General features: G+C 37.0%; 1 pseudogene; it reads left to right on the plus strand.

Moving 5' to 3' along the window:
• The first annotated feature begins 8,975 nt into the window (after positions 1-8,975).
• On the plus strand, positions 8,976-10,132 carry LOC122113300 (annotated as a pseudogene).
• The last annotated feature ends 61,957 nt before the right edge of the window (positions 10,133-72,089 follow it).

The following is a 72,089-nucleotide window of genomic DNA, read 5'->3' on the forward strand; positions in this document are numbered from 1 at the left end:
TGTACATTTGGAGACTGAGGTGAAAATTTTGTATTAAATTATTTAAAATGAGTGAAAAAGATACCATTTTCAAGTTAATGGATTTGAGGAACCTGTGATTTTCCATGTACATGTGTGTATTGACTGATTATAAGTAGACTGTCTTTCAACATCCAAGTTCATATATTTAGGTTGGCAAAAAATCCTTTATTTTTCTTTCCTTTGGAGGCTTCCTCTGTCCTTGTATAATATAATATTTACTTTGCGCTTTTTCTGTTTCTTTTTTTTTTTTAAACCATTCCTGGGACTTGAACTCTGGACATTGTCACTGAGCTTTTGTGTTCAAGGCTGGCACTCTACAACTTGAGCCACAACTCCACTTCTAGCTTTTGGTGGTTTACTGGAGATAAGAGTCTCATAGGAAGGGGAAACAAAGGAGGAGGCTACAATGCTTGATAAGAAATGTACTCATTATCTTGCCCATGTAATTGTAACCCCTCTGTACAGTATTTTCACAATTAAAAAAAAAAGATATATGAATCACCACTTGGAAAAAAAATAAGAGTCTCATGGACTTACCTACCATGGCTGGCTTCATACTGTGATCCTCAGGTCTTAGCCTCCTGAGTAGCTAGGATTACAAGTATGAGCCATTGCTACCCGACTTGTTTTATTTTTAATCTCTCTTTTTCTCTTTCTCCCTTTCCTTCCCTTTCCCTTTCCTTTCCTTCCCTTCTCTTGCGTTCTCTTCCTTTCTTCCATACTGGTACTGTGGCTTGCACTCTTGCTTGGCTTTTTCTTCAAGGTTGGCACTCTGCTCCCCTTCTGGCTTTTTGCTGATTAATTGAAGATAAGAGGCTCACCAACTTTTCAGTTACTCAGTCTCCTGATTAATTATGATTCCAGGTGTGAGCCACCATCGCTCAGCTAATAGTTTTCATACTGGTTAATTATATACAAGGAGAAAGAATTCTCCTAGTTTTTGATTTTCCTTAGTTTTAGTTACAGAGCAAGGACTCTCTGTCCAAGGCACAGAGAAGCCAGTAGTATGGCATTAGTGTTTTGCAAAAAGAAAAGGCTTTACTATAGCAGGTCAGGAGCTATTAGTTCAGGCTTATTTATGGATCAGTGGTGGCAGGGGAGTTTGGAGAACAGGAGAAGGGAAAACTTTACTGTTGGCACACCTCTTCAAGAATACTTGTTTCTTTTTGTAGAAAGGCAGTTAAGTTCTCCCAAGGGGTATTGAGAGTTTATAGTATAGTTGGCTAGATGGAGGTGGCTTGTTCAATGCATGTCCATTTTTGAAAAAGCTGATTCCAAACTGTAAAAATAATTAGTAGTAGGCTTGGAGGCTTTTGTTGAAAGACAACTTAAAACCTTTATTATTGAAGGGAGTTACGCTCAGGTGTACTTAGGCTTTAGCTGTTTTCATTAAGTTTCCATCATGCATTTTAGGATTTTGGACTGAAATTCTTCTTTTGTGTAAATACTGCATTCACTGTTACCTAATAATGGTTTTATTTTCTTTAACTGGTCTTCTACATTTCAGAAGCAAGCCAGAAACAGGGCCTTGTGGTGGTTGTGCACTAGTTCAGTAAATACCCAGGGAGTGCCACATACATATTCCCAGTGCAGGGAGCCAAGACCAAAAATACTGGGAGGAGGCAGGACTGCAATTTCTGTCTGGCAAAGCTTTATAAAGCTACTTTGTAGACGGGAAATCACATGTAGCTTGGCATGGCTTGGGGAATTCAGCTTATGTCATGTGGTTTTTCTTTACCCTATCTCCAACACAAGTAGGAGACATAACTCTCTTAACTCAATATTTTTTCAACATTGTTTCACATTTTATTTCTAGTTTCATAGTTACTATCTCATTGTCTCTTTGTTTTGTTTTTGATTTTAGTTTTTATTTTTATTTATTTTCCGTGTTTGTACAGGGGTTTTAGAACAAAATTTTTGTCTCTTTGCAATTTGGTTGCACTTTTGGCTAAGAAGATATTAATCTCATTTTTATTGCCCTATTTCATTTAATGAAAAAAAATTCTGGTTATTTTTACTATGTGTTTGGAGCGCAATGAAAGAGTATAAGAAGGAATTTATTCTTTTAACCTGCTGATTTTTTTCCTTTAGTAGAAAGAGGAATTCTATTATACTTCAGTTAATTCCTTTGTAATCATTTGCATACCACCCAATGTGTTTTCTAATAGATATCTATCTACCACAAATGAGGGAAACCATGCAACTTTTGTTTCTCTGAGTCTGGCTTACTTCACTTAATTTTTCCAAGTCTTTCCATTTCTGAATGTTACAATATTATTTTTTTTAATGGATGAGTAAAATTATATTGTGTATGTCTACCACATTTTCTTGACCCATTCTTCCAGTGATGGGCATCTAGGCTGGTCCATAAGCTGGTCCATAGACTCTATGGAGAGATCAAATACCATGTTTTTAAAGAAAGACTAGGTCAAACCTCAACAAAATAAGCACTAAGAAAGGAGTACATGCAAGAAGAGAATGGAAGTCAAGGGGCGAGGGGTAGAGAAATGAAAGTGAGAAGAGAGGGAGATTGTAGTAAAAAATTCATTATATATACCACAAAATTAAGATAGGAAATGGAAGAGTAGGTTGAAAAAGGGTGAGGCTATTGCAAGGGTGACAACAGATCAGGATGCAATGTATTCATAAACTGCTCCTTGGAACTTCCTTTGTGCAACTACTTAAAGGAAATAAAAAATACAAGGAAGAAGAATTTAAAAATATATCATTGTAACTACTTGACACATCATGTCTTATTTAACTAAAGCTTTTCATCTTTATTTCTCACTCTGTTTATGACATTTGGTAATGGCAAAGTAAGTTTCTCCTTCATACATGTTAAAGCATACTTATCATCTATAAGTGAGTTTTATATTTTTTGGCTTATCCTATGCAGAAGGGAGAAAAAATACTTATGGTAGGAATATTTATTACAGACAAACAACTCTTCAGAAATGTAGTGAAAATGTCTCATTCACAAGTCAGGACACAAATAAGAGAACAAAAAAGGTTTCTAGGAGAAGAGACATGTTACTAATGCCCACTTTGAAAGTAGTGACCTAAGGCTCTCTCAGACAAAATCTTAAGAGAAAATAATTCATGTAACACATATCATTGACGTAAAGAGGAGCCAGCTAGGCTTTGGTGTCAGGTAAGATATTTTATTTTATTTTATTTATTTATTTTTTATTGTGAACATACCGTACAGAGGGGTTACAATTACATGGGTAGATATTTTATTCTAATTATATAATACTTTAAAAAAAGTTATATAAATCTAACCTTAAGGAAATGTTGAAATTTGTTCCAATGAATTGCTGTTATAAGTGATAAAAATGTGTTTTCATAGCCAGTGCTTTAAGATAGCATATGTGCAATATAATTCAAGCCAACTTAACTCACTGATTCTGAATAATTATTCTTTAGAATGACCCAGGTGTGGTGTTTTTCTTACTCATTGATTAGATCTTAGCATTCCAATGCTCAATTCAAATTCTTAATGGTTTCCCACTGTTTTTCAGGTGTTGCTACAGTCTTTCCTATTCTCATTTGTTATATACCTGTTACATGGTGCCTGTCAGCCTACCTTGGTGTCTACCAATCCTTCCACACTGGATCTATAAAAGGCAAAATTAGTCATCCTTCCTAATTTGTACTTACTTTTCTCCTTAACTAATGTGTACTTATCCTTCAACATAGTAATTGTAACTGTAGATTTTTTTTTTTGTTTTAGTTAAATGCTTTCTGTCTAGAATAGACTGGCTTCAAACTTATGATACTCTTTTCTTAGCATTCTGATGTCTGGGATTACAGGTATATATACATGACTGGCTAGATACTGATTTTATTTTTTGCATTTCTATCCATCAAAGATTTTCTGTGTATCTTAGGATCCAACAAATACTAGTGATTGGATAAAGTTAACATTTGCTTAATTAAATTTAGTATAATTGACAAAACTAGAAAGGGGTATATATAAGGGATTATATATTGTTTCTACAAATGTGTACATTATGTAAAGTTTATATCAGGTTAATATATTGAAGCCACACTTAAACCATTATACTTCAAATCTCACCATCTCAAATAATTAAAAAAGGTCAGCTTTCAGAAGGGCTTAGGTAACTCTTCCCATAGCTGGAAGAATACTTCTACAGAGCTACTAACATATCACATCTATATAAAGTCAATATCACTCAAAACTGCCTCTGCTCTGACTCAGTATATCTTTGAAATTTCTCTTTAAATTTATAAAAGGTATCTGATTCTGAATTTCTTTTTTTAATATATTGATAAACATGCAGCAATACATTTTATGCGGTAAGTAAACAAAATATTTGTTAAGAGAAAACACGATGGCCAAGAGGAAAATGGATCTTTACAACAGTTATGATTGGTAGCTAGAAATAAAATCCATGTACTTAAGATCTGGTTAGTAGCTTGGTATACAGGAATAATTTTAAGCTTAAGTGCCCAATTCTATGAGTCTTTGTATGATATTAAAATCTACATGTAAAAAAAAAAATAAAATCTACATGTAGAATATGTAAATAATCTTATTTTCAGAATGCTTTTAGTAGCTGTCTTTTAGCTCAATGTGACTTATCGAAGGATTAGCTTTCTAAACTCAACTAAGCATATATGTAATAAAACATGTGAAGAACTCTATTACAGTATTATGCACATTATCTGGTAAGTTACATGAAATATTTGATGAATTGAACAAAAAGTGAGATTTTTCTCTAATGTTAAATGAATATAATTCACTTACATAACCATCCTACCGGGTTATTTGAGTTGTCAGAGTTTGTAAAGAAAAGTGAATATTTGCTTAGCATTCTCAAGCAAGAGTATTGCTGGAAACAAATGAAATCATGTTATTATTATTTTTTCCTGTGTACATTTTTGTGTGTATTTAAATAGTTCTTTATTAGCTTTAGTATACTGCAAATCAAAAGTAAAGAAAAGAAATTCACTATTTTCTTTCTCCATTTCATGCTATCTAACAGGGGAGAGATGTTAGCAACCCAATTAGAAAGTCATTGTGTGCTAGTAATAAACTAATTTTAAACCTATACTTCATCATGGCCATAAATTGTGTTTTTTTTTTTTAAATTAAGTTTTATATTGTGAAAATACTGTACAGAGGGGTTACAGTTACAGGAGCAAGGTAATGAGTACATTTCTTATCCAGCATTGTTGCCTCCTCCTTTGTTTTTCCCCTACTATCCCTTCCCTCCCACCTCCACAACCACACTCCCCCGCTAAATTGTAGAGTTCGTTTTTCAACTGTCTTCTACATCTCATTGTTGTAATGCATCAACCTGTATCCTTATTTAAATATTTTGTTTTTTTCTTTCCCCTCCCCAAATTATACCAACATCAACTACAGTGAAAATAGGGGTTATACTGTGGGGGAGGGACATACAAAGCAACAAAAAAATTACATTGTACCTTATAAATATGTTAGAAACTATAGCAAGAAAGAAAAAAACACTTGTGTCCCTGTGTTGGGGTTTACTTCACTTAACTTCATCTTATATGCTTTTTTTTTTTTTTAAAATAGAACCTGCACATAGAAAATGTTCTAGAGAAAGGCATTTTTCAAATTATTCTTTTCTGTTTCGTTTGGACTTGAGGCTTAACAGTGATGGTTCACTTGCATCTTAAGTCTAAAATCCATGCTGCCAATTGCAAATTAGATATCAAATAGTCGAATGGCAAAGACTATGTTCAATATTTGAGTACACCATGAAGATAATTCTTTGTGAAGACTGAATTCTATTTACTTGTGTATTTATTCTTTTATACCACAAATACATTCACCTTTTTGTCTGTGCCATGCTGTTTGTTGGGTGCTAAGTATTAGAAGATGGACTAAATTCTACACTTTCCTCAGTATCATATATTCCAGCTCCACTCACTCATCATTCAAAGTTCTGTGCTAAATGCTGAATAATAAAGTTACCACAATCCTAATTATCCATACAGAACAATCTATTGTTATCCCCCCAGTAGATACAGCTTAATCAACACTCAAGTCTTAAATCTGTCAGGAAAAATTAATTTCAGTGACATGTAAAAGGCCCAAACCCTGCTTGAATATAAAGAGCCTGTGTGTTTTTCTACTCTGTTATTAGGCAATCCTTTGTTATTGTTGGGAAATACGTTAATCTCTTAAAAACAAAAACCTACATCCCTCATGAAGCTGTACAAGACTTTCCATTAGCCTGACTTGGGCTAGAAATAAAATTAGGGCAACAAAGACAGAAGTTAGTGAATGAGGATGGACTTTTGTTTTCTGGTCAACAGAGAACATATGAAAAATAAGTATTTTATTAAAAATGGCTTTATAAATTATGTAAGTATCTTAAAATTATAATGTCACAGCCATGACCAAGGCCCAGGATTTATGTTGGGCATAAAATGGATGATGACTTTGGCAATACTATACATCTTAATTTCTTCACTACAATGCATAACTTTTGGTCATTTAATGGAATTTACTTTGAAGTATTTGATACCCATTAAGAGTGTTATCTCAATTACAAAGGATAATGTACCTACTTGCTTGCCTTTTGTTGTTTTTGAAATGCTTTTAATTGGATTAAAATGAATAAAAGGCCTATTTAATTATAAGCCTATTCCAAAACTATATTATTCTTTTTTATATTTTTATATTGTATATGTTTTATATTATTTATTTGCATGTATTTTTTCTTATGGGAATGGTATGAAGTCTTAATTATAACCTTCAACTAACCTGATGCTTCTAGAATGGCAAACAATTTAGTCCAAAATTATGTCTAACTTTTAAACAAGTTCAAGTGAAAGAAAAAAAATTGTATCAATATTGGGGCTTGAACTAATGGTCTAGGTACTATCCCTTAGCTTTTTGGACCAAAGCTGGGACTTTAGCACTTGACCCATAGCTTCACTTCTGATTTTTTGATAGTTAATTGGAGATAAGTGTCTCATTAACATTTTGCTGGACTGGCTTCCGGCCATTAAGTGGAGGTGTGGCTCAAGTGGTAGAGCACCTGACTTGTGTGAAAAAGCTAAAGAGGTAGAGCTTCCTGGCTCTGAGTTCAAACCACAGTACCCAATATAAAAGAGAAAGAGACAGCTAGACAGAAAGAAACAAGAGACAGAGACATAGAGAGAGACAGTCACTGTGTGTGTGTGTGTATGTGAGAGAGAGAGAGAGAGAGAAAGACAGACAGACAGACAGAATCAGGAAGATAGAGAAAGAAAGAGTTGTTCAGCAGTTTCAATCTTAGTGAATGCTTCTAATTAAATTATATACTTCAGGTCATCAGAGATTATTTAACCTTAAAGTCTTTTCAATTTTTATTCTTTAAAAATATAATAGGGCACCCTGTAAAGATGAGAAATAATAGGCCATAAAACTGAAAGTAAATATTCCCAGATAGTAATTTGCTAGTGGCTACAGGCAATGCCAGTCTTCTAATGCACATTCTTTTTTTTTTATTTCTTTTTCATAACCATCTAATGGCAAAAAACAAATAAATAGGAAATGAATTCATTGCAAAGTCCTCTCGAGAATTCTGTATCTCTGGCAATTATTTCCACTCACTACTACCACAGCAGGTTAGGCTCCTCCATTAGACAACAAGATTTTTCTCATTTTTCAAATGTCTCTTAAATTCATATAAATTTATTTACAATTTTGTATGAAAAGTGTAATCTATAAATATTTCAGTATTTTAAATAGATAACACTTCATTGTATGATTTCTAGTTGGGTTCTGGATAGTAAATGAGCTCTGGGTTAATCTCGGCCTAAATTCCAAGTTGGCTACACTATCAGTTTACTCGTAATTTAGTCAAGTAGTAAGCTGCCAAAAATATGACTTACTTCAAAAAAGAAAGAAAGAATGAAAAAAAGAAAGAAAGGAGAAAGAAAAAGAGAGACAGAGAAAGAGGAACAGAGAGGAGAAAGAAAGAGAAAAGAAAGAAAGAAAGGAAGAAAGGAAGAAAGGGAGGGAAGGAGGGAGGTAAGAAGGAAGGAAGGAAGAAGAAAGAAAAAAAGAAAGAGAAAGAAAAACAAAGATTAAGATTTTTGCTTGTCTTCTAATGGTTATCCAGCAAGCATCAGGTTCATGAAGGGCAGAATATATATCTGCCTGTAAAAACAAGCCCTATTTCACTTAGCAGGAAGAAAAGTGAACATGAAAAGCATCCTTGACTTTCCCAGGCTGTGAAAAAGGCAGAAGGAAGGAAAGGAAACAGTTTAACCATCTATGTAAATTGAGCGTCTTTTTCTGTCTTAAGGGATATGTGTCATTGTGTTTAAAGAACATTCAAAAAATGAACTGATTTGGGTTGGGAAGGTGGCTCAGTGGTAGAGTGCTTACCTTGCATGCATGGAGCCCTGGGTTCGATTCCTCAGTACCACATAAGCAGAAATAGCCAGATGTGGCTCTGTGTCTCAAGTGGTAGAGCGCTAGCCTTGAGCTGAAAAGCTGAGGGGCAGCACCCAGGCCCAAAGTTAGGCCCTGAGGCCAGAAACAAACAAACAAACAAAAAACTGATTTAAAACAAACTCCCTTATTTGTAATAACTAGAATATGTCTGTGATATTAACAGGGGATCTCAATAACCCAAATCACCAAGTGCATAGAACCAGGTATAATGAAGTGTATCAACACAAACTCCAAGCCTTGGAAACAAGAGGTTTTTATGTCTTGAATGCAATTATTGTTCTTCTGTTCTGTAATACCCTTTGTCTTGTATATAAGTTTATTGGGTCTGCGGAAGGGAAAGGGAATCACAGAAACAGTGGGACAAGGGATGAACTAATGTAACAATGGTACTTGACGCTGTGCTGGAAATGAACTGTACGACTTGAGGGGAGGGGAGCTGGGTAAGAGAAGAAAACGCGGGAGAAGATAACACTTCAAAAATAAATGCTCCACGCTGCGCCTCGGAGGGATGGCGCTGGAGGCCGGCAATAAAGACGGCCAGCTCTCTGGGACCCGGGCTCTGACATGATGGGGACCCTGACGACTGACCGCTGCAGAAAGCGCTGGAAGGACCTCCCAGAGCACCGCTCCAGCATGGATGCCTACATCACATTATCGGACTGTTAAAGCTGTGGATTCAAGTGAAGAGCGTTTTTCTGATTCCGATGAAGAGGGCTCTCTTGGACATGCAAGCAACAGAGATGTCTGAACCTGCCACCGAAACCAGAGCCTTGTCAGTTTGACCAGAGCAGTCAGAAAGCCAGCTGTTGCTGGAGGAAAGAAGACAAACAGCCTATGGGAAGCTGTTCTTCAGGAACAGACTCAAGATGCAGTGGCCAGTGAACTTGGTGTCTTGGAGATGGAAGGCAGTATTGACAGGAGCAGGCAATCGGAGACCTACAATGATTTGCTTGCTAAGAAACTTAGGAGAGAATCTCAGGAGTGTACAAAAGCTTTAGACAAAGGGCTAGATGAGTATATGGATAGTGGTAAAAAACCCGAGTTGAGGGAAGAAGAAAATGGGCAGAGTCATCTCAAACAGAAGCCACCTGCCAGAGACAGACTGGGTTCCAGACTGGAAATGGACTACAAAGGCCGATCTGAGATCTCAGAAGACGCTAGTCAAGAGAAAGTGGCTGATGAAATTGCCTTCAGGTGACAGAAGGCAAAGAAGGATCTGACAGCCTGAGTAGTGAGGATAATTGGGAACAGAAAGGCAATTGAGCTTCTGATGGAAACTCCTCAAGCGGAACAGAATGGGGGTGTTCTCATAATGAATGGTAGTAGAAGAACACCAGGCAGAGTTTTTTTCTAAATCTCTCAAAAAACACTCCTCGTATCAGTGAAGAAAAATTAAGGACATTTTCTACATTGAAAATCAAAAGGAATATGAAAATAAAAAAGCTGCTAGGAAGAGGAGGACACAACTATTGGGGAAGAAAATGACACAGGCAATTAAAAGTCTGAATTTTCCATAGGAGGATGACACATCCCGGGAAACCTCTGCCAGCAACAAACCAGGCCCTGGCTTCTCTAGGTGAGCCACCTGAGGGCCGTGGGGATGCCAGGCTGGGCACAGACAAGGCCTTCCATGTGGACCACTTGCCTGACTTGGACATATATTAAAAGTGCATCGTGGACAGTTTCTACATGTAGAGTGTAGCAAATGTTTCTGCTGTCTGATTTACTTTGTACTGACAGACTTGAGAATCTGGAGGAGAGAGCTGTTTCTTGCTGTTAGTAAGTGGGCAAAGGAATGTAACAAAGTGAAGCATTCGAGATGCTCGTGTGTGACACAGCACCGGAAAGTGTGCAGCACAGTGTTTAACCTCTCAGGCAGCTGCATGTGCTGATGTGAATTATGATGATTACCAGCTGATATTTTGTTTTGACCAGGTCATGATAACATGCTATTCAAAACTTCTATTAGGTTCTAGTTCTGATTTGTCTTTGTGCTGAATTATGCTGTGGTTTCGAAACATTCCATTAGAGCCTGAGGGAACACTAAATTGCTACAAATACATTCATGCTCATGTTAGTATTTTTCTGTGTTACTAAGAACTTGGTCCTTTGGAGTTTCGTTGGTTGGTTTGTTCAGAGATAGGATTTATTGTATATTTCAGGCTGGCATGATGAATCCTCAGCCTCCTGGTGTTTTGAGTCCTCAGCCTCCTGAGTGTTGGGATTATAGGTGGATAAGTCCCCTGGCCCCCTGTTTTTAGGCAATTCTAAGGACAAGGACTTAAAACAAGCTTCTATTGTTGGTCCTTTCCATTTGTTTGTTTGCAGAGAAACAAATGTCAGAAGCTTTCCAAAGAAATACGGTTCTTTTTGAGTTGTACTTAAAACTCTGTGATCCACATCTGTGTTATTATCATGGACATTTCAAATTCCCAGTGATGGTTTGCCTAAGATTTGTTTTACCTTATGTTAAAGAAGCTAGGTATTTATGTCACATCTGCATGGTTTCAAATTGCTCATTTTTGTTAAAGAAAAAAAAACAGTAAATATGTTTCTAGCATTAACTAGTTTACAGAATAAATTCAACAGAAATGCGCTCGTGAAACAAAAATTTGTATATTAAGAAAAAATATGATTCACCAATTATAAATGGTCTTTACAATGTATTTGAAGTCTTTTAGTAGTTCCTAAAAATGTATTATTGGAACTTGGATTTCAGAGGGAAGTGGCTATTAGTTGCTTTTTATTTATAAATTGTGCAAAAATAAATTTGTTTTTTTTTTGGCAGTCCTTAAAATAAATAAATAAATGCACTCATTACCTTCCTTATGAAACTGTAACCCCCTGTTCATCACCATTACAATAAAGGTATTTTAAAACATAAAAACATTAACAGGGTGGAGAGGAAAGCATTCCTGTAACCTGTGTCTGTTTGGAAGTTCTGTTATATCAGAGCTGGCAATGGGTATGCAGTCAGGCTCCACAGAGAGACTCAAGCCTAAAGTAATAGGATGGAGGGCAGTTTCTGAGTAGTGCACTGTTCCAAGATTAATCTAGCAGGGTTGATGTACTTAAGGAAAAGAAGCATTTTCTGCTGATGATTTGCTGGTAAATGACAGGCTTAAATGCAGATAATGTGACTTGTCTCTACTTCCCACACCCTCCAACATGTACATAGAAATAGTTAAGACATCGTAGTGGCCAATCCTGCTGTGGTAGCAGTGGGTGAAAATGGTAGCCAGAGATACAGCATTCTTGAGAGGACTTTGCAACAAATTCACTTCCTTTTTTTTTTTTTTTTTGCCAAATGACTTAGCCTTTCAAGCTTTCATTTCCTCATTATAGCATTACAAATCTTTATATTGTAGGAACATTTGGAAGGCATAGGAAGCTAGATCAAGTAAAGCATATTAGAAGTGGGCAATAAGATACCTAATACACATACGATATTACTATGAGTATGTGGGTGGACTAGCGATGAAATCAAATCATTTGAAAAGTTACCTTACCACTCGTTTCCAGAACTATTGTCAAGGAAGAGAACAAAGAAACCAAAGCCAAGAGAGCTGTAAGTGACCTCAGTGTATAAGACATTTAGCTATCTTTTGGCCATATGTGATCTGAGTCTCTTAGCAATTAGCACAATGGAATCACATTTATTTAAGTAACTTTATAGTCATTGCTTATATGCTGAGCAGGGCTGATTCATTTCACACATCATTTACAGCTTGTTATAGAGTTCCTTCAAAACTAATACCCAAACATGTTGGATAAAGGAAAGAAGACAGACAATTTTGTTTGGTTGTTTTGTTCCTTCCCTCCCCCCACTGATTTTTTAATACTGCATTCTAAAGTTCTTATAATATTGGCTATATTAAAAGTCCTGTGCTTTATACCCTGTTGTGAATGCAAACTTCCTAACAGTCGCTATTGCAGTGGGAGAATTTTTTTTTTTTTTTGTGGTTCACTTCACTTATCATCTTTTTTTTTTTTTTTTTTTTTTTTTTAAAATTTTGCAGTGGGAGAATTTTTATTTGCACTTAAAGTAGTCTGATTGTCCTTTTAATCTAAAATTGTACTGAGAGAAGATTTAAAAGCAGCATAATTCATTTAAAGAGATTAAATAGAAAAATAAAGTGCTAATTGAGCTTAAGTTAGAAGTAAGCTCTCGAACACAATTTATTGTTGTTTTGTTATTGTCCCCAACAGTAAAAATGTATCTTGTTTATTAGAGAGTTTAATTGTTAAAAATTTCTTTTGTCTCCTATTTCTTTATTTGTCAAAATACCTTTTTCTTCTCCACACTCGTAAACCAAACTTTGGTGATCAAAATCAAAATACAGACAATTAGAAAATTAATTTGTCATATCCCACTCTAAGATGCAAGGAAGATATTTTTCACTTATGTCTATCCAAGCAAATCTGATCAATAAAACACAAGAAGAGGTATGTGCTATGGAAAGAGGTAGGATACATTCTCATGTAAATCTCATGTTCAAAATTTATTTGCTTATTTTTTCTCAAATCATTTGAATCACCAAAAATGCACTTCTTGTTTCATACCTGAAAAGAAATATGTCAGATATAAAATAAATCAAATTCTCTACCTTTTGAGAGAGGAAAAAGGGAAATCATAATGTATAATATTGTATTGCAATATAACCCAGTAGAAAACATGTACTACAATGGCAATCTTATGCAACATTTGTTACTAAAAGGCTGTGGGAGAACAGAGGAAAGTGATAGCATCATTGGTTTCTGAAGAACAGAAGAAGCAAAGGAGGTGCCAGCTATTGACTGGTCTTATGGAGTGTGAAGGATGTGGTATTTAGAAAGTAGGTGGTGCTCCATTTAGAGTGTATCCAAAGGAAGAAGGAGAACTGAATTCTAGGAGATGAACAGAATCTGAGTTGAAAGGAACACTGTTTAATAGGGATTAAGGAGATAAGTGTAAATATTGAGGACACATTGTGGAAAAAATATATCACAAAGGAATGATGACTTTGTAGAATTCTGAAGGAGCCATTGGATAAGGTCAAAGAGCTGTGATGATAACATTTTTCATTTTTTTTTTAAGAAAAGGAAATACCCAAAGTGAAGACATTTGGGAGGCTGTAGGAGAGACAGAAAGTAGACAAAAGATGAAAAATCATGATTAAGTTAAACAGAGAATTGAAGAGTCTATGTATTTTTCAAGAAAAACTGAAGTGCATTTTAGCTAGAATTAGTACAGTTCCCACATACAAGTAAATTAAAATTTAAAACAGAGACACTGAACGTTTAGGACATTGAATATGTAGATTTGTCTACCCTTCAACCGGATCAAACCGGTTAGGACCGGATCAAGCCGGCTCAAACCAGTTCAAACAGCTCAGAACCGGACCAAACTGGTCCAAACCGGTTAGAACCGGATCAAACTGGTCAGAACCGGCTGAAACCGGCTCAAACCGGTTAGAACTGGATCGAACCAGCTCAAACCGGCTCTAACCGGTTAGAACCGGATGAAACCGGCCAGAACCGGATCAAACCGGCTCAAACCGGTCAGAACCGGCTCAAACCGGTTAGAACCGGATCAAACCGGCTAAAAAGGACAGAAACCGGATCAAACCGGTTAGAGCCGGATCGAAGCGGTTAGAACCGGATCAAACCAGACAAACCGGTTAGAAACGGCTAAAACCGGTTAGAACCAGATCAAACCGGTCAGAACCGGCTCAAACCGGTTAGAACAGGATCAAACCGTTCAGAACCGGATCAAACCGGCTCAAACAGGTTAGAACCTGATCAAACTGGTCAGAACCGCATCAAACCAGTCAGGACCGGATCAAACTGGCTAAAACCGGCTCAAACCAGATAAAACCGCCCCAAACCGGATCAAACCGGCCAGAACCGGATGAAACCGGCTCAAACCGGTTAGGAACGGATCAAGCCCGCTCAAACCGCTCAGAACCGGATCAAACTGTTCAGAACCGGTTTAAACCGGTTCAAATCGGATCAAACCGGTCAGAACCGGATCTGACCGGCTAGAACCGGAACAAACCGGTTAGAACCAGATCAGGCCGGTTAGACCGGGCTCAAACCGGTTCGAACCAGATCAAACCGGATCAAACCAGTTCAGACCGGTCAGAACCGGATCAAACCGGTTAGAACTGGATGAAACCGGCTCAAACTGGTTCAAATCACTTAGAACCGGATCAGACCGGCTTGAGCCGGTTAGAACCAGACCAAACCGGTTAGAGGTTTGATCCGGTTCTAACCGGAACCAGTTCAAACCGGTTAGAACTGGATCAAACCGGTCAGAGCCGTTTCGAACCGGATAAAACCGGTTTGAACCGGATCGAACCGCTTCAAAGTGGTTAGAGCCGGCTCAAACCGCATCAAACAGGTTAGAACTGGAACAAACTGGTTCGAACCGGTTCAAACCGGCCAGCTGGATCGAACCGGATCCAGCTGGTTTGAGCCGGATCCAGCCACATGGAACAGGATCGAACCGGATCAAGCCGGATTGAGATGGATCCAGCCGGATCGAACTAGATCCAGCTTTGAAGATAAAGATAAATTATCAGGGGTATAAGAAAGTCAGATAGAGGCTGGTGATTTCTGCCTATAATTCTAATCAGGAGGCTGAGCTCTGTAGACCAATATTCAAGGCCAGCTCAGGTGGGAAACAAATCTCCAATTAATCACCAACAAGAAGCCAGAAATGGAGCTGTGACAGAGTGCCAGTCTTGATCTACAGACAACAAGTGACAGGATATTCATACTCAAAGTGGCTAATATAGGAAATGACCTCACATTTGGTAATTAAACCTTGTCTGTCTTCTCAGCCTATTGAGGAAAAGATGGAGACACAAACAAATTGTTAAGTTCTGTTTGTGAGAGAGATGGAGGCAAACTACAAGGCTTACCACTTCCCATTTGTCTCAGTTGTGCTGAATTTCAGCTGACTCAAACTGAGTCTGAACACACTGACCTGGATTCTCCCCAGTGAACACACTGACCTGGATTCTCCCCAGATCCCACTGGAAGGGTCTGCGCCATTTTCCACTCTATCATTGGCCTCTGCTCATGTCCCCTATCTAGGGGAAAATTCCTTAGGTTAATTTGAGAGAAATTAATATTACTGTTCCTTGAAACTTCAAGTTCATTTTAGTTTCTACTGTAGCACAGAGGAAAAACAGTCTTCAGCATCATAAGATCCCCAAGGTCCCAAGGTGATTCTTTCCTAGGGATCAATCCAGTGCATCTAATAATAATATACCCAGAGGGTTGCTTTTAACTCAACCTTCCCAGAGTGAAAGTTCTCCACTTAGGAAACAGGCAGTTTTTATCTTCGTGCTCTTGTTCCTGAAGTATGTGTGGGAAAGTAGAACGTTGAGCTTTTCCACTTCCTAGCATTGTTTAGATGCCAAGCCTTCCTTCTGTATCTCACCTGTTAGGTTTCAATTTTGGAGTGATATCAACGGACACAAACCCCTGACTTGAGGGTGATCACTAGCCAGGATAAAATCCCATGTAGTGAAAACACTTTAGGCCTGAGCTATCTGGATGGTCAAGGGTAGGATTCTGTGCCAATCCGCAAATGGTCCTGCACATTCAGGGCCAGGTGCAAAGCTGGTGAGTTTTTACATTTTTATTATAAAATTGTCATCATTTATTCTTCTGCTTCACCATGGACATGGGAGGAACCTATTTGCTAAAGTTTGGATCTTGAATGTACTTGCTCTAAATGTTTGCTTGCTAGGCTGGATCACTATTTTGTGATGGTAAGGTCTTTAAATGTGAACATATACAGGGTCATATGCACAAATAGATAAACATATTAACTAAAGCATGGTATATTCATGAAGTATTCCACTGATGGAACTCAGTATAACAAAATGAATGCCAGGAAGCTGGAACTTGAGATGTCAGTGGAGAGAGCAAGGTTAAGGGGAGAGGGTTAGATGAATATAGAGACGAAGGTTGGGAGAAAGATGGAAAAGTGTGTAGATGAAGGATAGAAATATAACAGAATTCTGTAAATGGAAATAATAGGTGATTAATGAGCCAATTAGAGCTCATATTATGCCACCCCATCCCACACATGATGGACATAAAGTCACAGAGTTTAGTGTTTGCTCTTCTGGGTTTAGGTCTGGATTTAGGTCTTCTTTTGGTCTGCTTCTTCCTTGATCTGTCTGACTATCTGTTTGTCTGTCTGTCTGTCTGTCATCTATGCTTATATTGGGGCTTGGACCTTAAGCTTGTGCTCTTGTTCTGCTTTTCTGCTCACAGTTGATGCTCAACCACTGAGTCATACCTCCACTTGCAGCTTTTGCTGGTTAATTGGTGATAAGAGTGTCACAGCTTTGTTTTCCCAGGCTGGCTTTGGACCTATATTTTCAGATCTCAGCTTCCTGAGTAACTAGGATTGGAGGCATGAGCCACTCATGCAGAGTTTACCTTTCCTTTTTAGATTTGGAATGCTTACTTTGTGACATTGTATGTTGCAAGTATGTAATTTTCTTTTTGATTTCACATGCCATAAGTGTCATGGGAGACTTTGAATTTGGGCTGTTGGATATCGTTGGGACTGGTAAGACTCTGGAAACTCTAAAGTGTTACTTAGTTATTACATTTATCATATTGATAGTATATAATATATAACATATTTGCATTATACTATATATTAATATATATTAGGTCATTATCATATGCTATATATAATATTTACACATATAATACTTAAATAACATAAGTATATAATTCATGTAGTGAATTATACTTTATATATTATATGTTAATATATGTTTTATATATGCTATATACTATAGAATATATTCACATATATGCATATATTGACTTAAATTTATATAAATTTCAAGCAAAAGCTACTTATATTTGATTTATTTACAATTAAGCTATAAACTGTATTTTTTAGGAAATTGACAAATGCTCAGAAATATTTCTCAATTTTCCTCTAGTTATATTTTAATATCAAGAAAAATTTTCAAAGAGAAAATGAAGCAAAGCTTGCTATGGAAAGATTTAATCCAACTCTTAAATTCATGAAATTTAAGTGATATCAAACTTGGCAGTAAATGTCTTTGACTTTTTACTTACTTGCTGACCCTTTACTTAGTGGAAAATTGCTTAAACTACACTAAAATAAGAAAAGGTTTGGAATTAATTATTTTTCTTGTAGAGTATTAAAATGATAATTTTGTTTTTGTTCTTTTTTTCTAAATGCATTTGACTTTTATTGTAAAGTTGTTGTACTGTTATATAAGTCAGATAAAGAATACATTTCTTTCTGAACAATGTCATCCCTTTCCTCACTTTTTCCTAGTTTTGCCTTCCTGTCCCCAACCACAAATTTTATAGTTCATCTTTAACAGTGTCTAGTGAGTATTCCTGCTGAAATTGTTCATCCTTTTTTTTCTACCATTTCTGTACCCCACCTTACCTTCCCAAAGAGAAGTAAGTGAAAAAAAAGACAAAAGATTTCCTATTTCTAGTAACTAGAATGGATTTATACATTTACAATTTAATACACTGGATGGTTAAAAATATATACTAATACATGATAATTATACATGTCTAGGCAGTCACACACTGTGAACCAAAGAAGGAAATTCTTAGGTGAGGAACACAAGGCACAATACCTATGTACACCTGATCATATAAAATATTATTTATCAAAATGAACTCCAGGAAATGGAAAATTATAATTTCTAAAATACCAGGGGCTTCAAATGTTCTAATTATTTTCCCAATCTTACCATTAAAATTAAAGAAAAGTTTAATGTAATGGCATTAGCAGAAAAATAGGTGACAATATTATAGGTATGGTGGAAATAATAAAATATTCCTTTTTAAATAATTTTTTTTATTGAGATTAAGTAATTACACAAAAAAGTCTTCGTTCAAAGACTCATTTCATTGCTTTGGGTAAGCAAAAACAAAAAATCAGAAATTGTCACAAAACTTCTATAAAACTGTATGACCAAATACTTCACATTAGCTTTTTCACTGAGTTATTTAGCAAGTCCATTTGTTTTTCCAAATAGGCATGAGTTTTTATTTTCAATTCTAATTATAACACATCACACATACCATTCATTTATTAAGCAAACTGGCTTAATTCAAACAAAAGTCTGATTTGAAAATCACCAGTTGTATAAATGTAATGTCAATTAAATAATTCTGACTTCTATTTTTTTTTGTCAGTCATGGGGCTTGAACTCTGGGCCTGGGCACTGTCCCTCAGCTCTTCAGCTCAAGGCTAGCACTCTACTACTTGAGCCACAGCTCCACTTCTGGTTTTCTGAGTGGTTTATTGGAGATAAGAGTCTCATGGACTTTTCCTGCCCAGACTGGCTTTGAACTGTGATATTCAGATCTCAGCCTCCTGAGTAGCTAGGATTACAGACATGAGCCACCAGTACTTGGCTAATAATTCTGACTTCTAAAATAGAAAATATGCAATCCCAATACATACATCTTTATTCAACCACTGCTCAAAGGCTATGTGTGAAGCGTTTATTTATTTTTTCTAATAACTTTATTTTTTGTAATAACAGATATATGGCTTGCAAAGCAGCTCAGCCATGTCCTCAAATATTTTAGCTAAATAAGAAGGGGAACTTCTCTTTTAAAACAAGCTTAGAGAAGGACATCAGTGAATCACAATCGTATTCCTAACTATTCAGGAGGTTGAGATCTGAAGATTGAGGAATGAAGTCAGTCCAAGCAGGAAAGTCAAATGCCAGAAGTAGAGCTGTAGCTTAATTAGTAGAATGGTAGCCTTGAGTAAAAGAAGCTCAGGGACAGCACCTGGACCCTGAGTTTAAGATCCAAGACCAGCGCACGCGCGCACGCGCGCGCGCGCGCGCGCGCGCGCGCGCGCACACACACACACACACACACACACACACACATTCAAAACTGGAGCATGGCTCAGTGGTAGAGGCCTGCCTAGCATTTGTAAGGCCCTGTGTTTGATCCTCCACGAGGAACAGAATACAATAAAACTAGAGAAAACTGCAGGATTGAATACATTATAATACAAATATTTACAAAAGAGAGAGAAGTGTATGTGATTGTTACAGCCTATGAAAGAGAATAATAGAATATAAACTTGAAAGCTGAAATTGAAAAAAATAGGCAGTTGGGAAATTCTGGAGGAAGATGGCAGAGGAGAAACTGGGGGCTAAACAAGCTCTCTCGCAGAAACCAGTTTTAGTGTTCCAGTGAAAATATAAGGCTAGAGAGTCAGCAAGTGTGCTATCATAGTACAGAGTCTGGCCGAAGAGGAAAAATTCAGGCAACTTGGTAAAGGAGACAGATTTGAGCACTCAACGGTGTTTGGGATGGTGGTGACAGCGGCAGCAGCTGCTACTGCAGCGACCATATCAACACCAGAGAGAGCCTGGGAAAAGGCACCAGAGGCAGTATGCAAGCACATTCTACCCACTGCCAGCAAGAACTTATAAGAAGCAGAAATCTTCATCTTGCTGACAACAGAGAGTAACAGATGGACTGTAGACAGCCTGGAAACCAAGGGAAAGGTATGAGTACCCCACAGACATCCTCACTCTTTCTCATCAAGTGGCGGTGGGAAGGTAGCCCCTCTACCACCACGGGAGAAGAACTTGATCTTTGATACTGACAAAGACGGGGTCAGAGCAGCTAACGCATAACTCAGGCCTTGGAAGAAGACAATAGGAGCTATTCATCAGGTCAAAGGAACCTGACCTGCAAGGCTCAGATCCACACCTGCAGAGGTAGCTCCACAAGGGTGGGGCAACTATCTTCAGTGGGTAAACAGAGCCAGAGGATGCCCTGATGCAAAACTTTGGCAAAGTAGCAGAATATAAAATTAACCCTCAAAAATCAATGGTTTTTCTGTATGCCAATAAAAAGAAGAGCGCAGTTGAAATCAGGAAAGCAACTTATTTTGTAACAGCCCCACAAAAAATAAATAAAATATCTAGGAGTTAACTGAAGAAGTGAAGGACCTCTAAGGTGAAAACTTTAAAAATCTGGGGGAGTTCCGGGAAGATGGTGGAGGAGAAGCTGGAATCTGAACAAGCTCTCGCATAGAAAGCAGTTTTAGAGTTCCAGTGAACAGTCCTAAGCCAGAGAATCACACCAAGTGTGCCATTACAGGACAGAGAGTTAGACAAGAGAGGGAAAGCCAAGGCAAGGAGACACATCTGAGCGCTTGCCAGCAGCTGCCGCAGCGGCGGCAGGGTCGCGGAGGAGAACGCAACCGGGGCCATACCTGAGCGCTCACACAGAGTCCGGGACGAAGGAGCCAGACGCAGCGGGCGAGCGGATTCTACTCAACACCAGCAAGAACCGACAAGGAGCGGACATCTTCATCCTGCAGTTTGCAGACCAGAGACGACCCAGGATCCAAGACTCGGCTTGAGTAGAAGCCCGACGTCCTCACTCCTTCTCAAGGAGCAGAGGAGGGAAGGCCACCCCTCCCCCCCCAGCACCGGTGATCTCCATCTTGGATACCGACAAAGCTCGGAGGAGCGGCTAGCTCCAGCTCAGGCCTTGGAATAAAACGAGTCATTTAGCAGGTCACAAGAACTTAACGGCGAAGTGACCTGCCAGACTCAGCTCCATCCAGGGAAAAGTCACCCAGCTCAGGCGCCAGCCATTGGAGTGGCTCTCCTCACTGGGTAACCAGAGCCAGAGGCTGACCCTCCCTCTAGCAGCCTCAGCAATCAATTGAAAAACAGAAACCCTGAGAATGGCTCCAGGCTGGGCTCTGTGAGTTTTTTTCACAAAATAGCCCCAGGGAAAAGCTACTGATTGTTGAAAGGCCTCAACTCTACCCAGAACCTAGCCTCACCACTGCATCCCCCTCTTTTGTGATTCTCAAAGCAGATCACCCTCCCATTAAACTAATCTGGGAGGGGGATCTCAAAATCTTGGGTAAAGCAGAGCATTTTTCTGCCTGTTTGAACAAACTGACTTAAGAAACCAATTAAGCCACAGGACCTCAAGCTGACCAGAGACTCCAACAAGAGGCTGGTTACAGACAAAAGGGAGATACAGGATTCTTCCCACCCCTCCCCCCCAAAAAAAAAAAAATCAAAGAACATTTTTTTTTTTGGTACCATATATATAAAAGTTTTTTTTCCTTTTCTAAAAATTTTATTAATCCTTAATTTTTGCCTTTTTTGAAAAAATAATTGTTTTCCAGTAAATTTTTTTTCCTCTTATAATTTTTATTTTAGGATTACGTGAATGTGCATTTTCCTTTCTTTTCTTGTCTTCTTTCTCTTTTTCTTTCTTTCTTAACTATCTTTTTGTTTTTTGTCTAGCTCTACTGAACTTCTGATCTTTTTTTCTCCCTTTCTTCTCCTTTTCACCTTTTCCTCTCTTTTGATCTTCTTTATGTGACTTAACTCTTGTCCTGTACATCCTCAGATAAATCCGTAGTTAACTAGTAGACCCTATCCCCCATTGTGTACACACTTAATCCACAAACTTATTACTCAATTCAAAACCTCTGAGACTTAAATTCCTTAATAGCAGTACTACCTCTTTATACCTATATAATATTTTAAGCATTTTTTTAAGTTTTTCACTTCTCCTCTATGTCCCTTCCCTTCTCTTAATATACTCACATTCCTCTCTAAATAGATGGTCTTTTAATCTCCATAATAATATTAATTTTTACGTTTCTATTTTTTTCTGGTCTCTTTTCAATTCCCTTTCCCTTTCTTCTTTTTCTCTCTCTCACTACTTGCATCCTACCCAACCTATTTCCTGCATTGGGATTAGGACATAGTTAACTCTCCCTGTGCCTCCCCACACCAATCTATTCCTATTTTTTTTTCTGTCTTTTTTTCGGTCATGGGGCTAGATCTATTCCTATTTTTTACCCACATCTCTCCCTAACCCTAATAATTTCTGGTTTTTCAAATTCTTCTCTGCAGTTCGAAGCCCATTAACATATAGTTGTTTGATGTTGAATAGATGTATCTGTTGAACTAGATTGTATCTGTAGACTATTGACTGTACAAATGCAAACTTTGATTGATGGTTGCCTTAAGATAGTGTTCTAGCACAAAACTGGTGCTATTTTCATCTCAAATGGGCAGAGTAAGCCAGAAAAACACAAGAAAAATGGCAAATCCGGATATCTCAATTCCCAATCTTGATAATCAGTGGTCAGAACAGATAATGAATAATCCAGAGGAGAGTTCCCAAATAGCTCTACAAACACTGCTGGCAAACATGATAAATGAGAAGTTTGACAACTTACAAAGGATTCTGTATGAGCGTGAAAGGGAGAGAGAGGAGGCATCCCAAAAGCTTATACAGGAATATCATAAGCGTGAGGAAGCTACTCAAAAACTGATACAGGATTTGCATGAACAACTTGAGAATACTCAAAGAGAAAGGGAGGAATGGCGTGAGCAGGCTGAGAACACTCAAAGAGAACTGCAGGAATCCCACGAACGGGAGGAAAGAGAACTACAGGAATCCCACGAACGGGAGGAAGCTAATCAAAGAGTAATACAGGAATTGAGAGACCAGGTAGAGAATACACAAAGATCACTAAAGGCATTCATGGAATCCATTAACAAAGAGCTGAAGGAAGTCAGGGAGACCACAAAGGGAATGCTGAATAGAACCCAACAGAAGGAATGGGAGTCCAAAGAAACCATAACCAATCAACTAAGTGATTTGAGAACAAACACTGAACACCAAATTAAGGAAGTAAAGAAATTCATACAAGACCTAAAACAGAGCTTCAACAAAGAACTTGAAGCCATCAAAGCTGACCAATTAGAAGGAAAAGAGATAAAAAACAAAGTAGAGAGTCTTGACAGCAGGTTAGACCATGCAGAAGATCGAATCTCAGGGATTGAAGACAGCCTAGATATTATAGAGAAAGAACACACAACCATCCAAGACAAGTCCAAGAAATATGATAGATCTATCCAACACCTGGAAGACACCATCGGAAGGCCTAATCTAAGGATAATGGGTGTAGAGGAACACCTAGAAACAGAAGTTAATGGTCTAGGAAATTTGTTTAAGAGGATCCTAGCAGAGAACTTCCCAAACATACAAAAAGATAGGCCTATTCAGATACAAGAAGCTTTTAGAACCCCAAATAGACCAGACCAGAATAGCACATCCCACCGTCACATTATAATCCACACAGGATCAACTCAGACCAAGGAAAAGGTCCTTAAAGCTGTCAAGGAGAAAAGGCTAATCACCTATAAAGGGAAACCAATTAGAATCACCTCAGATTTCTCAGCTGAGACAATCAAAGCAAGAAGAGCCTGAAATGATGTATGCCATGCCCTAAAAACAAACAACTATCAACCAAGAATACTGTACCCAGCTAAACTCTCCTTCATAACTGAAGGCCAAATAAAAACCTTCCATAGCAAAGAAAAATTGAAACAATACATCTCAACCAAACTAGCCCTACAAAAGATTCTTAAAGACGTCCTACACATAGAAAACCAATAAGACCGCAATAAAGGCCAAGAAACTGCACCCAAACTGAGAATCCAAGAACCATAGGAAGAACCCAGTTTTCGCAGCCCCCAAGAAGGTGGATAACATGGCAGGAACTCCCAAATACCTCTCAGTCCTATCTCTTAATGTTAACGGACTGAACTCTCCAATTAAGTGACATAGACTGTCTAGTTGAATTAAAAAACAAGACCCTTCTATCTGCTGCCTGCAGGAGTCACATCTTGCCCGTAAAAACAAACACATTTTCAATGTTAAAGGCTGGAACAAAATCTACCAAGCAAACGGCCCCCATAAACAGGCGGGAGTTGCAATCCTAATATCAGATAAAATTGACTTCAAATTAAAATTCGTGAGAAGAGATAAAGAAGGTTGCTACATACTAATTAAAGGATCTCTCCTTCAGGAGGATATTACAATTCTAAATATCTACTCGCCAAACAATGGAGCACCCAAATTTATCAAAGAAACACTACTTTCCCTCAAATCCCATATAGATCCAAAGACATTAATTGTTGGGGATTTTAACACACCACTCTCCCCACTAGATAGATCAACTTGGCAAAAACTCAACAGAGAAACCGCAGATCTAAACAGCTGCTTAGATCAACTAGACTTAACAGACATCTACCGAACATTTCACCCAGCAGCATCAGAATACACGTTTTTCTCAGCAGCACATGGAACGTTTTCTAAAATAGACCACATTTTAGGCCACAAAACAAACTTGTCTAAATTCAGAAACATTGAAGTTATACTTTGCATTCTCTCAGACCACAAGGGAATAAAATTAGAATTCAACACCAAAAGCCACCAAAGAAAGTCCGGCATCACATGGAGGCTGAACAACACACTGCTGAATCATGAGTGGGTCATGGAAGAGATTAGAAAGGAAATTAAAATGTTCATGCTATTCAACGAAAATGAACACACAAATTACCAGCTCCTCTGGGACACAGCAAAGGCAGTACTCAGAGGCAAGTTTATAGCTCTGAGTTCCTACATCAACAAATTGGAGAGATCTGAAACTAGCAATTTAATGACACATCTAAACCTCCTTGAAAAAGAGCAGCAAGATAAACCCCAATCCAGTAGACAGAAAGAAATAATCAAAATTAAATCAGAATTAAATGAATTAGAATCCAAAAAAACTATAGAAAGAATCAACAAAACAAAGAGTTGGTTCTTCGAAAAAATTAACAAAATTGACAGACCCTTAGCAAATCTTATCAGAAAAAGAAGAGAACACACCCAAATTAATAAACTCAGAGATGAGAATGGAAACATCACCACGGAAACAACCAAGATTCAGAACATTATAAGAGAATACTTCTCAAAACTTTATGCTAGTAAGTTTGAGAACTTGACAGAAATGGACCTCTTCCTAGCAAATATTGACATGCCAAAACTAAACCAAGATGAGTTAAACTATCTTAACAGGCCCATATCAAGCACTGAAATAGAAACAGCAATAAGAGACCTCCCAGTTAAGAAAAGTCCAGGACCAGATGGTTTTACAGTGGAATTTTACAAGGCCTTCAAAGCAGAGCTCACACCAATACTCCTCTAACTCTTCAATGAAATTGAAAGAGAAAGTTCACTACCGAACACATTCTATGAAGCCATCATAACCCTCATCCCAAAACCAGGCAGGGACTCATCAAAGAAAGAGAACTATAGACCCATTTCTTTGATGAATATTGATGCAAAACTTCTCAACAAAGTTTTGGCCAATCGACTTCAACAATTCATCCAAAAAATCATACACCACAATGAAACAGGATTCATTTTAGGGATGCAAAGCTGGTTCAATATACGCAAATCAATTAATATTATTCATCACATCAACAGGAGCAAGAATAAGAACCACATGGTTATCTCAATAGATGCAGAAAAAGCATTCGACAAGATCCAACACCCCTTCATGATGAAGGTTTTGGAAAAATTAGGAATCCATGGAACATTCCTCAATACAATAAAGGCTGTATATGACAAACCTACAGCCAGCATTATACTCAATGGTGAAAAACTAAAGCCATTTTCCCTTAACTCAGGAACAAGACAAGGATGCCCACTCTCTCCACTTCTCTTCAATCTGGTATTAGAATGCCTAGCTACAGCAATAAGACAAGATGCAGACATAAAGGGGATCCAAATAGGGAAAGAAGAAATAAAACTCTCCCTCTTTGCAGATGACATGATCTTGTATTTAAAGAATCCCATAGACTCCACTCCCAAATTACTCAAGCTGATTCAAAACTTTGGCAAAGTAGCAGGTTATAAAATTAACCCCCCAAAATCAATGGCTTTTCTGTATGCCAACAATGAGAAAAGTGTGGCTGAAATTAGGAAAGCAACTCCATTTGTAATAGCCCCACAAAAAATAAAATACCTAGAAATTAACTTAACTAAAGAAGTGAAGGACCTCTATGATGAAAACTTTAAAATCTTGAAAAAGGAAATCAACACAGAACTACAAAAATGGCAAAGCCTCCCATGCTCCTGGATTGGAAAGATTAACATCGTAAAAATGGCAATACTTCCCAAGGCTATCTACAAATTCAACGCGATACCTATCAAAATTCCAACCTCATTCTTCAAGGAAATAGAAGAAGCAATCCAAAAATTCATATAGAACAATAAAAGACCCTGAATAGCAAAAACGCTCCTCAACGGAAAGAACACTGCTGGAGGAATATCAATACCAAATTTCAAACTCTACTATAAAGCCATAGTAATCAAAACAGCTTGGTATTGGCATAAGAACAGACCTCAGGACCAATGGAATAGAATTGAAAACCCAGAAATGAACCTACAGACCTATAGCCATCTAATCTTTGATAAGGGAGCTAAAACAATAGAATGGAAGAAAGACAGCCTCTTCAGTAAATGGTGCTGGCAAAATTGGTTAACTACTTGTCGAAAGCTAAAGCTAGATCCTTATATATCACCCTGCACCAGAATCAACTCCAAATGGATCAAAGACCTTGAAGTCAAAGCAGACACTCTGAAAACATTACAGGGTGGAATAGGAGAAACCCTAATTCTCCTTGGCTCAGGCCGAAATTTTTTGAATAGAGACCGGGAAACACAACAAATCAAAGAAAGGTTGGACAAATGGGTTTGCATAAAGTTGCAGAGCTTCTGCAGGGCAAATGACATAGCTAGCAAGATCAATAGAAAGCCCACGGATTGGGAGAAGATCTTTACTAGCCATACAACGGACAAGGGTCTCATATCTAAAATATACTTGGAACTCAAAAAATTAAACCCCCCAACAACAAATCCTCAAAGAAACAACTCCCCAATAAATAAGTGGGCGAAAGACTTAAAGAGAAACTTCTCTGAAGAAGAAAGAAGGATGGCCAATATACACATGAAGAAATGTTCAACATCCCTAGCCATAAAAGAAATGCAAATCAAAACAACATTGAGATATCACCTCACCCCAGTTAGAACGGCAAAAATCAAGAACTCTAACAACAACAGATGCTGGAGGGGATGTGGACAGAAAGGAACCTTACTTCATTGTTGGTGGGAATGTAAACTTGTTCAACCACTTTGGAAAGCAGTATGGAGGTTCCTCAAAAGACTTCACATAGAGCTCCCCTATGACCCAGCAGTCCCACTTTTGGGCATTTACCCAAATGTTTACAAACAAGACCACACTAAAGCTACCAGCACAACAATGTTTATTGCAGCATTATTTACCATAGCTAAGATATGGAACCAACCTAGATGCCCCTCAGTAGATGAATGGATCAAGAAAATGTGGTATATATTCACAATGGAATTCTATGCCTCCATCATAAAGAATGACATTGCCCCATTTGTTAGGAAATGGAAAAACTTGGAAAAAATTCTATTAAGTGAAGTAAGCCAGGCCCAAAGAAACATAGGTCCCATAGGTTTCCCTTATTTGCAATATCTAGTATATGTATGAGTCAAGCGGAAAAGGTCAGATAATGTGATGTCAGGAAAACGAACCCTTAGATATGTATTTTAATGTTATTTTCTTTCATGCATGTGTTTCTAACGCATTTATAAGATTATCTCTTTGTTGCTTTGTATGTCCCTCCCCCACAGTATAACCCCTGCTTTCACTATATTTGATGTCAGTATAACTTGTGGAGGAGATGGGGAAAAACCAGTTGTTCAAGGGTACAGGTGGACCGGTTGCAACAATGAGAAGTACAAGTTGTCATGTCCAAAACGAGCTTTACAACGTCCGTGCTGGGGGGGGCGGGGTAGGGGGGGAAGGAGAAGGATTGGGATTGGGGGGGAGGGGGGAGGCTGGGAAGGGATGTGAAGGGTAAACCAAAGGAGGATGCTGCAATGCTTGGTAAGAAATGTATGCATTATCCTGCCCATGTAATTGTAACCCCTCTGTACAGTATGTTCACAAATAAAATAAAATTAAATTAAAAAAAAACTTTACAAACCTGAAAAATGAAATTAAATCAGAACTAAGGAAGTGGAAAAACCTCCCATGTTCCTGGATTGGGAGGATTAACATCATGAAAATGGCAATAATACCAAAGGCTATCTACAAATTCGAAGCAATATTAATCAATATCCCCTCATTCTTCAATGAAATAGAAGAAGCAACCCCAAAATTTATATGGAACAATAAAAGATTCCGAATAACAAAAACAATCCTTAGCAGAAAGAACAGTGCTGGAATAATTTACCATAGCTAAGATATGGAAGCAACCCAGATGCCCCTCAGTAGATGAATGGATCAAGAAAATGTGGTATGTATTTATATATATACATATATACACACAATGAAATTCTATGCCTCCATCAGAAATAATGACATCACCCCATTTGTTAGGAAATGGAAAGACTTGGAAAAAATTATATTACGTGAAGTAAGCCAGGCCCAAAGAAACGTAGGTCCCATGGTTTCCCTTATTTCCAATAACTTGTATATATCTGAGACAAGCAGAAAAGGTCAAAAGCTATGTACACATGACCATATAAGATGATGCTAAGCAAAAGAACCCCAAGTTAGGGACACAACTGGTTTGTTTCTTTCTTGCTATTGTTTTTAATGTACTTATAATGTACTATGTGATTTTTTTTTTGTTTCTTTGCTATGATCCTTCCCCACGGTATAACCCCTGTTTTCACTCTATTTGATTTCGATGCCCTGAATCTTGTATATACACTTTTCTAATTTGGGGAGGGGAAGGGAAAAAACAAAATGCTTAAATAGGGATACAGATTGACCCATTGTAACAATGAAATGTAGAAGACACTATGTTGAAAACGATCTGTACAAGTTCAGCGAGGGAGGGCGGGCAAAGGAGGAGGCAACAATGCTTGATAGGAAATGTACTCATTTCCTTACTTATGTAAGTGTAACCCTTTGTACAGTATTTTTACAATAAAAACATATTAAAAAAAGAACTGAAGATCCAGAAATGAACCCACAGATCATCGATAAGGGAGCTAAAAATATAGAATGGAAGAAAGATAGCTTCTTCAGTAAATGGTGCTGGAGAAATTGGTTAAACATCTGTAGAAAACTAAAGCTATATCCTTATATATCACTGTGCACCAGAATCAACTCCAAATGAATCAAAGACCTCAAAGTCAAGGCAGACACCCTGAAAACATTATCAGAAGGACTAGGAAAAACTCTAGGGCTCCTTGGCACAGACTGACGTTTTCTTAGTAAAGACCCAGAAACAAAGAAAGGATGGACAAATGGGCTTGCATGAAACTGCAGAGCTTTGGCATGGTAAAGGACAAAGCTAGCAAGATCAATAGAAAGCCCACAAATTGGGAAAAGATCTTCACTAGCCATGCAATGGACAAGGGCATCATATATAAAATATACTTCGAGCTCAAAAAATTAAATCCCCTAACAACAAATCCTCGAAGAAACAACTTCCCCATCAACAAGTGGGCTAAAGACTTAGAGATACTTCTTTGAAGAGGAAGTAAGACTAGCCAATAGACACATGAAGAAATGCGCAACTTTTCTAGCCATAAAAGAAATGCAAATGAAAACAACATTGAGATTCCACCTCACCCCAGTTAGAATGGCTATAATCAAGACATCTCATAACAACAGATGCTGGAGGGGATGTGGCCAAAAGTGAGCCCTACTGCATTGTTGGGGGTAGTGTAAATTTATTCAGCCACTTTGGAAAGTAGTATGGAGGCTCCCCAAAAGACTCCACATTGAGCTCCCCTTTGACCCAGCAATCCCACTTTTGAGCATTTACCTATATGATCACAAAGCCATTCTAAAGCTACTAGCAAAAGTATGTTTATCATAGCATTATTCACCATAGCTAAGATATGGAAGCAACCCAGATGCCCCTCAGTAGATAAATGGATCAACAAAATGTGACAAAATAGAATTCTGTGCTTCCTTCAGAAAGAATGACACCTCCCCATTTGTTAGGAAATGGAAAGATTTGGAGAAAATTATACTTAGTGAAGTAAGCCAGGCCCAAAGAAACATAGGTCCCATGGTTTTGCTTATCTGCAATAACTAGTATATATCTAGGTCAAGTAGAAAAGCTCGAAAGCTATGTACATATGACCATATAAGATGATGCTAAGCGAAATGAACCCTAAGACAGGGACACAAGAGGCTTTATCTTTCTTGCTATCGTTTTTAATGTACGTAAAATGTGCTATGTGATTTTTTTTGTTTCTTTTGTATGTTCTTCCCTCATGGTATAACCACTGTTTTCACTGTATTCTATTCTGGTGCCCTGCATCTTGTATATACATTTTTCTTATTTGGGGAGGGGAAGGGAAATAACAACAACAATAAAAGCTGAAATAAGGATACAGGTTGACCCATTGTAACAATGAGATGTACAAGATACTATGTTGAAGACCAACTTTACAACTTAGTGGGGTGAGGGAGGAGTTGGGGAGGTGGGAAGGGAAGGAATGGTAGGGGAAAAACAAAGGAGGGGGTAACAATGCTTGATAGGAAATGGACTCACTAACTTACTCATGTAACTGTGACCCCTCTATACAATATCTTTACCATAAAAATATATTTTAAAGAGAAAACTAATTAGTTGGTAATAAAGTCTCAGCACTGTGCTCAGTTTATATTGTAGAACAAATTATGTTACTGGTTCTTGAGTGATTTCATAGGATCTTGGGCTAGGATGGTAGTCGTGGATAGAAGTGTAAAATTATAAGAGCCAGGACACTTCTTGAGCACAGTCTAGGTCCAGAAGTAGTCTTAGATTTCAACTCAGTTTTATGCATGCATGCGAACAGAAGTAGCACCACAAATATTTGAATCTATAATGAAAGTATATATGTTGTGTCTTAAAATGTAGTCTACTAATTGCATTCAGACTTTCTCAAGTTTTACTTTATGGCATTAATTTTCACTGAAATTAAAAAGTGATGCCCTTGCACGAAGCCCGCTAACACAACCAACAGCCATGTCAGCCCCTGCCAGTTGTCCTGCTCACTTGTGTCTCCAGTGATGGCCAATCCACCTGCTAATCTACGCCCTGATATACATCTGTTGAAGTGTGGCAAGGTCCACTTTGGTTAATGATTGCCGTTCTGAAACTGTTACCATTCTAGATGTTCTTTAAAAACTTATTCTTGGGCTGAAGTTCAGCTTCCTGACTCTGTGTTTTCAGTAAGGCTTATTTCCTGACTCCTGGGATGGAAAAAAAAAAACAAAAAACATTTCCCGTTGACTCCATGTGAATCTTCTTTTCATTTTCTTTTTCTGATGGACCAGAGAATTTCCAGAGAAATTTCTCATTTGACAGAAAGGATGTTGCTTTTGACCTGTAGATAAATGAAGACGAAAGTATTGTAGCATGATGAATGAAAAAAGTAAAAATTTAGAAATCATCATCAGGACTTTATAGAAGCCTGGCTGGGAAGTGTAAATGGAGTGGAGAAACTAGGGCAGTTTGTGCAGAGCCTTATTTGTTTAGCGGGGGAAGTTAGATTTGGTTCTATCAGCACTTGGAGCTGACAAATTAGCAGTGCTGTTTTAGACTTGTTTTTATGTTGTTTAGTTGATTTGGCTGTAGTGTGAAGTGGTGAAGAGGATCACTCATATTTGGGGTATGCGTGGTAATAGGAGAGCTGTTTAGACGTCTGTTGTTCTAATCCAGGTTAAGAGATGACCATAATTAAGTATCATTTAACCAAGATAACATGAAAGAATTTGAAAAGTATGACTCTCTTTCTTTTATACTACATATATTAAGATTGTCTTCTTTCTTCACTTGCATTTAATATAATTCTTTTTAAAAAAAAATCCAGGAAATTCTCTAGAGTATGTCATTCACTTTCTCTAAGATCTTCTATAATGAAGTGTAATGTTTTCAATAAAATAGTGCAGCAATTTTAAAAGGACTATGTGAAATTAAAAAAAAAACTAAACGTTAAAACTTGAGAGATAAAAACTACAGTTCATGATCTTTTCTGGACTTAGTTTATTTTCTATTCATGTCATTTACTGAAGAAACAAAATTAGGATACTCACATTTCAGTCTACTCAAAATTAATCTCATCTAACTTATGAATTAGGACCCTAAGACCCCTTTTCTTAATGAACATGGAAAGGAGATGAGCCTCCTACAATGTCCTAGGTATTACTCATTAGTAAAGAAGCCAGGTAGCAGTGGTTCCAGTGTATAATCCTAGCTACCCTTTTTTTCTTGAAATATTTAGTCAGATATTATCTGGATTAATATTTTAGCCTAACTTTTTGGATGTTTATTTTTCTTAGTTTCCATTTCAATTTTTTCCCAGTGTTCTGGTTTTAAAGAAATTTAATCAATTCTATTTTTTAAAGTTTCTAATGCCCTTTTAATTATAATTTCTTCCTTTTAAAATTATTATTCACTTCTTCCTATACATTATATTTACTGGAATTACTTTTTTTCTTTCTTTTTTTCCTCTTTGTCAATCGTGGGGCTTGCACGCTGTCCCTCAGCTCTTCAGCTCAAGGCAAGTGCTCTACCTCTTGAGCCACAGCACCACTTCTGGTTTTCTGAGTGGTTTATTGGAGATAAGAGTCTCATGGACTTTCCTGCCCAGGCTGGCTTTGAGCCTATCCTCAGACCTCAGCATCCTGAGTAGTTAGGATTAAAGGCATGAACCACCGGCACCCTGCTTATTTACTGGAATTTCTGAAACAAAGTAGAGGTGGGCTTTCTGTAACAGATTTTATTTCCTTGAACATCTGCTTCATTTGAGGTCACTTTTTATCTAGGTATTAACTTTCATGCTTGAGGTTTTCTTTAAATAGCTAGTATCTTCTGTTCATAATTTGTAGCTTATGTTGAGAGATTAAGATGGATTGATGGCACCCTTGGACATGGGCAAGAAACGAGCAAGCAAGGAGCTGGCCTTTAGCCTAGAGGTCTTCAGGTGTTCTAAACTCTCTAGTGTTTCACTCTGGGATTACAACATTCATCCTAGTTGTCCTTGTTTTCCCAATTTGGGTATGAAAACTTTAATATTTAAATATTCTACAGTTTTTTACGAAGAGCTTCTCTCCCAATGTTGCCTGGGTGTGAGCTGCTGGTCTGTACAAGAGATTGGAATTAGTATGCTATAGTCTGGGTTTTCCCTATGATTTCGTCTGTATTTGAGGCAATCAAATTTACTATTCAGCTTGTTTTTATGCCTTCCCTCTACTGTTCTTTCATGTCTTATTGAACCAGTAGCTGGTCTGTTTCATTTCACCCTCTTTATTGAAGATTTTGTATCATCTTTCTGGTCTGACCACTCTTTTGTCTGCTTTCCACTAGGCACACAGGCTACGTCTTTTTTGTTCTTTTTGTTATGATGGATGTATAAGTCTTAATTCATTGGTGTCCTTTTAGTAGTGTGTCAAAAGAGGTAAAATTGTAAGAGATGTTAAATCAGATACTTTAGTGTAAGGACTTACTCTATCCATTGCTTATTGGGATACTGGGTCTATGCATAGTTTTAATCTTACAACTTCTTGTGCTTCTGATTATACTGATATATTCATCTCAACACAAATGCAATATGCTCTTGACTAATTCTATTAATTTAACAACCTTGTACATTCTTGTTTTTGTATTTATCCTGCTTTACCTTTGGCTTTGATTTGCAGAACACTGGAGCAGAAGGAAGAACATACCCAAGGAGGATAAATGTAAGAGGAAATCCCCTTGGTTAATTCCTATGAGAATAATCTAGCTCTGCAGTGATTGGAGCTGCTGGAGTCCCCAGCTACAAGGCCCTTCACTGTGAAATCCATCCTGGAGGCACCAATAGATATGCCCAGAGGCTATAGTCTGGAATTGGAGTTCCATTTGCTCTTGGCATCTGGCTTGACAGCAGAGGAGACACAATCAGTGGTGTTCTAACTGCATTCACACAAGCCTCCCTTAGTGGCTGTCAGTCCTGGAAGACATAACACCCTTTCCAACTGGCCCTTATCCTATTTTAATCATCTCCTCCAGAAGAAGATGAGGGAGGTTTGATGGAAAGAGTATTAGATTGCCTTCTTTTCCCTGGTTGATTCTTAAAGTAGCATATGTTCCATACATTTATTACAGTAGTAAATAGGTAAACAACAGTATACACAGCCCCCTACCTTCACCTCTTCCCCCACCTCAGCCTTTTTTTGTCAAAGGAGAGTTGTATGGGACTGGATGGAGGCCCAGAAATCTGGAAAGTGTAATATGTTGAATCCCCACAGAGGAGCACTTGGCTGCCAGCAGCTCTGGCTCAGTGTTTCCACACACCATCAATCTGATGCCTGGCACTCACCACTCCCCTCCTCACCTCGCCTCATGAAGAGAGCAGACACAAGCAACTATGTGTCTCACATTGCAGCAGACAAACCATTCAACAAGAAAGGAGGGATGTTGGGGACAGGGGAAAACTGTCACCTTCCAACTGACCCAACTCCATTGTACTGTCAGGTTTCTTGTTGTCAGCTTTTCCTTGACCTATGGATATGGAAGGTAGGAAGAAGAAATCAAAAGTTTGCTACTGTTGGGCTAGCATCTTGATCAGCTTTTGAGAACCAAATACATTGTCAAAGCCTCAGAAAAGTGGATTTGGAAATCTGAGGGACAAGAGGCTATTTTGTAGGTGAAAAGAGCAGCTAAGGCTCCTCCCAAACCACTGTGGGTCTGAATTACACTTTGCAAACTGAACAGGAAACTGAGACATGCTGAGATCAATTCTGCTGTGCAAAGCCTGTGTATATTATCAGGACCAATAAAATACACATTAGGTATCCTGTCTTTCAAATAAAATGTAGGTATCTTTTTAGCCTTTGGACGCCAGTCTGACATTTTCATGAAATTGTGTCTCGCTGGGAGACAAAATTTTCACAGACCTCATGGATGTCTGGGATGTGAAATATTTTAACTGTAGGTTTTTCCAGAATAGTATGCCACTGGCTTCTGTATTCTTTGACTACTGATTCAACCATGGCAAGAAAGCCAGACTGAGAGCATCCAGTCGTTAGATTCACCTTTGAACTTACCCATCAGGACTGATCTTTTCTTATAATGTGCTCAAAATATGTTTTTATTTTATTAAAAGTTTCTAATTGTGGTTTCTTGACCAAACCTGGGTGTTCTTTCTCAAAAACATTCATGACACGTCTTCTATTCCTAGTCTTCTATGAGTTCAATGTCTATTACCCACTTTGGTGACTCTCATTTTATCTTCATAGACTTAGGTGGAATTTCATTGTCAGCAGAAAGCAGCTTTATGCAGCTCATGGTTATTTAGAACCTCATGGGATTATGAGAACTGAAATACCTGACTTAAATATATAAATCCTGGACTCCCCAAGCTCACAATGTCTTGGTTTCCAAGAATCTCACAGAAGGTTTATTGTACTTCCAAGCTTGGCAGAGCATTTTACACAGCAGCTTTCTCCCTGGCAGTCCATCTGGAGCAAATGAAACTGTGAGAATAACACATAGCAGGAAATGGTTCACTGGTTTTGATGCTTTGTTTATTCCAAAGAAAAGGGCAATATTATTGTACAAATGTTAGCAGTGTTTGTGTTAGAGTAATTGTGAAAATCATATTTTTCACATATGCAGAGACTAGAAAAAATGTTTAACTCTTTAAAGGGAAAATGTCCCTTAATCAGTTAGCATCTTTCATTTCTTCAATCAAGATATTTTAACATAGCCCATTTATAGTTCTTTACATTGAAGGCATTATAGTCTGAGAGCTATTGTATTAACCGAAAACAGTAAAAATAATAACTTCATTCTTCAGTATCAAAAGGGTTGAAAATCACAAGTTCAGAAATGGTTTAAACATGTCCCTGTTTTTCCAATAAAGCTATTATAGATAAACCATAATTTGATATTATTTTCTCTCTAATTTCCCCAGATCTGAGTCTCTGTTAATATTTTGTCTTTTCATTTACATTTTAAAATTCCTTCCTGGTTCAAGACAGTATTTTAAAACCTAACCCAAAATTTAATCGCTCTGTCTTTGGGTAGGACCCATGAGGAAATGGGTCAGATGAATGAAAAGACATAGACAAGGAGAATACCATCACAAAACCCAATGTACAATGTGATAGCAAACCAGGCAACTAGAAGAGATGAGAGAAGTTGAGATCAATGGAAGAGAATGATGGAAGGAATGACATTAATCAAGATGCATGGTGCTCACACCATTGAAACCACTTTGTACACTATTTAAGGATATTTTTAAAAAATAAAAATAAAAAATAACCTCTCTCTTCCTCATACATGTTAGACTTAGCAAAAATCAGATTGAGAAAGTAGGGATACAAATAGTTTTCTATTTGTATTTGGAAGGGCTACAAAGTATATTGCATTAAATAAATAAAACCTTAGCTTTGCAGAGTTTGCCTTTGAGAACAGGTAATTATTACAAAGGTCAATGCCAGAGTACTTCGTTGGAGATAATTCTGTGTGATTTATTCCCATTCATTGTAAGCTGGTTGAGATCAAAACATGACTTGTATGGACTGATTCTTCTATTTTATTTATTTTTATGTTTTTATTGTAAAAATACTGTACAGAGGGATTACAGTTACAGGAGTAAGATAATTAGTATGTTTCTTATCTAGCATTGTTACCTCCTCCTTTGTTTTTCCTCTACCATCCCAAATTCCTCCACCTCCCCAAGTTGTAAAGTTTCTTTTCTTTTTCTCTTTTCTTTTTGCTTAAGTGGTGCTGAGGAATCGAACCCAGGGCCTCATGCATGCAAGGCAAGCACTCTACCACTGAGCTACCTTCCCAGCCCCTCATTTTCAACATAGTGTCTTGTACATCTCATTGTTACAATGGATCAACCTGTTTATTTTATTTTTTATGACTAGGCATTAGTTGTAAATATTAATTGGATTTGGTGCCATATTTTGATACATCCATATAATGAGGGCTAATCAGCTCCAGCCTCCCATAATGTATCTTCTCCTTTTCCTCTCCAGAGTCTACTAAACATTATTATATTCTCAGACTTAATTTCCACATAAGAGAGAGGACAAAACCTGAGCCTTGCTGGCTCACACCCTGTAATCCTAGCTACTCAGAAGGCTGAGATCTGAAGATCATAGTTGAAAGCCAGCCTGGGAAAGAAAGCCAATGAAACTCATATCTACTAAACATGAGCTGCAGTTCAAGTGGTAGAGCACTAGTCTTAAATATCAAAGCCCAGGAATAGTGCCTAGGCCCAGGACTGATGTGCATGCACACACATTACCCCCCACCTACACACACACACACACACACACACACACACACACACTGGGGAGGTCAAGCAGTACTAGTCTTTCTATGCCAGAAACCTGGAAATCTGAACCTTCCACATTTTCATCACTCTGTTGACTTATTTCTTTTTTCTTCCTTCTCTTTCTTTCTTTCTTTTCTTTCTCTCTCCCTTCCTTCCTTCCTTCCTTCCTTCCTTCCTTCCTTCTTTCCTTCCTTCCTTCCTTCCTTCCTTCCTTCCTTCCTTCCTTCTTTCCTTCCTTCCTTCTTTTTCTTCTCTTCCTTCCTTTCCTTCCTTCCTTTCCTTTTATTCTTTTAAAATATATTTTCTGGCTTTTCCCTTTCTTTCTTTATGTTGTGGTACTTGAATTCAGGGCCTGGAGCTCTTGATTAGCTTTTTACTCAAAAGACATTCTACCACTTGAACTATACCTTCACTTCCAATTATTTGATGGTTAATTGAGGATAGAAATCTCAGGGATATGTTTGCCCAGGGTGGCTTTGAATCTCAATCATCAGATCTCAGTCTTCTGAGTAGGCAGAATTATACCCAGATTAATTGATGTTTATCTACTAAATGTGTGTGCATGTGCCCTTTTAAAATTTACCTCTATTACCTAGAACTACTGATTAGTAAAAAATATTTAGTAATTCTATTAAATATATATATATTTGGAGCTCTTGATTCTAACAAGCTCTGAATTCTAGCAAGCTAGAATTAATATCAAAGACTACATTCTGGATTCAGTCTTGACAACCCTCTGAAAGTTCAGGTTTTGACATTAAAAGTGCCCAAGTGGCATAATGATCCACTACATTTTATTTTTTATATGGCGCAATTCTTTTTTTTTCAATTTTTTTATTGTGAAAATACTGTACAGAGGGGTTACAATTACACGGGCAAGATAGTGAGTACATTTCTTATCAAGCATTGTAGCCTCCTCCTTTGTTTACCCTTCCCATCCTTTCCCATAAACCCTCCCCCCCAATCCTCCCCTCCGCCAAGTTGTAAAGTTAGTTTTTGTCATGACAACTTGTAGTTCTCATTGTTGCAGCAGGTCCACCTGTATCCTTATTTAAACAACTTGTTTTTCCCCTTCCCCTCCACAAATTATACTGAAAGCAGGGGTTATACTGTGGGGGAGAGACATACAAAGCAACAAAGAAATAATCTTATAAATGCATAAGAAACAAATGCATGAAAGAAAAAAACATTTAAATACATATCTAAGGGTTCATTTTCCTAACATCACATTATCTGACCTTTTCTGCTTGACTCATACATATACTAGATATTGCAAATAAGGGAAATCATGGGACCTATGTTTCTTTGGGCCTGGCTTACTTCACTTAATAGAATTTTTTCCAAGTCTTTCCATTTCCTAACAAATGGGGCAATGTCATTCTTTCTGATGGAGGAATAGAATTCCATTGTGTATATATACCACATTTTCTTGATCCATTCATCTACTGAGGGGCATCTAGGTTGGTTCCATATCTTAGCTATGGTAAATAATGCTGCAATAAACATAATTGTGCTGGTAGCTTTAGTGTTGTCTTGTTTGTAAACATTTGGGTAAATGCCCAAAAGTGGGACTGCTGGGTCATAAGGGAGCTCTATGTGGAGTCTTTTGAGGAACCTCCATACTACTTTCCAAAGTGGTTGAACAAGTTTACATTCCCACCAACATTGAAGTAAGGTTCCCTTCTGTCCACATCCCCTCCAGCATCTGTTGTTACTAGAGTTCTTGATTTTTGCCATTCTAACTGGGATGAGGTGGTATCTCAGTGTTGTTTTGATTTGCATTTCTTTTATGGCTAGAGAGATTGAGCATTTCTTCATGTGTCTATTGGCCATCCTTCTTTCTTCTTCAGAGAAGTTTCTCTTTAAGTCATTAGCCCACTTATTTATTGGGGAGTTGTTTCTTTGAGGATTTGTTGTTGGGGGATTTAATTTTTTGAGTTCCAAGTATATTTTAGATCTGAGACCCTTGTCCGTTGTATGGCTAGTGAAGATCTTCTCCCAATCCATCCGTGGACTTTCTATTGATCTTGCTAGCTATGTCCTTTGCCATGCAGAAGCTCTGCAACTTCATGCAATCCCATTTGTCCAACCTTTCTTTGATTTGTTGTGTTTCTGGGTCTCTATTACGAAAATTCGGCCTGAGCCAAGGAGACCTAGGGTTTCTCCTATTCCATCCTGTAATGTTTTCAGAGTGTCTGCTTTGACTCCGAGGTCTTTGATCCATTTGGAGTTGATTCTGGTGCAGGGTGATATATAAGGATCTAGCTTTAGCTTTCTACAAGTAGTTAACCAATTTTGCCAGCACCATTTACTGAAGAGGCTGTCATTCTTCCATTCTAATTTTTTTAGCTCCCTTATCAAAGATTAGATGGCTATAGGTCTGTAGGTTCATTTCTCGGTATTCAATTCTACTCCATTGGTCCTGAGGTCTGTTCTTGTGCCAGTACCAAGCTGTTTTGATTGCTATGGCTTTATAGTAGAGTTTGAAATTTGGTATTGATATTCCTCCAGCAGTGTTTTTTCCGTTGAGGAGCGTTTTTGCTATTCAGGATCTTTTATTGTTCCATATGAATTTTTGGATTGCCTCTTCTATTTCCTTGAAGAATGAGGTTGGAATTTTGATAGGTATGGCATTGAATTTGCAGATAGCCTTGGGAAGTATTGCCATTTTTACGATGTTAATCTTTCCAATTCAGGAGCATGGGAGTTTTCCCATTTTCTAAGTTCTGTTTTGATTTCCTTTTTCAAGTTTTTCAAGTTTTCCATCATAGAGGTCCTTCACTTCTTTGGTTAAGTTAATTTCTAGGTATTTTATTTTTTGTGGGGCTATTACAAATGGAGTTGCTTTCCTAATTTCAGCCACACTTTTCTCATTGTTGGCATACAGAAAAGCCATTGATTTTTGAGGGTTGATTTTATAACCTGCTACTTTGCCAAAGTTTTGAATCAGCTTGAGTAATTTGGGAGTAGAGTCTATGGGATTCTTTAAGTACAAGATCATGTCATCTGCAAAGAGGGAGAGTTTTATTTCTTCTTTCCCTATTTGGATCCCCTTTATGTCTGCATCTTGTCTTATTGCTGTAGCTAGGCATTCTAATACTAGATTGAAGAGAAGTGGAGAGAGTGGACATCCTGGTCTTGTTCCTGAGTAAAGAGGAAATGGCTTTAGTTTTTCACCATTAAGTATAATGCTGGCTGTAGGTTTGTCATATCCAGCCTTTATTGTATTGAAGAATGTTCCATGGATTCCTAATTTTTCCAAACCCTTCATCATAAAGCGGTGTTGGATCTTGTCGAATGCTTTTTCTGCATCTATTGAGATAACCATGTGGTTATTATCCTTGCTCCTGTTGATGTAATGGATAATATTAATTGATTTGCGTATATTGAACCAGCTTTGCATCCCTGAAATGAATCCTGTTTGATCATGGTGTATGATTTTTTGGATGAATTGTTGAAGTCGGTTGGCCAAAATTTTGTTGAGAAGTTTTGCATCAATGTTCATCAAAGAAATGGGTCTATAGTTCTCTTTCTTTGATGAGTCCCTGCCTAGTTTTGGGATGAGGGTTATGATGGCTTCATAGAATGTGTTCGGAAGTGAGCTTTCTCTTTCAATTTTATTGAAGAGTTGGAGGAGTATTGGTGTGAGCTCTGCTTTGAAGGCCTTGTAGAATTCCGCTGTAAAACCATCTGGTCCTGGACTTTTCTTAGCTGGGAGGTCTCTTATTGCTGTTTCTATTTCAATGCTTGATATGGGCCTGCTAAGATGGTTTAACTCATCTTGGTTTAGTTTTGGCATGTCAATATTTGCTAGAAAAAGGTCCATTTCTGCCAAGTTCTCAAACTTATTAGTATAAAGTTTTGAGAAGTATTCCCTTATAATGTTCTGAAGCTTGGTTGTTTCCGTGGTGATGTTTCCATTCTCATGTCTGAGTTTATTTATTTGGGTGTGTTCTCTTCTTTTTCTGATAAGATTTGCTAAGGGTCTGTCAATTTTGTTAATTTTTTCGAAGAACCAACTCTTTGTTTTGTTGATTCTTTCTATAGTTTTTTTGGATTCTAATTCATTTAATTCTGATTTAATTATTTCTTTCCGTCTACTGGATTGGGGTTTATCTTGCTGCTCTTTTTCAAGGAGGTTCAGATGTCTCATTAAATTGTTGGTTTCAGATCTCTCCAATTTGTTGATGTAGGAACTCAGAGCTATAAACTTGCCTCTGAGTACTGCCTTTCCTGTGTCCTAGAGGAGCTGGCAATTTGTGTGCTGGTTTTTGTTGAATAGCATGAACATTTGAATTTCCTTGCTAATCTCTTCCTTGACCCACTCATGATTCAGCAGTGTGTTGTTCAGCCTCCATGTGTTACCAGACTTTCTTTGGTGGCTTTTGGTGTTGAGTTCTAATTTTATTCCCTTGTGGTCTGAGAGAATGCAAGGTATAACTTCAATGTTTATGAATTTAGACAAGTTTGCTTGTGGCCTAAAATGTGGTCTCTTTTAGAAAATGTTCCATGTGCTGCTGAGAAGAACGTGTATTCTGATGCTGTTGGGTGAAATATTTGGTAGATGTCTGGTAAATCTAGTTGATCTATGCAGCTGTTTAGATCTGCGGTTTCTCTGTTGAGTTTTTGCCGAGTTGATCTATCTAGTGGGGAGAGTGGTGTGTTAAAATCCCCAACAATTAATGTGTTTGGATCTATGTGGGATTTGAGGGAAAGTAGTGTTTCTTGGATAAATTTGGGTGCTCCATTGTTTGGCGAATAGATATTTAGAATTGTAATATCCTCCTGAAGGAGAGATCCCTTAATTAGTATGTAGTGACCTTCTTTATCTCTTCTCATGAATTTTAATTTGAAGTCTATTTTATCTGATATTAGGATTGCAACTCCTGCCTGTTTATGGGGGCCGTTTGCTTGGTAGATTTTGTTCCAGCCTTTAACATTGAAAATGTGTTTGTTTTTACGGGCAAGATGTGACTCCTGCAGGCAGCAGATAGAAGGGTCTTGTTTTTTAATCCAACTAGACAGTCTATGTCACTTAATTGGAGAGTTAAGTCTGTTAACATTAAGAGATAGGACTGAGAGGTATTTGGGAGTTCCTGCCATCTTATCCACCTTCTTGGGGGCTGCGAAAACTGGGTTCTTCCTATGGTTCTTGGATTCTCAGTTTGGGTGCAGTTTCTTGGCCTTTATTGCGGTCTTGTTGGTTTTCTATGTGTAGGACGTCTTTAAGAATCTTTTGTAGGGCTGGTTTGGTGGAGATGTATTGTTTCAATTTTTCTTTGCTATGGAAAGTTTTTATTTGGCCTTCAGTTATGAAGGAGAGTTTAGCTGGGTACAGAATTCTTGGTTGATAGTTGTTTGTTTTTAGGGCATGGCATACATCATTTCAGGCTCTTCTTGCTATGATTGTCTCAGCTGAGAAATCTGAGGTGATTCTAATTGTTTTCCCTTTATAGGTGATTAATCATTTCTCCTTGACAGCTTTAAGGATCTTTTCCTTGGACTGAATTGATCCTGTGTGGATTATAATGTGACGGTGGGATGTGCTATTCTGGTCTGGTCTATTTGGAGTTCTAAAAGCTTCTTGTATTTGAATAGGCCTATCTTTTTGCATGTTTGGGATGTTCTCTGCTAGGATCCTGTTAAACAAATTTCCTAGACCATTAACTTCTGTTTCTAGGTGCTCCTGTACACCGATTATCCTTAGATTAGGCCTTCTGATGGTGTCTCCCAAGTGTTGGATAGATCTCTCATATTTCTTGGACTTGTCTTGGATGGTTGTATGTTCTTTCTCTATAATGTCTAGGCTGTCTTCAGTCCCCGAGATTCGATCTTCTGCATGGTCTAACCTGCTGTCCAGACTTTCTACTTTATTTTTTATTTCTTTTCCTTCTAGTTGGTCTGCTTTGATGGCTTCAAATTCTTTGTTGAAGCTCTGTTTTAGATCTTGTATGAACTTCTTTACTTCCTTAATTTGGTGTTCAGTGTTTATTCTCAAATCACTTAGTTGATTGGTTATGGTTTCTTTGGACTCCCATTCCTTCTGTTGGTTTCCATTCAGCATTCCCTTTGTGGTCTCCCTGACTTCCTTCAGCTCTTTGTTAATGGATTCCATGAATGCCTTTAGTGATCTTTGTGTATTCTCTACCTGCTCTCTCAATTCCTGTATTACTCTTTGATTAGCTTCCTCCCGTTCGTGAGATTCCTGTAATTCTCTTTGAGTGTTCTCAGCCTGCTCACGCCATTCCTGCCTTTCTCTTTGTGTATTCTCAAGTTGCTCACGCAAAACCTGTATCAGTTTTTGAGTAGCTTCCTCATGCTTATGATATTCCTGTATAAACTTTTGGATTGTCTCCTCTCTCTCCCTATCACGCTCATACAGAGTCCTTTGTATGTTTTCAATCTTTTCATTTATCATGTTTACCAGCAGTGTTTGTAGAGCTATTTGAGAACTCTCCTCTGGATTATTCATTATCTGTTCTGTCCCCTGGTTATCATGAGTGGGAGTTGAGATACCCGGACTTGCCATTTTTCTTGTGTTTTTCCGGCTTACTCTGCCCATTTAGGATGAAATGAACACCAGTTTTGTGCTAGAACACTATCTTAAGGCAAGCATCAACCAAAGTCTGTATTTGCACAGTCAATAGTCTGCAGATACAATCTAGTTCAACAGATACATGTATTCAACATCAAACAACTATATATTAATGGGGTAGGAACCACAAAGAAGAATTTGGTAAACCAGAAATTATTAGGTTTAGGAAGAGATGTGGGTAAAAAATAGGAATAGAGTGATGTGGGAAGGCACAGGGAGTGTTAACTAAGTCCTAATTTCAAAGCAGGAAATAAGTTGGATAGGATGAAAGTAGACAGAGAGAAAAAAAAGAAGAAAGAGAAAGGGAACAAAAAGAGACCAGAAAAAATAGAAAGGTATAAATTAGAAATATTATACAGAAATATTATACAAACTATTCAGAGAAGAACATGAATATATTGAGAGAAGGGGAGGGATATAAAGGAGATGTGAAAAACATAAAAAATACTTAAAATATTATATAGTTATAAAGAGGTAGTACTGCTATTAAGGAATTTAAGTCTAAGAGGTTTTTAATTGAGTAATAAATTTGTGGATTAAGTGTGTACACAATAGAGGATAAGGTCTAATAATCGACTATGGGTTTATCTGAGGATGTGCAGAACAGCAATTAAATCACATAAAGAAAGAAAGAGAAGAACAGGTAAAAAGGATAAGAAAGAAAGAAAAAAAAATCAGAAGTTCAGTAGAGCTAAACAAAAAACAAAACAAAACAAAAAAAAAAAAAAAAAGGGAAGAAAAACACACACACACTTATACCCCTAAAATAAAATTCTAAGAGGAAAAAAAATTACTGGAAAACAATTTTTTTTCAAAAAAGGTAAAAATTAAAGATTAAAAAAAATTTTTAGAAAAAAATTTTGTTTATAAAATGTACAAAAAAAAAAGTTCTTTGATTTTTTTTTGGGAGGGGTGGGAAAAATCCTGTGTCTCCCTTGTGTCCGTAATCAGCTTCTTGTTGGAGTCTCTGGTCTGCTTGTATTCCTGTGGCTTGGTTGGTTACTTAAGTTAGTTTCTTTGAACAGGCAGAAAAATGCTCTGTGATCCTCCTCCCAGGTTAGTTCAATGGGAGGAGATGGCTTTTTCCTCAAGTTTGGAGATGCTGTGATGAGGCTAGGTTCTGGGTAGAGTTGAGGCCTTTCAGCAAACAGTAGCTTTTCCTGGGGGCTGGTTTGTGAGAAACTCACAGAGCCCAGCCTGGAGCCACTCTCAGGGTTTCTGTTTAGTGAATTTCAGTTGATTGTCGAGGCTGCTAAAGGGAGGGGCAGCCTCTGGCTCTGATTACCTGGTGAAGAAACCCACTCCTGGGGCTGGCGCCCGAGCTGGGTGACTTTTCCCTGGGTGGAGCTTTGTCTGACAGGTCAGGTTAGGCTCTTGTGACCTGCTAGATGACTCTAGATTTATTCCAGGGCCTGAATTGGAGCTAGCAGCTCTGCCAAGCTTTGTCGGTATCCAAGATGGAGATCTCCGGTACTGGGGGGGTGGGGAAGGGTGGCCTTCCCTCCTCTGCTCCCTGAGAAGGAGTGAGGATGTCAGGCTTCTACTCACACAAGTCTTGGTTCCTGGGTCGTCTCTGGTCTGCAAACTGCAGGATGAAGATGTCCATTCCTTGTCGGTTCTTGCTGGTGTTGAGTGGAATCTGCTCGCCCGCCGCATCTGGCTCCTTCGTCTCGGACTCTCTGTGATTCAGGTATGGCACCTGTGGCTGCCACCACCGCTGCTGCCTCGGCAGTGGCTGCTGGCAAGTGCTCAGGGCTGTCTCCTAGCCTGTATTTTCTCTCTCTGGCCTAACTCTCTGTCCTGTGATGGCACACTTGGCGTGATTCTCTGGCTTAGGACTGTTCACTGGAACTCTAAAACTGCTTTCTATGCGAGAGCTTGTTTAGGCTCCAGCTTCTCCTCCGCCATCTTCCCGGAACTCTTGATCCACTACATTTTAGATAGCATTCATAAGAAAAAACAGTTCCATAGGTTAGGTCACAAAAAATTAATTTTTGTCACTACTTTTGACATTTGTACCTTTGTCATCTCCATTCCAGAAGGAAAAATAAGGAAAATGTTATGATTGATTTAGGAAGGTTAATGATAAGAAGAAATATACTCTTAAATGAAGCAACTTGATTTTTTTTAGTCAAGTATTTATTATCCTAATACTTATTAAACTGGTGAGAGATGTTAAGTATACAGTATATTTTTCTGTTACATAAATGAGGAAATGGAAAACCAAACTTCCAATAATTAATATGTTGAGGGTAGCTTAAACAATGTATTCTAGAATTAATTCTTTTTATTAAATAGCTTGTTTTGTTTGAGGTAAATTACTATGCACAGTTTGGTTGTTTGGCAAATTGCTAAATTTAAAATTGGGGAAATCAAAATGTCTAGTGTGCTTGATGTGCAGGTGTTGATCTTAGTCAAGAGAAATACCTGATTTAATTTAACTTACTTGATTCTTTATTTCAAGGCTCTTTGTTAGAAAGATGGTCTCTCTCCCAACTGTACTTGATAACTTCTATTAGAAAAATAATTCAAAAAAAGAAAAAAATAATTCAATTTTTCTGAGCTTGACATTGAATGTTTACAAAATGTTGATGTTGATCCTAAGTAACATGGAGTGACAATACTATATTGTAGGAACTTAAATTATTCTTAATAAGTTGTTGCTTTTTATTCATCTTACTGGTTTTGGTTTTGAGCTTTGTTGCTAGTTTGTACGTTGTGGTTTTATGAGATAGGGTGTCCTTACATAGTCCAATTAGACCTTGAACTAACTATTCTCCTACGCTCAGCTCCCAAGTTAACTTTAACCGCTCAAGTTAACTTTAAGATCAAACCTCTGGGGTAGCAGAGGTCTACCACAATGCCCAAGTTATTTATCTGTTGAATAAATCATTTCAGTGATGATATTTTATATTAATATAGTGAAATTGTACCTATCGTGACATTTTTCTCGCTAGTGTATTTTCAGTTCAAAAGTAAGGACTAAAGGAATCCTGGGAGGTGAGGGTTTTAATAGTAGAGCTGTAGTACCTCTATTTTTCCTGGTCAAGCAATGACTGTTAGAGGTATGTATGTGTGAATGAATACTCATAAAAGATAGCCTTGACAATCATGTAGGTTGTTTACCTATTTTTCTTTAAAATTTTTTAGTTTTTGCTGGTACCAGTCCTTAAATTTTGATCCACTTGAGACACTCCTGCAACTCCTCTTGTAAGTCAATATAGCAAGGAAACTGAGAAGCTATAATGGATCCCAGTTTTTATCAAGCTTGCCATGGGTAGACCTGTTGGTCCTGTAGTCTCTGTATCATTTTGAACTTCCTTCAAAAACAAAGTTCATCATTTTTGTCTTAGAGTAACATCAAATTTCATAAAGCTCAAATTTTGGAGTTGAATTAAAAAATAAACACGCATGTTGCACTTGTTCCCTCTCTCATTCATTTATGTATTTCTTGTGTGTCTATTCAACACCAGTCACTGAGTGCATGAATGTGTCAGTTGCTGTTTTATATTATTTATATTATTTCTTTATAGAAATAATATGCCATCTTCTGAGATATTACATTCTAGAGGCAGGGGAAAAGATGATAAATAAAACACTATCAAAGTATAAAGAAAATAACAATACAAGTAAATAGCATACTTTAATCTGCTTCTTATGAGTAAGAAGTATTTTATAGCAGTAGTAATATTTGATATAGCTTTTAAAGACTGTATAGCAATTTTCCAAGCTTAACATGTTAGGAAAAATATTTTCAGCAGAGGCAGAAGTATTTAGAGTAGATTAATTAGACAGATGGTAGGTTCAGGGAAAGATAGTTTGATTTTCATAGAAGGTTTCAATGGTTTTCAAGATGTATCTTGAAAAGTTAAATAAGCCAAAAGACATCCAGATATGCCAAGATAAAGGTAATGGTTTATCCTTCTTTTTTGTGGATGAGAGGTTCTTTAATAGGGAAAGAATAGGGGATCTGTTGTAAGGGACACAAATATTCTTTATGATATTGTAATTTTTAATACATGACATTATGTATGTGTGAAAACCCACTGATACATAAAATAACCTTAATGTGTGCAAGTATAAAATATCATTTAGGAGATCAATTGATCCCAGGAGGCAGTAGTGTATAATAGAACAAAACAATTTAGCTGCTTTAAAAAGCTATCTCACTGGTAATAATGGGGAAAAGATGTTTTCTTAGGAGCAAATAAGAGACATAAGTAAAACTCCAGGGAAGATTGCATCAGTGAGGTCAGCAGTGGTGAGTCCATAAGTATGAGGGTAATGACTAGAATAATGCTGAATATGTATGCAGAATTAACAAATAATAGCATGTGGTGGTGGGAGCAGTATTCTCAGTGTTGGAGGATCAAGTTACAGATTGTCAAGGGAAAATGGCAAGGAAATGATCCATAGGAAGTGGAATGAAATTGGAAACATAATCACGAGCTCATGTTTGGCTTAATAGAAATGCAAATAGTTTATTGCACAAGTATATGTAGCTATGAGTATGTAAGTAACTTAGGCACAAATGTGTATATATTTCCTGTGTCAGCTGAGAAGAGCTAGACATCTCAGTAGAAATGATCATATGTAGCACTCAGATTTTGGTTTCTCTCCTTTAAAAAAATTATTCATTATGTGTGGTAAAGAATTCTGTGTAATATTATAATGTATATTGCATATAATATTAAGTATAATATGCAATGTATAATATAATGTCATATACTAGGTACATGAATATATTATATAACACATATATGATATAATAGATATCATATGCTTCTGCATTTATAATAGTTCCAGTTTTAATTTCTAGTTTTTATTTCCCTAGATAACTCCACTATTTTCTGTGATAGCTCAATCTATATTCTCACCAACAGTGAACCAGGGCTCCTTTTCTCCCCTGAAATGTTTATCTTTTGTCTTTTTGACAAAATAAGTTGTCGTTCTTGCAGGTGTGAAGGGCTTTCTCTTTGTGCTTTAAATCTGCATTGACTAGTGATGCTCAGCACATTTTAACACATCTGTTGCCCATTAAAAATTATTATTAGGGACTGAGAAGGTGGCTCAGTGGTAGAGCGCTTGCCTTGTGTGCACGAGGCCCTGGGTTCGATTCCTCAGCACCATATAAGCAAAAAGAAAAAAGCCAGAAGTGGCACTGTGGCTCAAGTGGTAGAGCGCTAGCCTTGAGCTGAAGAGCTGAGGGGCAGTGTCCAGGCCCAGAGTTCAGGCCCCACGACTGGACCCCTCAAAAAATTATTATTAAAGTGTTGTACAGAGGAGTTACCGTTTCTCCACTGGCCATTTTTATGTCTGTTGGAAAATGTCTGTTCAAGTCCTTTACCCATTTTTAATTGTTATTTATTTTTCTGTTATTGAGCTTTAAAGTTCTTACACATGTTGGGTATTCATCCATTGTCAGACAGATGATTGTTTTTTCCCCCCACGTTATGGAGATGTTTATATTTTGATTGTTCCCTTTGCTGAGCAGAAAGCTTTTAGTTTAATGTAGTTCTACTTGTTTATATTTATTTATGTACTCTAAGCTTTTGCTGTGATATCTGAAAAATCATTACACAGGCCAAAGTAATGAAGAATTTATCGTATTTTCTTTTCCAAATGTTTTATGGCTTCAGATCTTACATTCATGTGTTTTATTTATTTTGAAGCAATTTTTAGCTGGTAGAAATATGGTCTAAATTCATACTTTAGTATGTATATGGCAATTTAGTTTTCTGAGCCCTAATTACTTAAAGGATTCTATGTTCCCAATCCACTTAGGACTCTTGTAAAACAGTAGTTAAATCCATGTATGTTTGGATTTATTTCTATTCCATTCTATGAGTCTATGTTACACTTTTGATGTCAATAACTCTTTCAGTTGTGAAAGCTTTGAAATTTAATTATAAATCAAAAAATGTGATCACGTTGCTTTTCCTTTTTCAGTTTTGTTTGTTGTGATCTGGGTTTTATTGTTTCTATTCATATAAATTTTGGGATTGTGTTTCCTACTTCTGTGGGAATTGAATTGAATCTGTATATTGATTTGTGCAGTATAAACCTTTAAAACATGTTAGTTTTTCTACCTTTCATTTGCTTGTTCCTTTAATTTATACTGATGAGGGTTTTGTTGTTCTATGTGTACAAATTGTGCACACCTTGTTACAGCCTATTGTAAGTGTTTTTTCAGATGTATCTCTTGTAAAGTCTATACTTTCCTATATGATTTTGTTTATGTAACTCTTGTTCCTTTCTTCCTCATCTGTTTATTTTCCTGCAGTACTGAAATTTGGCTTCTTTCTCTTTTAATGCATTAGCTGTAATATTTTACTTCATGATTACCATGAGGCTTACATAAATACTTCAGTTACTTTGAGATATTAGCAACTTAAATTTAGTTAATAAAAATATTCTGGAGTTGAATCTTCCCTCCTTACAAATGTTTGTGTTGTCATAGTTTTCATTTTTTATATGTTATTCTTTACTTATTGTAGTTCCAGTGTTTTTTGACCATTTGAATTTAATCTTCATACTAAAGTTTTGAAAGATTTACCCACCATCATTATAGTACAGAGAGAGTCTGGATTTCATCATGAGTTTACTACTGCAGGAGAGTTTTATAATTGTATGTTTTCATGATAGTAATCATTATTTTTTAAAAAAACTTTATTGTAATGCTGCTGTTCAGAGGGGTTACAGTTATATAAGTCAGGGAATGATTGCATTTCTTTTTGAAATATGTCAGCCCCTCCTTCATTTTCTTCCAGAGTCACTATCCTACTTTCATCTGCAGCTCTCTTGTAAGGCAAGTCTAGTGATGTTGAATTTCCTCAGTTTTACTTGTCTGGGAAAGACTTTATTGCTTATGCTTATTTACTTCTTTTCTTTCTATTTTTTATTATATTTAAGTGCTTGTACAAAGGAGTTGCCATTTAACAAAGCAGCTTATGAATAAAATGCATCTTAATCAGTGTCACCTATTTCAGTGTTCTGGTCCATCCCTCCCCTACCTACTCTTTCTCCCATTCTTCTCGCCATTCCTCTCCCATAGTTTGGCTGGGTATACTTGTTTAGTAGGCAGATTTTCTTTTCATGAAGCACTCTGAATATATCATATTATTATTATTTTTTTTAAATTTTATTTTATTTTATTTGAGAACATACTGTACAGAGGGGTTACAATTACATGGTCAGGATAATGCATACATTTCTTACCAAGCATTGCAGCCTCCTCCTTTGTTTACCCTTCACCTCCCTTCCCAGCCTCCCCCCTCCCCCCCACCCAATCATACCCCCCCCGACATTGTAAAGCTGGTTTTGACATGACATTTTGTACTTCTCATATGTCATATTATTTTATTCCAAGGTTCCTATGAAGAAATCCAATGATGATCATATATCTCTTCATATATGAGTTGATGTTTTTTACTTACTAACTTTAGACATTTAGGTTATACTTTTGCCTGGTTCTATCCTCTTAGAGGAAATTCTTTGGATTGATGTCTTAGATACTTCTGAGCTTCTGTATCTCTCCACAGACACAGGAAATATTCAATGGTTAATTTGTTATATAAGTTTCCTATATATTTTCCCAACTTTTTACCTTCTGGAACTCTTATAGTACAAGTATTTATTGTTTACTCCTGTTGACTTTTCATTCTTTCTATTTCACTTTGATTAACTTGGAAAGATTTGCTTTTAAGTTCAGATATTCTTTCTTCTACTTGATCCAAACTGTTATTGAGGGTCTCAGTTGTATCTTTTTTATTTTGTTGTTTTTTTTCTTTTCAAATATTTCTTTATTGAGATTAAGTGATATACAAACTTCACAATACTGGGCATAGTTATACTTGGCTAAAGTCGCAAACACCTTTTAATCTTCATAATGATAGTCATCATTATCTACTTAGATTATGAACTCTATGACCTTTAACAATAAAACTATTTCTTAGAGATTGGGTGATTTGTACATCTTTCCTTTTGCTTAGTATCAGCTGTTCCCTGCTTCTCTTTCATTCCCTCCCTCCCATCATCTCCCTTGAGTTGCTTAGTTCACTTTCACCAATGTTCAGTGCAGCTGATGGGCCTCTCTACTGTATTTTTTCACCACTTTCCACTGGATTCTCTGCTCTGCGTCCACCTTCCCTCAGATGTGCATATGTATACACCATCTATGAGGTAAAGAATAGAGAGTAATGTGAAAACAATAGGACAAATTAAGAAGAAGTCCTTTGTTTCTTTATCTTTAAGGTTCTTTTCATTATGCATATTATTTTATATATAAATGAAGAGATGCTTGGGTATTATAACTTGGTGCTTTTCTCCTGAGACTATCCTCTTTTGGTCTCACTGTGTATGGGTAAAATTAGTCCTGTTTACTTTGTCATATCTCATTGCATTTTAAATCTAGTATCCACATATCAGGGACAACACGAACTGTTTGTCGCTCTTAGCTTACCTCTCTCAACATGATTTGTTCTAGTTCCATCCATTTCCCTGCCAATGCCATTATTTTATCCTTTCTAATGGCTGTATAAAATTCCATTGTATATAGGTACCACAGTTTTGGATCCACTCATCTGTGGTGGGGCAATCTGCATTGTTTCCATATCTTAGCTATTGTATACAGTGCAGCAATGAACATGGAAATGTAGGTGTCTTTGTTGTATCCTGGTTTCTGTTGCACAGGGTAGATGCCTAAGAGTGTTATGGCTGTGTTGTAGGATATGTCTAACTTTAGTTTTCTGAGGAACCTCCAGACTGCTTTCCAGAATGGTTGTATTAGTTTACATTCCCACCAGAAGTGCAGTAGGGTTCCTCTTTCTCCACATCCCTGCCAGCATTTCTTGTTGTTTGAATTTAGGATATAGGCTATTTTGACTGGGGTAAGATTTTATCTCAGGGTTCTTTTTATTTGCATTTCCTTTACAGCTAGGGATGATTAACATTTCCTAATGTGTTTCTTTGCCATTTTAACCCCTTCTTGTGAGAAGTCTCTCTTTAGCTCCCTTGCCTATTTAGTGATTTGTTTGTCAGATCTGGGTGGGACTCGTTTCTTGAGTTCCCTGTATAGAATGGATATTAGGTCTTTGATATATTTCTGGCAAATATCTTTTCCCGAATGGTTGGCTGTCTTTCTACTTTGGTAGCTATGTCTTTGGCTGTGCAGAAAATTTTAATTTTAAGGTAGTCCCATTTGTGGAGTCTCTCTCCAATTTGTTATGACCATGGAGCTCTGTTCAGGAAGTTCTTGCCTGTGCCTATAAGTTCTAGTGTCTCTCCTACTCAGTCCTGCAGTAGTTTCAGAGTTTCAGGTTTGATGTTGATTTTTGAGTTGATGTTAGTGCATGGTGACAAGCTGGGATCTACTTTTAGTTTTCTGCATGTGGTTGCCCAGTTTTCCCAGCACCAGTAGATGAAGAGGCTATGTTTCTTCCACTGTTTGTCTTTGGTTTCTTTGTCAAATATCAGCTGACTATAAGTATGTGGTTTTATTTTTGGATCTTCTAACCTATTCCATTGGTCTTTAGGTCTATTTTTGTACCAATACCAAGCTGTTTATGTTATTATAGCTTGAAATCTGGTATCGTGATCCCTCCTGCATTGTTTCTTTTCCTTAGAATTTTTCTGGCTATTCTAGATCTTTTATTGGTCCATATGAATTTTTGGATTGTTTTCTCTATCTCAGTAAAGAACGTCATTGGGATTTTGATGGGAACTATGTTGAATTTGTATATCAATTTTGGTAGTATTGCCATTTTCACAATATTGATTCTACCTATCCATAAAATTGACAGACCTCTTGCAAGAATCACAAAAAAGAAGAGAAGAGGCCCAAATCAATAAGATAAGTGATGCCACAGAAAAATTACAACAAACATCCATGGCATCCAAATGATCATAAAGAACAATTTCCAGAATCCATACTCACTGAAGAAGGAAAACTTAGCAGAAATGGACAAATTTCTAGAGAAATACAAATTGCCCAAACTGAACCAAGAAAATATAAATTAACTAAATAAGCCAATAACTTACAAAGAGATAGAGGAAGCAATCAGAAGTCTTCTAAGTCTTCCAATATGGAAAAACCCAGGCCCAGATGGATTCACCATGGAATTCTATAAGACCTTTAAAGGGAAACTAATATCCACATTCCTCAAGTTCTCCTGTGAAATAGAATCAGAGGGAGCAATCCCAAACTCATGAGTGCCAATATCGCACTCATCCCAAAGGCAAGATCCAACAAAAAAAGAGAACTATAGACCAATCTCTCTGATGAGCACAGATGCAAAGCCAACAGAATCCCAGAAAGAAATAAAAAAAAAATCATAAATTGTGACCAAGTAGGCTTCATCCCACAGATACAAGGCTGGTTTAAAGCAATAAATACAAAAATCAGTAAATGTAATTCATCTCATCAATAGAGCCAAGGTCAAGAGCCACATGATTATCTCTATGATGCAAAAAAAGCTCTTAATAAAATGCAACACGCATCAATGTTAAAAGTTCTGGTGAAAAGAGAAATAGAAGCAACATTCTTTCTTTTTTAAATTGAGATTAAGTGATTACATAAATTTCACATATTTCACAGTATTGTGGTACTGTGATACTTACTTAAAGTCACAAATACATTTTAACCTTCACAAGGCAAATTGTCATTATCATGTAAAGTTTGTGAATTCTCTGAGCTTTGACAATACAGTTATTTCTTCCACATTAGGTGATATTTACATTTCTTTCCTTTTACTTAGTGTAAGCTGTTGCCTCTTTCCCTCTCATTCCTCCCTTTCCATTGTTGTTATTGGGTTGCTTAGTTCATTTCCATCTATATCTAGTGCAGCTGATGGGCCCCCTCTGTTCTATGTTTTCCATTTCCCACGGATTCAGTGTTCTCCTCCTAGCTTCCCTAGCTTCCCATACAATATATGTGGTCAAGAACATGGAGTCATTTAGCAATGATATGACAAAATGAGTGGCAGTTCTTTGTTTCTTGGGTCCTGTTTACTTTGTCATATCCCCTTGCATTTTGGCTTTAGCATCCACCTAACCGGGAGACCATGTGCAGTTTGTCTCTTTGCTCTTAGCTTACCTAGTTCCACTCTAGTTCCATCCATTTCCCTGCCAATGCTATTATTTTGTCCTTTCTAATGGCTGCATAATATTCCATTGTATATAGGTACCATACTTTTTGGATCCACTTATCAGTAGTGGAGCATCTGGGTTAGAAGGAACATTCTTTAAAACAATAAAAGTGATATACGACAGACCAACAGCCCATATCATACTAATTGGGGAAAAACTAAAACCAATTCCCCTAAAATCAGGAGCAAGGCAAGGATTCCCACTCTCTACTCTTTGTAAGAATATTTCTGGAATCCTGAGCCAGAGCAATAAGACAAGAAAAGGACATTAAAGGAAGAAGAAATTAAACTATCCCTATTTGCAAATTACATGATCTTATACCTAACTGACCCCCCCCCCCCCCAAAACCCCTCCACTCCCAACCTCCTACAACAAACCACTTTGGCCAAAGTAGCAGGACACAAAATTAACCCACAAAAATCAGTTGCCTTTCTCTACAGTGTATACGCAGAAAGGGAAATCAGGAAAACAACCTTATTTGCAATAACCCCAAAAGAATAAAATATTTAGGAATTAACCTAACCAAAGATGTAAAGGACCTATTCAGTGAAAACTATAAAAATCTAAAGAAAGAAATCTTTTTTATTTTGTTCATTGAGTCATTTGGCATTAGGATTTCCTTTTTTAAGGTTTTATTTATTTTTATTTTAGTGTCAAGATTATGTACAGAGGGGTTACAGTTACATAAGTAAGGTAGTGAGTACATTTCTTGTCGAATTTGTTACCCTGTCCCTCATTTTTCTCCTCCTTTCCTTCCCCTATAACCTCCCTACAGTTGTATAGATAATTTCCTACATATTGTCTTGTGAGAATTGCTGTTGCATTGGCTCCCCCTTTGTCTTTTGTCTCACCATTTTTCCCCTTTCCCTTCCCTACTTCAATAAATGTATATACAATACTCAGGGTACCTATAGCAAATATAGTGACAACAGGGGATAAACCATAGGGGAAATAACACCTCCCCATTTATAAGGAAATGGAAAGACTTGGAAAAAAATCTTAAGTGAAGTAAGCCAGACCCAAAGAAACATAGGTCCCATGGTTTCCCTCAAATTTAATAACTAGTATATGTCTAGGATATTCCTAGCAGATGAACAGAATAGCTCAATAGCTATGTACATATGACCATATAAGATGATGCTAAGCAAAATGAACTATAAGACATGGACATAAGAGCTTTTTCTTTATTGTTGTTTTTCATGTACTATGTGGTTTCTTGTTTCATTTGTTTGTTTTTTCCCATATAGTATTAGAATTTCTATTTGGTTCTTTTTATTTTATTTGCCCTCTCATTAAGTTTATATTTTGATTACAAAGGTTTTTTTTCTGGCTTCTTTGAATTACCTATTATATTTTTTGCATCTCACTGGATTCCTTTAAAATTATTTTGAAATCCTTTCTGGCAGTTTATAAATTTATACTCTATGGTATCAATAGTGTCAGTGCTGAAGAATTATTGTGCTCCTTTGGTGATAATACTTTTTTGCTTTTCCATGTTGCTTATGTGTCCATACGTCAATATTGGTACATCTGATAGAACAGCCATCTATTCCAATTTCATAGAATGGCTTTAGTAGGCTCTCAAGGTATTGGGTGCATAATGTATGTAGATCTGCCTGCCTTAATATAGTAGTTCACTCTGCATGTCTTGAGCTGAAAACCATATAACTGAGGCCTGCAGGTGATTTAGGCTGCTGAGTCACTGGTAGTGAAAAGGTCAATTGTCAGGATTTTGCGTGGGTTTTATGCATCACCTGTTCTCATTTTTCCTCACAAGGGAGACATGGTCTGAAATGAGCCAGACAATTGCAGTGGTGCTGTATTCTTGAGCACATGGAGTAATTTGTGGGTCTAGGGCTGGAAGCTCAGTGTCATTTTAACCATTGCAGCAATGTTATATGGGTGCAGATTTACTCTCTTAGACACAAATGAATACAAATCTCTTATCATACCAAGGACTATGACTATGTACTAAGGCAAAGTGTGTAAGAACAGATATAGCTCTGAATCTGATACCAGTGCTCAGGCCACAGCACTAGCATCAATATAGAGATAGAAAAATATTGAAGAAACTTAGACCTTTTGGAGCAAAAGGCAATTTCATTAGCTACTCTAGACACTATTGAGGGGATAGTGAATTGATTATGAATTGACTCAGTAGTGGTCTAGGCAATTTGAGGCTAATTGCTATCATTGCAAGAAATGGTTGGGGAACAGTTGTGTTAAGAATTAAAGATCAAGGAACAGTGTGATGCTGGTTTCACTTCCCAGGGCACTGGTGCACCTTTGTATCCCAACTCTATTCTGTAAGGCTGATCTAGATCCAAGAAGGTAGGGCATTGTGGCTATGGCCAAGAGAGTTAGGTGAAAAATGTTGTAATGATGATAGATTCTCAGGAGTGGAGAGAAGCAGTAACTATTGGCTACCAGAGAAGTAGCTTTGGTTTCAGAATGATGACACAATACATCAGTAGCTTGAGCCATGGTGGATGGGGTGTAATGTAGACTCTTCTCAAGTAATGCACCATGTGAACAGTCAGCTCCATAAACTGAATTCAAATTCTATGCAGATATTTACAGAAGCTTAAAGCTTCCTCATCACCATTTGTCTACCAAGAGATATTCCTTCAGGTTCTGAATTGATTGCAATTGACAAGAATAGATAGAAGCAGAGAATTTTAATTCCTTTTGTGCTGGGACCAGCCTCAGATTCTGTGTTTAATAGTTTTGCAATTCTTTTGTCTATTCCTTAGTGCACTCTTTTAGATACTTGAGCTGAAATGATCCTGTCTGGAAGTGAGGAACATCCAGAAATAAAGCGAAAGCAAAAAGCCACCAACAGGATATATGATCATGAGACACAAGAGTCAGTTGAAAAGCTTTTACTAGGAAAAGCTGGACAAACAATTTTTCATGTATGAAATATACAGATAAACTCACAGTAAGTGTTCTGAAAAACTGTGAGGTCTTCCAAGGTCTGCAATCAAATAAGAATCTTACCAATTGTACAAAAAAGTGGAAAGGTTTACTGACTCAGAATCTATTGTGCCACTTCTATTCTGAGTAAAGCATGGTCTTAATTACACTGGACACCAAAGCAATACTACTTTTCATTAAAATTTAGTAACAATTTATTTCTTTTGATCTTTATGCTTTATATATGAGAAAATACCAGTCAGACAAATTTTCTTTGTGATTTCTTTCAGATATATTTGTAACAACCCAAATTAATATTCCATGATAAATTTCATTCAAATGCAGTATAAACTGCTCAGTTCCATTAGGTATATATTTCTTTAAAAAATAAAGATAGCATTTAGGAGGTCAGTAGGATCATGTACCAAAATAGAAATGTATTGCAAGGACTTCATCTCTTAGTTTTTCAAGATGCTGAATTTTTGACAGCATATGCTTTTGTTCTACCAAATTTGAAGTCTTTTGGTATGCTGTAAGTATTGTGGTTCATTAATATTTTTGAAACTATATATGTGTGTGTGTGTGTGTGTGTGTGTGTGTGTGTGTGTGTGTGTGTGTGTGTGTGTGTTCCCTAAGTTTGTATCAAGTATCCTTTATGAAATTTGAAGGGAGATTTGTAAACTTATAATCTTTTGCAATTTTTTTTCTCAAAGGATATTTCAAAACTATTAAAAAATGAAAATAAGCAAACACAAACCAAACGGACAGCGAAGAACCCAGCATATGCCCAGCTGAGTGTTAAAGTGTTTTTTTGTAAGGAATTAAGTGGGTTCATAGACAAAAATATGAATCATATATTGCTAACCAATTCACCTTAGATCTTGTTTATACCCAGCTTTTACTTTTCATCATTCTACAAGTTCTTACTAACAAGCTCTCTAATTCAGTCTATTTTCTGGTTCTTTCCAAGTATATATGTATACCAGGATTAGTGCATACAGAGATTTGTTTATACTTTTCTAGGTATGTTTATTGTTTATTGCTTATTTTGTTTTTTGTTGGTCATGGGCTTGAACTCTGGGCCTGGGTGCTGTCCCTCAGCTTTCAGCTCCAAGGCGAGCACTCTATCACTTGATAAGAGTCTCATGGACTTTCCTGCCTTGGCTGGTTTTTGAACCACAATTCAAATATACATTTAATGGTTAGTGAAAAAAATAGTCAAAAGCGAGCAATGAATAAATTGAAAGCTAGAACCAGGTTAAAACAAATATTAGACTTCTTCAAATAAATAGCAGTGTTTCAGCCAAATATCAAAAATAACAAAAAGGTGCAAATAAACAGAAAGAGAAAAAAGAAACTAAAAATGTGAATCAGAAGAAAAATTTTGCTTACTTTATATATTATAAAAATGATTTGCATGATTATATTTGCCTTTATTTTAAAAGCCATACGGGAATATCAAAAAAAGAATAAGCCATATGATTGGCATTTTGAATCTTTGGCTAGAACATTAACATGTGTATAGTTTCATGAGAATGAAGCACCATGGTGGTTCATACTTAAACACTGTTTTTTCTTATTTTCTCACTTATTTCAGATTTAGTATTTTTTTTCCATCATGGTCTTGCTGGAAATGTTTGCACTTACTCTCATACATTGGTGGAGGATGTTGTGTCTTGACAGACTCTGAAATTATAGTTGTAGCTGGAGAAATGAATACTGTACTTTCTTGCCAATAATCTTAAAAATAAACTGAAAATGATGACTTGGTCATGAGTTTTAGGTCCTGATGCCAAATTTCAGCAACAAAGCCAATTGTGGAGCCAATTTCTAAACCTCTGAAAATTGGGGTCAATGGAAGGACAAGAAATGTTTTAATCCATTCAATGAAAGTTACATATACAGAGTGAAATGTGAAAGTTTTCATTTGTTTATCTTCCTACAAGAAATGATATATATATTTAAAACAATTACTCATGTAAATGGTTTTGAAATGGTTGAACAATTTGATACTGTTAACAACATATTCCTCAAATCTATAAAAATGTGTTGAAAATGAAGCTAACTTCTTTAGGCATATGTAAATAATCAATTTTTTATTGGAATTTAAAAACTTAAAGGTGCATTTAATAAATGCTAAACAAATAAATGTTAAAATGAATATTCAATATCTAGCTCCTTAATCCTACCAATAGCATTTAATTGTACTTAGTTGATTATTCATTTTCTATCCATCAATCATTACACTTGAGATTTAAGGAGACTGATACAATTTACAGATATCAATATTTTTCCCCTCAATACTATTTAGAAGATTTCCATAATTGTTTGCAGATAATTGTTTTTTTTTCTTTTAAGTTTAAATTAGCATATAGTGAAATGCACAAATCTTAAAAGCATAATTTTTTGAGTTTTAACAAAAGCATATATCTTAACCCTAACAAAGGATATTAATATTATTATAGATAATTCTATTATTCCTTCACAATTTTAAATTAATACGCTTTTTAAGTAAACATTTCATATTGAGAGACCATAATTCTTCTCCTACAAATTTACTTGCTTTTTTTGTTTTACTCCTCAATAGAATTTTATTTTACAATTCTATTTGTCAGAAAGTACACAAAAAAGAAAATGATAACATAGTGAATTGTACAATAATAATCAAGATTCATATGCTAAAATATGAAATCTGTGGCTCAGATCTTTTACATCTACATCTTTAATCCAATTTAAGTTGATTTTTATACATTTTTATTGTAAAAATACTGTACAGAGGAGTTACAGTTACATGAGCAAGGTAATGAGTACATTTCCTATCAAGAATTGTTACCTCCTCCTTTGTTTTTCCCTTACCATCCCTTCCCTCCCACCTCTACAACTACACTCTCCCGCCTAAATTGTAAAGTTCGTTTTTCAACATAGTGTCTTGTCCATGTTATTGTTACAATGGGTCAACCTGTATCCCTATTTAAGCATTTGTTAAAATAGCAATTCAAAAAGAATTTTTACTAATTCAGTAAATAAGAGTAGGTATGCTTGAAGGACAGGTTAAATAAGCAAATCAATTTGCTCCACTGGTTAAAAGTAGAGAAAATGGAAATGAAATCAGAACTGAAAGTGTTTACTTTTCACAAAAGAAATGATTTATATCAGGTAATTACCAAAAAAGAATTATCACTGAGGAAAGACTGTGGAGGTGCAGCTGGGGTCTAACTGAGCACTCTCCAAGAAACTACTTTTAGTGTTCCAGCAAAAAGTCCATGGCTAGAGAGGGTCACATCAAGTAGGTTATAATGGTACAGAGATACTGGTCAGAGAGGAAAAATTCAGGCAGCCTGATTGAAAAGACAGAGTTTAGCACACACGGGCACCAGCAGTTGAGATGGCAGACAAACAGAGCTGGGTCATAGGCACCAGGGACAGTGTGCATGGCTTTCCACTCACCTCTTCCTTGAACTGGATGACTAGGAGTGCAAATCTACTTCCTGCTGGGCACAGACAGGTGCAGATCACAGATGTTCTGAAAAATCAAGGGAAGGAAAGAGTACCCCCGAAACACATCTACATTCCTACTCACAGCATAGCTTATGGAACATAGTCCTCTTCTCCCCTCCCGGCAACCTCTGCCAACTGAGAAGAACACCATGTTTGATTCATAGACCCTGCCAGAACAGCTAGCAGACAACTCAGGCCAGAGAAGCAGTGACGGAAGCACCACTTTTCAAGAGAGCAAAGGAATCTGACCAGTGAGAGTTAGCTCCACTGGGGGGAAGGTTGCCCCACTGAGGAGGAAGAAGCTTCTCCTAGGGATGCATAATTTTCCTTACTTTGCAAACTCAGAGATAGGACGCTCTGCCCCTCTGCATGGAACAAAGACATTCCAGGCATAGAAACCTGTTGCTAGTCAGTTAAACCTGAAGTTTAGCTAGCTGCAGGAATTAAAAAGACAAAAGTCTGTAAAATCTTACTGGAAAAAAACAACAACTGGATAGGCTGTAAAAGCCAAGAGGTACTCCAGGCTGGGCCAAAAGAGACTCTGAGGAGCTAGCCTCTTTGGGAAAAGCCATCGATTGCAGACACAGAATTCCACCCACACTCAAGCTCACTTGCAGACTCCAACCTACAGTAACCAGTCACCTCCATCCTGTGTAACACACAAAGCAGATCTCCTCTCCAAAGAAGTTAATCTGAGCAGAGGGACACAAAGACTCCATTGTAAGGCAGAATTTTTTCTGCCTGCTCAAACAAACTGATTTAAGAAACCAACTAACCCAGGAGGAAAATTCACCAGAACAAGGAAATTAAAGGCTCCATCAAGAGGATGGATAGTGGACATTGGAGAGACACAAGATCCCGCAAATATATTTTTACATTTTCTATTTTTTTCTTTATTTTATTCCTCCATTTTCTTCCATTTTCCTTCTTTATTGCTGTTCTGTTTATTCCTGGATACTCAGCCTGCAGTAATTAATAGACTACCCAACTGATCATAAACAAGGCCATACTGAAGCCAGTAGCACAACTATGTTCATTGAAGCATTACTTACCAGAGCTAAGTATGAAACCAACCCAGATGACCCTCAGTAGATGAATGGATCAAGAAAATGTGGTATGTGTATCCAATGGAATTCTATTCTATCAGAAAGAATGATATTGCCCCATTCGTAAGGAAATAGAAAGATTTGGGGGAAAAAATCATACTAAGTGAAATATGCCAGACTCAAAGAAACATAGGCTCCATGTTTTCCCCCATTTGTAATAATTAGCACATGTCTAGGGTAGTCCTAGCAGAGACTCACAATAGATCAATAGCTATGTACATATGACCATATAAAATGATGCTAATGGAAATGAACTCCAAATTATGGAAACAAGAGTTTCTTTTTTTGATCACTGTGTGAAATTATTTCTTTTTTGTTTCATTTTCCCCCTTGGTTTATACCATGTTGTCACTGTTTTATTTTTAATTTTGATACCCTTTGTCTTGTATATATGTTTATCTGATTTGGGTAAAGGAAAGGGAATAACAAAATGATGAGACAAGGGACAAAGGGTGAACCAAAGCAATAGAGATACAGGACATTATGTTGGAAATGAACTTTATAGCCTTGGGGGGAGGAGAGCTGGGGGTGAGGGAAAGTGGGAAAAAACAAGGGAGATGGTAACAATATTGGACAAGAAATGTTCTCATTGCTTATGTAGTTGCAAATCCTCTATACATCACCCGTGCAATAAAAGAGAAGAAAAAATAAAAATAAATAAATAAATACTCATTTTCCCCCTTCAGCCTTTATTATACTTAAAAAAAAGAAAATACTGGTTATTCATGAAAAGTTACATTTCATTGGTCTTTGCCAATTAATGCAGTATTGAAACAATTCTTTCTTGACTTTGTCGTGGATAATACTATATCAACAGTCACTCAGTATTTTAAAATTTAATATAATGCAATAGTCATTAACCATATATATACTTCAAAATCAAGACAAATGCTCAAAATGTGACAATAAACAGAAATTCAGTCACTTGTTAGTAAGAATTTGGGTTTTTTACTTAATAAAAATTGAAATACCATACTAAATGAAAATCAAGTTTACAAATTTTATTCAATCTAAACTTAAACTATTGGCTCACACATATAATTCTAGATACTCAAAAAGCTTAGATCTGAGGATCACAGTTTGCACCTAGTCAGGCAGGAAGGTCTGGGAGACATTTATTTCCCATTCAGCACTTTGGCTCAAACTTCTAAAACACTAGCCTTGTGCAAAAATGATCAAGGACTGTGAAGAGGCCCGAGTTCAAGTTCTGTGAGTGACAAACAAAACCTCCAAATTGTATTCAATCTATTCAAGCTTAGTAACGGTTGGTTAAGTTTTCTAGGCTTGAGAATTCTTAGCCAATTTTTCCTAATTCCTCGTTCTCTAGAATTATAAATACGAGTTTATCAAGACAATATACCAATGCTTTTAAACTAATTGGATTTCCTTTAAGAGAAATACTCAATCTTCATATGTGTAAAGCATGGTTTAAAGAACAAAAATTTTCACATTGAAATTCCCTGGATTTGTAGACAACTAAGAAATTTTAATAGACATTTATTCCTCAACTCTCAAATTCTGTATCACTTAACTACAGATATTTAATCCCTGTTCTTGTAATTATACCAAATGTTTATACAAATACTATAAACCACCATTCAATTTTCCTTGGACTTAGTATTAAAACAATTACTCACTGGCCTTGCAGAAAGAGACTATTCGGGCAGAAACACATAAATCTGGGTATTAGTTTTTCCTGGCAATAGGAGATGACCTGGAATAAAAAAAGAAAAACTTTTTTCCTTAAAACAAAGTTCTATAACAGCCTCTTTTTATTAACTACTACTGTATATTCTATTTTTTTTTTTTGGGGATCCGGTTGTGGGGCCTGAACTCTGGGCCTGGGCGCTGTCCCTCAGCTCTTCAGCTCAAGGCTAGCACTCCACCACTTGAGCCACAGCGCCATTTCTGGCTTTTGTCTTTTTTCTTATGTGGTGCTGAGGAATCGAACCCAGGGCCTCAGGCATGCAAGGCAAGCACTCTACCACTGAGCCACCTTCCCAGCCCTGAATATTCTATTTTTTTAATTCAACATCTAGTATAATTATTATGCTGACACAATTTAAATGTCGGTTGTGGGGCTTGGACTCTGGGCCTGGGTACTGTACTTCAGCTCTTCAGTTCAAGGCTCTACCACTTGAACCACAGTACCACTTCCAGCTTTTTCTATTTATGTGGTGCTGAGGAATGGAACCCAGGGCCTCATGCACATGAGGCAAACACTCTACCACTAAGCCACCTTTCCAGCCTGATTTGCATTTCTTTTATGGCCAGACATGAACATTTCCTCATATGTCTATTGGCCACTCTCATTTCTTCTTTGGGGAAGTGTCTCTTTAAATCTTTACTTCATTTCTTAAAGGGTTGTTTTTTCTTTGATGATTTGTTTGTGGGGGATTAAGTTTTTGAGCGTTAAGCATATTTTAGATTTGAGGCCCTTGTCTGTTTTATATAGTAAAGATCTTCCAATCCGTGGGCTTTCTATTTATGTTGCTAGCTATGTCCTTTACTATGCAGAAGTTCTGAAGTTTAATGAAATACTGTTATCCAGACTTTCTTTGATTTGTTGTATTTCTGAATCTTTACTTAGGAAGTTTCAACCTGTACCAATGAGGCCTAGTGATTTGCCTATCCCTTCTTGTAATATTTTCACAATGCAGGGAGTGGTTTCAATTATTCTGACTTTGTACAGATTTGTTTTGTGATCTAAAATATGATCTATTTTGGAGATTTAGGAAGGAGATTAGAAGGTAACAAAAGGATAGGAAACATATTTACAGTGAACTTTCTCAGCTGCTGAGAAGAATGTATATTCTGAAATATTTTGTTGATTTCTGTTAAGTCTTGTTATTCAAGGCAATTATTAAGTTTTGAGATTTCTCTCTTGAATTTTTGCTGGAATCCAGACATGACAGTGTTGTGTTGAAGTCACAATGAATGTATTTGAATCTATGTGTGTATTTGGGTTCAGTAATATTTGTTTAATGAAGTTAGGTCCACTGCAATTGGTATATAGATATTTAGAATTGTATTATTTTCATGTATGAGAGATTCCTTTATTAGTATGTATGTCCTTCTTTGTCTCTTTGTCTCTTCTAATTTTTTTTTTTTTGGTCAGTCGTGGGGCTTGAACTCTGGGCTTGGGCGCTGTCCCTGCGCTCTTAAGTTCAAGACGAGCACTCTACCACTTGAGCAACAGCGCCATTTCAGTTTTTTCTAGTTGTTTATTGGAGATAAGAGTCTCATGGACTTTCCTGCCTGGGCTGGCTTTGAACAGCAATCCTCAGATCTCAGCCTCCTGAGTAGCTAGGATTACAGGCGTGAGCCACCAGCACCCGGCCGTCTCTTCTAATTTTAATTTGAAGTCTATTTCATCTGATATTAGTACTGCTACTCCAGCCTGTTTATGGTGGCTGTTGGCTTGAAAGATTTTAATCCACCCTTTCACTTTCAGAAGAGGTTTGTTTTTGTGGGCAAGGTGTGTCTCTTAAAGACAACAGATAGATGGATCTTGCTTTTGTTCCAATGAGTCAATCTATGTCATTTAATTGAATAGTTAAGTCCATTAATATTGAGAATTCAGACTGAGAAGTGTTTGGTAGTTCCTGCTATGTAATCCACATTTTTAGAGGCTATGCTTCCTGGTTTCTTACTATATTTATCTGGTTTTCTGGTAAGGGCCATTTCTCTGCCACTATCATATTCTTGTTGGTTTTCTTTTCTTTTCTTTCTTTTTTTTTTTTTTTTTTTTTGGGTCCAGTCGTGGGGCCTGAACTCTGGGCCTGGACGCTGTCCCTCAGCCATTCAGCTCAAGGCTAGCGCTCTACCACTTAAGCCACAGTGCCACTTCCGGCTTTTTTCTTTTTTCTTATGTGGTGCTGAGGAATCAAACCCAGGGCCTCGAGCATGCAAGGCAAGCACTCTACCACTGAGCCACCTTCCCAGCCCTCTTGTTGGTTTTCTATACATTGGATGTCTAAGTATTTGCTGTAGTTCTGTTTTTGTGGTGATCAATTTTTTCAATTTTCCCAGTAATGGAAACTTTTTATTTGCTCATAGGTTATGAAGGAGAGCTTTGCAGATTATAATCTTCTTGGTTGGTAGTTGTTTGCTTTTAAGATGTGGCATACCTCATTCTAGCCTCTCTCTCTCTTTCTCTCTCTTTCATGGTGTTGGCTGAGAAATCTGTAGTTATTCTGACTGATTTTCCTTTATAAGTAGTTAATCCTGTATCTCTGTAACAGTTTTAAGGTCCCCTTCCTTAGTCTCTATTAATTCTGTGAAAATTACAATTTGATGGTACAAAGTTCTTTTCTGGTCTGGTCTGTTTGTTGCTTTAAAGGCCTTTTGTTTTTGAATGGGCCTATCCTTTGGGATATTTGGAAAGTTCACTGTAAATATGTTTCCTATCCTTTTGTTACCTTCTAATCTCCTTCCTAAATACTTATAAGTCTTAAATTCAGTCTTCTGATTTAGCTCTGAAATTCCTGCATTTTCCTTTCTTGTTTCTTGGACTTGATCTGAAACATTGTCTCCTCCATCTCTATAATATTTAATCTATCTTCAGTTCCTGAGACTATCTTTTATGTCATTTATTCTTCTGTCAAGACTTTCTACTTCGTTTTATATTTTCCTGCCTTCTAACTGACCTAAGACCCTTTTAGGTCTTAGTAGACTTCTTTATTTCCTTTCCTTGATTTATCCTCTCTGATATCCTTTAGCTGAGTGACTATTGTTTTCACTGGACTCCCTTTCCTTCTCTTGGAATTTATTGAATTTTTGTTTGTGGACTCCTTGAATTCATCTAATAATCTTTGGTTAGTCTCATCACAGAAGCATAGCCTTATGTAGGCCTTGGATCTTTTCATTAATTATATTTATCAGAAGTATTTGTAAGCATTTTGATAACTGTAGGTCCTTCTGTGTCTGTTATATTGCCTGGTTATTTTGTGTGGGAGTTGAGGTTCCTTTACTTGCCATTTATCTTTCATTGGTTTGTTCTGTCCATTTGGAGACAAAGGCACTCAAATCTAAAACCACAAGACACAATGTAAAGTAAAAAACCAACACAGAGAACTAAAATTACAGAGGCTTTAAATCAGTTTTTTAATGATAGAAATTCCCTTGTCTAAATAGTTCTTCATTTTTGTTTGCTGAGGGATATTGTGGTCCAGAAAAGGAGATTATATATAGTTGTAGGCAGTTAGCAACTGTGTTATAAGGGTCAGGTAACAAAACCAACCAAAATGATAACAGGATGAGCAAACTAAACAGTATCCAAAATGGACACAAATACAGTCAAACAGACAAACAATAAGGGAACAGAAGAATACAGAAAGGAAAGAAAAAGGCAAGGACTAAAATAAATGAAAACAAATAAAAATAAAATTACAAGGTATAGAAAGAAAAATAAAAGGAGAAAAATGAAAGAACAAAGAAAAGAGAGTAAAAAGGAGAAAAAAACTGAAACTAAAAACTAAAACTGAAAGTCTCTAAAATCTCACTTAAAAAAACCCCAGAAAGGCCTTAAAAGTTAAGTGTGTTTCCAGGCCTTACTGAGAGTGGGAATCCAGGTACTAGCCAACCCCTGGTACCGTCTAAATCTTGGCTACAAGCACAGCAGCAGATCTCAGAATCTAAAACAGAGACCCTTCTAAGATACTGAATAGCAGATGTTGGATGATACAGGTCCCTCCAAAAATAGGGAACTTTTTTTTTTTGGTTTTGTGTTTATTTCTGTTGTTTTGATTGTATTATTCATTACTCATTTTTTTTTTAGTTTTTCATTTTAAGTGAGATTTTAGAGACTTTGTTTTATAATTCCAAGGAGCTCAGCTGGCCACAAGACACGCTGGAATGTGGCTGGAATGCCAACCGTGCCCTTGCTCATTGCTTCAAGGCCAGGCTGCCTCCCACTGGACAGATCTTTTGTCTGATGCTCGAGAAGGATGGTGCAATGGTATCAGTCTCCTTTGCCCTTTTCAAAATTGTGCCACTTCTGCAATTGTTTCTGGCCGGTGCTCTGGCAGCCTCTTTGCCACTTTCAAAAATGATGTTCTCATTGGATAGGGGTAGGGGCCAGATACTGTTCTCTCAGAAGAGGAGGTATGTTTTTTGTGGGGTACTCCCAGTTCCCCATGATGCTTTGGGCCGCTCATGATGTGTCAGATTGTCTCTGCATCTGACTGTGGCCAGCTTGGCTCTGGGTTCCTGTTTCTGCTTTCTCCTATGTGGTTTCTTTAAATTCTGCCATAAAAGTACATGCAAAGCCCAGGGCTTGGCTGCTGCTGCCATTATCACTAGCACTGCTGATGCATGGCACACTGGTTCTGTCTTCTTATGCAATAAGCTTATAAACTGTGTGTAACTCTGTATAATTATGGCTTACTGGGTGTGAGTCTACAGATGTGGAGTACCTGATGTGACCTCAAAACTATTTCTTCACAGAGAGAGTTTATAGATTGTCCCCTATTCTCTTTCCACCATCTTCCTCTCAATCTCCAATTCTAGGCATTTCAACTGATTATTTTACTTACAATGTGTGTTAGAAAGGTAGGAAGGGAGGAGTGAGAATATTTAAAGAGGTGACATTGATCAAGATATATTGTATTCATAAATTGCTTTGTTAAATGGCAACTCCTTGCACAGCTACTTAAAGATAATTTAAAAATAATGTTTTAAAATAAATAAAATAAAGTAAGGTAGGAAGTCAAGCATTCAGTCTTGTGGCAACCCAGAGATGAGTACTGGAAGAACTAAAGGAGGGTCTAGCATGAACAGAGCCAGAAGCCATGTGTAGAGCAGAATGTAAACTAACAGGGGTCACATGTTGGGGGAAGAGGGTCAAGCTAGACTATAGTCGAAGATACTTGATATGCAATAGAAGCACCAGCCACTAAGCCACCATCAGAAAATGCTCTTCCCAACTCACACCCAATGCAGAAAGAATGAATAGTGATTAAATTTGTGTTTTTCCAATTATTCATCAGCTGTGAATACTTCCTGGTTGTCTTTTGATGAAACTGTACATTGCAGTGCTGGATCCCATTTGTACCACATACAGTATCTCCCACTGTTGAGAGCATAAACACTTATTTTCATTATCAAGTGGGAAAGCATGCAGTCATATTTAACTTTTAGCCTCATTATTCAAATTTATTGCCTTAAGTGCTTATACTCTAGATAGCAATTACACTTTTATATTGAACAGAATTTTACAGATGATTTCAGGATTTCATAAAAATATAGATACAATGAAGCAATTAGACCAAATTATGAAAGATTCTTATTATAAGACTATTTAAAGTTTAATAACAAGTCCTAATTTATACTGTATTCCATTTCCTAATAAATAATAGCATGTCCAAACTGGACCATCATCAGCTACTTGGGAGGTTGAGATCTAAGGATTATGGTTTGAAGCCAGACTGGGCAAGAAAGTCCACAAGACCCTTATCTCTAACTAACCACCACAAAATAACTGGAAGTGGATCTGTGACTGAAGTGGTAGATTCATAGCCTTGAGCAAAATAGCTCAGGGATGATGCTCAGGCTCTGAGTTCAAGAATACACATACACACACACACACACACACACACACACACACACACACACACACTCTCACTCACACAGAAACACACATTAAATAACAACAACACCAACAATAATGACATTGGACAGGGCATTTTACACTGATCAAAGGTGGATTTAAGAGCTCAATGGAAGTACATTTGGATCTTAACACTGAAAAATGCATGTGAGGTTACTTCCTACCTACTGAATTTCAGTTTTCTGTTCTCTTCCTCAGAATGGTTTGTTAAAGATCAATTGAACAGCCCGGTGTCAGTGGCTCATACCTGTAATCCTAGCTACTCAGGAGACTGAGCTCTGAGGACCACAGTTCAAAGCCAGCCCAGGCAGGAAACTCTGTGAGACTCTTAGCTCCAATAAACCACTCAGAAAAGCAGAAGTTGTGCTGTGGCTCAAATTGTAGAGCACTAGCCTTGAACTGAAGAGCTCAGGAACAGTACCCAGGCCCAGAGTTCAAGCCTCACGACCGACCAAAAAAAAAATCAATTCAATAATTCCTTCCCTAAGTATAATAGTATGTAGGATATCAAGTAGACCTAACATGCTACAGTTAGTATATTTAACAATTATTATGCATAATATTCTGCAATAGAAATGACACACTATAGAAGAAGCAAGGACATATCATTCTTCAATAATTTCAATATTTTCTTTGTATTGTTTCTACTTTATAATAATGTCTCTGCTATCCAAATTGAATGATAAAGTCAGAAATTATTTAAAATTTCCTACAAAGATGGAAGTTAGTCTTGCAAATATGAAAATATTTATCAATGGGATGGAGAGACTGAGAGAGAATGAGGGAACAGAAGATAATGCATGTAAGAAAATGTACCAATTACCTGACTGTGATCTCTTAATACAACACCTCTATAATGACAATAAAGTAGTTAATTTAAAAAAGAAAGTATTTACCTAAGCTATAATTTGTCTCAAAAATGTATCTTTCTCTTTCTACCATGTGCCATTAGGAGTTAATTTTAAAAAGGACATAAAAATAAATTAGAAAAGTAAATAGTAAGCAAGGCATAGAGAAGCAGGTATCAGTAGATTCATGTCCCTTTTCTTCAAATGCCAATCTTTATTATCAACTACCTACAACAGGTTATATTCATATGGTAAGTGCTTTGCCTTTGGCTTTCTTCTATTGGTTCTCTAAATCTATCCTGATGCCTTGCATCATGCTATCAAAACATTGTGCTCTTCATAACATTTAGAGACTCAATGTCAAATACTTTTAAAAAAACTTTAGGTATAAAATGTTGTAAAGAGTAGTGTAAAAATGGCATTCCTTTGAACAATATTACTCCTCCCTCCCAACTTCCCCTTCTCTCACTTTTCTTAATTTTGTAAGATATGAATTAATTTATTGTACTGCATATTCCCCCTTCTTCTCTTCATTCATATCTACTCCCGCCCCTTAGCCCCATCCTGCTATTTCAAGTACCTTTATGCTAATGTGTTTTTTTTTGTTGACCTTTGATTTTCCCTTTTAAGGAATTACAGTGTTTGAGTTCTCCTCTGAATC

The sequence above is a fragment of the Dipodomys spectabilis genome, unplaced genomic scaffold (genome assembly GCF_019054845.1).
Source record: "Dipodomys spectabilis isolate Male_0828 unplaced genomic scaffold, ASM1905484v1 ptg000096l, whole genome shotgun sequence".
In the NCBI taxonomy this organism is placed as follows: Eukaryota; Metazoa; Chordata; class Mammalia; order Rodentia; family Heteromyidae; genus Dipodomys; species Dipodomys spectabilis.